We start from the raw sequence: 72089 nt of genomic DNA on the forward strand, positions 1-72089 counted from the left end.
ACTATTATATGTTTTTAGAACACGTAGCATTTTTCTATTGCAAGATCCTTTTGTTTTATATCTGCTCTTAACCTTGTGTGTTATGTATTAGGTTTTAATTATCTTGCGGGACTCCCTTTTGTCACTATAACCAAGGCATTTTAAAAAACAATATATTCTGGAATGAAATATGCATAAGCACTACTTTTTTATGCTAAGGTGAAAACATAGAGTTGTGAGGCGTATTTTTAACAATTATATACTTTGAGGGTTTGAGAGCTTAAACGTATTTCAAACTTATGGACTGCTTGCACTATTTCCTTTACTTTGAGTCTTCTTCAGAATTTAAATAACCGCTATCCAACATTATTCATGCTGGTAAATAGTCTCTGTTGTATCTCTATGTGATGAAAAATGAATAATATATTTTAGAACCAGAAGGTAAATAAAACAAGATATATATGGAATTAAAAATCTTTGTTTGGGAATCCCAGTGCAATATTCTGCACTGATTTATGATGTTTATATATTCATACTCTTTCACTTAGCACTTGTCTGTATCATTTTTTTTTATGTCAATAGACATTATCTCTGTATTACGAATAAATGATAAAGTCAAGGATTTTGTTATCAGAAACTTTGAAGACCTCTATACCTAAATCTGCCATAGATATACACATTTGATTTTGAAGTTCAAGTACATTTTATTTTGTAATCGGGCTAACACATCTCACTTTTAACGATGAGGCTCTTTACAAAGAACATATAGTCGGATACAATCCGAATAAAATTATCGATTTTATAAATGTAATTAGTCATTTTTCAATTTAATACTAGTATAATAAGATCTTATATAGGAAATTATTTTATCTGTATCAATAACGATTTTTAATCTATAAATTAGAACTAAATTATGCATGATTGTTTTACATATATGAGCATACACGCGTAATGTCTCGCAATTTGTCGGTACCTATATCGTGGCACTGCACGTTGTCGCATCTTTTTGCCTATTGTTAATGACGTCTGTTTACTTAACTATTTGATGTAAGATAAGTTTTTCTCAGATTCATGAATTATGTTAATAGATTTTTGCGTTGAAATTGCTTCTTATAACTCCGATTATCACATGTTTGTTACGAAAACGTCGGATTTTGCATATCTAATAACCTCGAAACTGCTCGGGACAAAGAAGAGGTTAATGGTTATTGTGCCCTGATTCCAAATGACGTGACGTCATTGAATACTTTGTGATAAAATGTTTAAAATTTTACCGTTTATGTTTTATAAAATTGACCTTTTTTCTTTTTCTGCAGAACTTTAATATGTGATAAAAAGAAAAAAAAATGTCTTTTGCCATATTCGCCCGGGTATCATTCCTCGACTCATAACGGTCCTCGACTAAAGCATCGAGGCCGATATGGGAGTCTCAGAAAGATACCAGGACCAATATGGAGAAAAACATGTTATAATCTATACTTATTAGAATTGCTATTAACCCAGCCCTAATACAACCAAAACGGAATGTATCATACTGGTGACGTCGTACTGGTCATATAAATCATGTGATCTATATTGCTTTTCGACCCGGTCCAATATTTCGAATACGGACTGGCAATGAATCATGAAGTAAATGTAAATTTAAATTGTGCATGTAATTTAGGATTTATTGCCAGCCCGTATTGGAAATATTGGCCCTATATTCACATTTGATTTCTGTAAAACAGCATTCAGAACAAGTCTGTATTAAAAAAGTTTGATAATTTAATAAAACTGTTACAAACTGGCTGTTTCTGTATTGGCACTGGTAAAGATTATCGGTCGGCTCTATTGGCACTCGATACAGCAAACCTTGAATCTATACCAGTGCCAATACAGAAACAGCCAGTTAATAACACTGTAGTATACTTAAACCTATACGTTACATGTCTTTTGTATGTTTATGCTTTGAATCTATCTAGAATGTTCTGCCCTTTTTAACTTATGTTTATAGTTTTTTTTGTAGAAATGTTTTTTTGAATCTTTCACAGTCTGTATATGCAATCTTAAACGAGCGCCTATCGTTTTCTGACTTTCATTTGTTGATGTCTATAATACTATTTTTTCTTTTATCGTTATGTGCATAAATAAGGCGTTTGTTTTCTAGTTTAAACGGTTTACTTGAACTTTTAAAATAATTGGGCCCTTTTTATCTTGGTTTTGCAGTTTGGGTTTTTAATTACATCTTACCCTTTGGATTACTACTATAGCTCTACATCTTTTATATAAGCTTTGGATTTCAAATATTTTGGCCACGAGCATCACTGAAGAGACATGTATTGTCGAAATGCGCATCTGGTGCAAGAAAATTGGTACCGTTAATTTTATTAGAGAACGGATAATTTTCATTAATTTAACAAGCCGGAATAACAGTTATATATTTAAGTGGTAATACTTAAGAAAGAAAAATCAATGATCAACATTTATTTCATACAAAATGAGCCGTATTTTGTATCGTTATATCTATCAATCTATTTATAAGTAATTAAATAAAACAATCACAACGAGATAGCGTAATTTCCGAGAACTGAACTATGTAAATACATTATTTACTTTGATAAAATAATAAGTACACTAACATTTAAACATTAAAAACTACACTAGAAAAGGGTATCAGTTTGTAACGTCTTTGTTGATATTAATTATCATTGATATGGTCGTAAATAAAATTATCTATTTTTTTTAAATTTTCATTTGTTGAAATACCAAAGCTTTTGTACCTCAGGAATAGATTACCTTAGCTGTATTTGGTAAACATTTATAGGAATTTGTGGTCCTCATGAGCCTTCAACTACGTACTGGCTTTATTTGTCATTGTTTTTAACATTTTTTATTCGAGCGTCACTGCTGATTCCTTTGTAGACGATACGCGCGTCTGACGCAAATAGAATATTCAATCCTGGTATTTATGATGAGTTAACTTACACTAAATTAAAACTATAATATATTCAACTGAAAAAAGAAGGTACAGCTTATATGATGTAAAAAACCTGAATTGTTTCAAGATAGCTTCTCATTTATATATATATATGTATATTTTCATTTATCTATACAGATCTACGTCAATTATTATAACTGTTAAACTTTTATTGACTCGTTTTTAAAGGGGCACTAGCTGTCAAATTCATGGTCACCAATTTGACTCAAATTCTCACATTTGATTAATAACAATGTAAAACATTTATCCAATCTATCAAACGTTTAAAATAAACAGTTTACGGAGCATGGGGTAGATGATATGTAGGCTCGTTTCGTGTGTATTAAAATCCAGATGCCATCTAATTAACTATCGATTTGACCTCAGATGACCATATAAGCGATGTAAACACAAATAAAGATATGAATAGGTTAAACCAGCACGTGCAATTGGATTTTTATAGGTCTGTTTGATTTGAATTCATAGATTAAAAATATAATTTTCTTATTGTTTTAAACCGTATAAGAATGATTTATGTGGATCGAATTAGTAATCAAATGATTTACCGTAGTTTCACTTTCATTGTTGACATTTTGTTTCTTTAAATAACCAGTTCACGTACAATGCATGCGTTGTCAGTCTCTAGCTAGGGGGTTAAATTGAGTTCACATGAATACCGGTTAGAATGATGATGACGTATTCACTTGCAAGTTAATCAGTCAAAAATTATGTATAATCGCTTATTTCAACAAAATTAAAGCAAATTGATTGCTAAAAGCAAATTATTATTTCATTATTCCAATTTAATTAATGATTAATCTAAAAAAAATCATACTTTATTTTTTTATATATATCGTAGCTAGTGCTCCTTTAAGAAACGAATAAGATAAATGATGATTACCAGTGATATTATTACTGATTGTACGCACAGAAACAATAATTATTCGTTGTCAATATAATTTGAATATGTTATTTCTTTAATAATACGATTCTATGTAGTTAAATATTTATTATAATATCGAAAGAAAGAGGAACATTACTTTTTTTTCCCGCAGAATTCCTATCCTTCATGTGCATGATATACGCACATGCATGTATTTTAAGTAAGTAATTTTTCACACGGCTTATGCGTCGTTTATAGCTTTGTAAAACGAATTAAACAGATATTACAGACGAAGGATGCCAAGATATTTTTAAAACACTTCTCACCTTTAAATTCATCCAAAATAACCCCTTTACTTACTTCAATATTGATATTTATCGATCTAGGTCAATGTAAATAAGAATACATATTAAAATTTGAATTGCACAATTTCCAAGAACTGAAAATGATGATCTACTTTGATAACATATCTTGTCGCGTGATATATAAAGTACGTGTATGTATAAGAAGAGAGTCAAATCGGAATTATTTGTTTCTGTTTCTAGAAGTTAAAACAAAATATGACTCCTTTTACAATAGCGCATCTTAATATGATTTGTATATAATATGAATAAACTTGATTTGAAATTGAACATTATACTACGAACAGATAAACCGGTTTGATTTGTCAAATATATGTAATTGTTTTAAGGTGGTATGGGTGTCTTCCTCCATCTTGGATTGTAAAAAACAAAGAACCAAAGGTCCAGATTTTTCATCAAGTTAGCAACATTTCATGCAGGAATGCAGATATTTAATGTGAATTTTCATTTATAAGAACCAATTTATAAGAATATAACTTATAAATATAATTTTTTTTGCAAATGTTAATTTGTTTTGGTTGTTTTTAGGTTTTTTTAAATTGGCATTTCAAGGGAAGGTAACTCTTAAACAGTGCATTTTCTGAAGGATTCTACATGGAATTTTCCTATTTTGTATTTTAGTCGGAAAAAAACGTACGGTGACCCTATCTTTTCTTTTGATATTCTAAAAGCAGTGTACGAAAGCTCTCTTTTCCTGAAGTGTTAAACAATTCTATCATTTCGTTTGGTTTCTAATCACAAAAGCTTTTTTTTTCCCTGTATAATCCATACAAAATGAGTCATTTTGTCCCGTCCTGTAGCTTGAGAAAATGCGCGGTGACCTATCATTCTTATTATATTTTTCGACATGTGTCAATAGATACTATGTTTTGGCAAAGTATGAAAAAATTCTATCATTTTTATTTTAGACTCCAATACCACCTTAAACATTATGAATAATAGAAAAGGGTTTGTGAAGACCTTAATCTACTATTTTTTTTGTACACTTAAAGAGAGTTATTTCTAAGCGAAGTTAACACACTTTATATTGAGAAGCACTAGGTCAATTTACAACCAGAAGGGATGTGGTCATCGTTTAATATTTTTTCAGCAGATTTATTTAAAACTTTATAATTGTGTTGTCTTTTAAGAAAACGATCAATGCGGTTAACAATGTTTTAGTGTCAACCCTGTATGATTATAACAAGGAAAATGTGTTATGATTGCCAATGAGACAAAAGTAAAATACAAAAATACGGAACGCAGGAGAAAATCATATTGGAAAGTCCCTAATTACATGGCAAATCAATGACAAAACACATCCACTGTCCATAAGAGACAAAAATGACAGAAATTAACAACTAAAATTCACCGTACGGCAGTCAACGATGAACAAATCCCATACCGCATAGTCAGCTATAAAAGTCCCCGAAATGGCAATGCAAAACAATTCAAACTAGAAAACTAACGACCTTATTAAGATAAAAAAAAATGAACGAACAGCAAACAAACGACAACCACTGAATTACATGCTTCTGACTTGGGACAGGCACATACTCCATAATGTGAAGGAGTTAAAAATGTAAGCGGGATCCCAACCTTCCCATACCCCTGGACAGTGGTATAATAACAGTAAAACATAAGAACAATCTATAAGTTGAAAAGGGCTTAGCTCATCAGATGGACAAACATACAAGTGGACGTGGACACCGTTTAGATCTACATTAGCCAAACCAACCATCAATAAGCAATGCATATTCTCGAATAAAAATATAAAGAATGAAGTCATCTCAACTGAAAAAAGTATGATGATACCACGTTCCGTTCCGTGAATTAAAAAAATGCAAAAGCCTCTCAAATAGTTATATTTATGAAATACAAATGTCATTAATATACATGCGGCTACCATATATAAGTCTTGTACCTTACTGTTTTATATTATTAAATAATGATTATGTAATGTAAACGGCAAACACTTTCAAAGTAGCAAAATGTTAAGAAATGAGCATGCATACTTAGATAATCAATACTTGTTTTAGTACATGTTTTATAAGTCAAAAACCTATTTCTTATATGTATTGTTGTATTCTAATAATCATTCCACGAGAGTATTCTACATCTATCAAGGTCTTTGACTTTCATCTAAGGACAATTTTCAAAGTACTTACCTGATAAACGCTGTTAATATTGATGTAGATTGGCAATTAACTGAAGATCGAAGTACACAGTCAAAGGTAGTGTATCTTTATCGTTCGTTAGAAAATGAAATTTTTTTTTTAGAGTTTGACAAGGCCATGTGATATGTTATCTTGTACATACATCTAGACAGTACTTTCATTTACATAGATCGTTTATGTACTGACATAGGCATTTGAATTTGGTACCCCGGTGTCTATGTGATATATCGAAGGATTTTGTGTCAAATTGATCTATAATTTTTTTGATTTTATGTTGATTTATGTCCAGTGGCGAATATTTTACGCATATAACAGGCGAAAAAAATGACAGAATAACGTAAGAACAGTCGGTGCAACAGGCTACAGAAAGGTCAATCAAAGAGTTATTTCAAGAGTTCATACAGTTCAGAGCATGACACTCTTTATACAGAAAGTATCGAATTGTATATCAAAACTCTGACCTAGTATATAAAAAAGAAGATGTGGTATGATTGCCAATGAGACAACTATCCACAAAAGACTAAAATGACACAAACATTAACAATTATAGGTCACTGTACGGCCTTCAACAATGAGCAAAGCCCAATACCGCATATAGTCAGCTATAAAAGGCCCCGATAAGACAATATAAAACAATTCAAGCGAGAAAACAAACGGCCTTATTTATGTAAACAATCAACGAAAAACAAATACGTAACACATAAACAAACGACAACCACCGAATTTACAGGCTCCTGACTTGGGACAGTCACATACATAAATAATGTGGAAGGGTTAAACATGTTAACGGGATCCCCCCTAACCTGGGACAGTGGTATAACTGTACAACATAAGAACAAACTATAAAAATCAGTTGAAAAAGGCTTAACTCATCAGATAGACAAAAAATAGTATGACTGTTTATCTATACATCCAAAACTGTCAAAATGACGCTACACTTGGGAATTGGTTACACATTCGGTGTAACAAAATTAGCATATTTCCAACAGTTAACATTTTGGTTCAAATAGAAAGGTAATTTTTATCAAAATGATTTTTGGGCAGTAACTTAGCTGCTAAAAACTACACGACGGGCGCATGATGTGGATCAGTATCATCTAACCCTTTTGAAGCACCTGCGATCAAGCCAAACTCCTTTTACGGCTGAAACTGTACCGCTTTTACTATGAAGTTTTGAAAAAAGACATCCTATAATGGAATGCCCTTCTATTTTTTGCAAAAGGTTAACATATATGGATGTTTGGCATATTTTTAACGTTTATATGCCCGAACTTCTAGAGTTTAAAATTAAACTAAAATTATGTTGTACCCCTATCAATTTTACTGATATGCATATACTTATTGACAGGTAACACTCCCAAGTTATGTCTCTACGTGATGAAACATAGAGATCATATCTGGGAAGCAGTACGTAAACAAAATTAATTGTCTATGTATATTATATATCTCCCCAAAAAAGGTGGTGTTGATGAAACAGCTGTATTTACAAAGCGCAGTCAATAATGAACCGGTGATCAAATTAATTACACACCAAGATGTGATTTTTTGCACACATAGGACTTCGTGTTTTATCGATACTTGATTTGACAAAAATAGAGTTTTTATAAAACAAAATGGTCGTGCGAGACCCCGTGTCTTGACTGCGGTTGATACTTTCATTTTAAAAGTGTAACTTTGAGGTAAAATATTAGTTCATTTATTCGTGAAATGCAAGGGTCGATTTAAAAAAAAAATTACAACTTAGATTGACTGTAAGTATACTGATTTGTTCATGACTTGAGACAAATCTTAGTCGTAAGTTTTTTGTGTAATCGACTCCAGAATTTAAAAAAAACAGCTCGACAAAACAAATGAAGTAGTATGCCAAATATGTGATTACAAAAGCATCAGCACCTCATCAATTATGACTTCTTTCACATTTTAATCGTGTAAGCTTAAAAAAGCATAGACATAACTATCGACGGCCACATAATCATCTTACGACGCAATAACTTGACTTAATTGTTTATACTAAAAGTTAAAAATTGATAAAATGAAAACTATGATAGAACCATTTGAAATTTACATTAGGGGATCCATATGGCGTGTCAACAAATGTAATGAAAATTTTCACATATGTTATGATTTGTGGATTTTTTTTAATTTTTAAAGAACTTCTGAATAATTTCAAATCTCGGTCTATTTCTGCAATTCAATCTAACATACCTTTGATATTTTAACCCATGTGAAATTATTTTGAAAAATGAAGCGAAGAACGTGTTTTTAATTTGATAGATGCTTTTGTGCTTTTTTTTGTGAAATTTATTGTTTTACAAATATAGCACAGTGATGACTGTTGTACCCATATTTTGACTATTTTATTTATTATGTCTGTTTTGTTCTCGCATCGTTGAAAATATAACGGAATTTTATGAGACTGGCATCATATCTAACTAAGTCAAACATCACGTGACTTTTGTGACGTATACTAGCCATCGTTTTGTATTATATTGCCCCGTATAAAATGCATAACAGCTTTAATAAAGTTTAATTTTCTCCTTAACCTGACCCGTTTTTTTAACTTTTGAAAATCAATCCTTGATATTCAAACATATTTCTATCAAACAATGTTGGGCCTAACAGTTTAATTTTTGCTTAAATTCTTGTCAATTAAGAGGCGTAAAAACATGTACTTTTTATCGTTATTTCTCCGTTAACTCAATGCTAAATGTACCGATATGCATGTTTACTTGTACAACAAATAAAGAAATTCCATTAATAAAAATAAATCTTTGCAAATCGAATAAGTATATTCAAACATATATCTGGCGAAAAATGCTATTTAAACAGTTTAGTTTCTGGTCAATTTCTGTCAAAACTCGATTTAAAAAGTGAATATTTCGGAATTTGAAAAAGTGGCGGATGATGTGTATGGAAATCAAAAATTAAGATAGTAAGACTTTCCTTGATTAAATTAAATTTGTCATGAATCTCTGATGTTTCTGTTATTTTCTTTAGGGATATTTCGATATGATTGATTTCAAAGTTTCTTGATACAAAAAAAAATATATTTTAAGTTTTACACGGGAACCTTTTATTTTGACAGATATCCAGGATATACTGTTACCTGAAAATAGTTCACAATAAAATTTATAATAATTTACTTTTCTTTTTTAAAGATGTTTTTCCTGTTTTCTGTATAATTTATCTTTTTTAAGAAATATATTTATACATTCCTTTTAGAACAAAAAAATATTTACATCCCAAGAAAGAAAAAAAATCCCAACAATCATTATAGATAAATCTTCTATACTTTCAAAATCCCATCACTTGACGAAGAGGTGAACGCTGACTTGGAATGTTGTTGTACATAACATTATATTGTCAGGTAGACGTGCAAACCAAAACAACCTGATGACATTAAACATTCAGTGTATACATGTATTACCCGAGTTTAAATTTTGTGATATACAAAAGTTTGCATAATTGTACAAATAAATATCTTCTATTCTCCGTGTCAAAACAGAAGAAGCATGTATCATAATAAACTTTAAGAATATATGCATATTATCAAAAAAACTGTAAAAAAAACCAATTTTGATGTAAAAGATAATCAAATTAAAATTTATGTTTCTATAATTATTTTAAAGAAACATTTTGATTCAAATTTTTATTTAATTGGATTTTGTTTTGTTTCGCAGAAAATTAAATGAGAAGTCATTGAATATGATTTTTTTTTATTCAATATTTGAAGCAAAACCCAATCATTCAATAAATCGATATAAAGATAAACTTGTGTAAAAAAAATGTTATTGTATACATTTCAACAGAGACATATAATACAATTGCACTGATTTCAACAACATTGCATACCCGAAAAGTGAGAGGTTTAACGCTATAAACCCAGGTTCGATTCACCATTTTCTGCAGTTAAAAATGCCTGTACCAAGTCAGGAATATAACAGTTGTTGTCCATTCGTTTGATTTGTTTTGTAATTTGATTTTGCAATTGATTAGGGACTTTACGATTGAATTTCCCTCGGCATACTTTTGACTTTTCTTACATGTAGATGGCTAGCTTTTATTCTTTTATTACGATCTTTACAGGGTCAATATTATTTCAGATCTGTCAGTTGTGGTGATAGCCATGAAGAGTCAAATCACTACTTTTTGATATCCTATTTATTCTCCAGTCAGACACAAATTTTCAAATAATATGAACTAGTATCTTATAAACTGCATCTTTATTAGCCCTAGGTTCAATATCAACCATTGAGCCGCACGGCTCGAGGGCTGATATTGGCAGAGGGCTGATAATACATGCTCTAGAAAAATGACATGTTATGATCCTTTTATCATATGCTTCAACAATGGAGAAAAATAGCAGATTGGTATATAATTGATCCTTTTACGTGGTCCCTAAATAGACGTTCAAAGAGTAAAACGTTCACGGACGTCGGACCTCACATTTAGTACATTCGCTATGAAGTCGTTTTATCATATGACACATGAGGGAAGAAAAACGTTTTAAATGTAAACGAATCGACAACAAAGAATAATTCAACAATATACATAATAAACACTGTTTCTTAAAGTCAATTGTAGTCAATTGTAGCCTTGAGGTGTATTCACCGGAATTTGCCGAGTATCACCGGAATGCCATGCGATAACGTTACGGAAAGGCATATGATTAACAGTCGAAACATGTGATAAACTTTTCATATTAGCCCACTAAACACCAATTCGGAAAACATAGATTTTATGTAAATTTTAATGCTATTATCATTTCTGTTATGTAGATTTTTTCTGTTATGTAAATATTTTTTGCTAGAAATTGTAAATAGCAGATTTTATATTAAAATTCATTATGGAAATTGGGATTGTGTCAAAGATACAACAACTCGACTGAAGAGCAGAAAATAGCAGAAGTCCATCAATGGGATTTCTACACAGCGAGGAAATCCCACAACATGCGCCAGGCATCTGTTGCCCCAAGAACAAACTTCGAATTCTAATCTGTCTTGCATTTTTAAGTAAATAAAATATGGTTAAACTAAACTCACTTTTTCTTTGTAATTACGCACGTTAAATCAAATATATTACAAAACTATAGGATGAACGGTGCATATATTTGATCATATGGGTAAAACACCAACAGAAAAAGAGAAACCAAAAAAAAAAACCACCCCAAATAACCAACATTATAAAAACGAGTAACCGGATACAATATAAAAAATAATATCCTTTTAACTTTATACATGATGAGTTAATCAACTGCACCATTCCAAAAACCAAACCTTATATTGATTCATTTCTCAACAAGCCATTTACAGTAGAATTATACAGACAACACTATATAAGTAACAATTCAACATATATAAGAGAGATGTCAGCCCAGATGATGCAATTATCTATTAACAATTTTGATAAATTTACATTTCGAAAATACCGATTTTCTTTTGTAGAGGTCATCTGATCTCCAAAAGACATGTGTATTTAGAGGTTTTGAAAAAAACCTTTAATCAATAATCTTTTTTGTCAAATTCCCTGCTTGACATTATGTTTCAAGTTATTTTATGTCGCATAATGTGCATTTTCTCTTTTAACGTTGGATATTTTGTAATTTTTCTTGTTCAATAATATACATGACAGGCTGTAATAAAAAAGATGTAAGAAGAGTGCCAAAAAGCTACTCTTACATGGAATATAAAGCAAGGATAAAAACACGTATATAGGAAATTAGAATAATTTATTCTGATACGAAATACTGCACAAAATAGCTAAATTACAGAGGAGCATAACACATTGTGTAAACAGGTCATATAAACACGAAAGAATGATTTGTGATTACTCACGGTTACTAAAAGTTAAAAGCCTAAACTCATTAATAATTTAAAATAATGCCTCTGAGATTACAATCAATTAAAAGACATACCAGGGGTTTAGTGTCAAACGACATGGACAATCAATTAGGCCTTGATCTTGTGCAATGCCAAAAATATCATTAGGCAATTTGATCGTTAGAATTGAACCTGATTATTGATATGTATAATGTTACATATATATAGATAAAGCAATCTCTAAATATGTGTTAAAAAGTATGCATATTTAAACGTTGTCTTATGTAGACAAAACGCACGTCTGGCGTATTAAGTTATAATCCTGGTACCTTTGCTTACTATTTACAACAAAAGCTAAGATAACAATTCTTTTGCATCAAATAAGACTTTAAATATGTCCGAAATATTTGACCTACCTTTAAATAATATGAATTCAGAAACATCGTTCGAATATATGATTTTATTTTTGTTCTTGTTTTATTTAACCAAATTTGTTAGACCTTAAGATATATCATTCAAAAGTGTTATGAGCTATAGTGTAGTACATAAGAAATAGTACGGTTAAACACATTTTTGAGACGACCCTATGTATACTATTATTGATAATTTCTCATTCTATCTGTACTTTTTGGCTGCACTTCTATAGAGTAAGGTGTTATGTTGTTAGATTTGAAACACTTGCATATCAATCGTTGGTGTATTTTTTTAACATGAAAAATATAAACAAATGGATCGATCAACGGACTCAGTAAAAGCAACTCATTGGTAGTTTTGATGACGTCACTATTTTCAGTTTCACTAATATAGCTGTACATGCCATACACAGTTCTGGGTAACATTGAACATGCTGTTACGACAATGATACATCCTAGGGTTATAAAGTTATAACGCATGCGTAGTGATGCTTTCTTCCTTTGCTTTATTTGAAATTCACTCAAGCTTTCGATTCCATCTGTTTTTCGCTGGCTCTTGTACATTCTGAGAATAACTATCGCATAACAACTCCAAATCAATGTGACAAATACAAGATTTGGAAGCTCCATAAAGATGGCAAAGGTATGCTGTGAGTAATATTGAAGTTCACATGGGTACGGTTCTCCTTCAGTCTTTGTTCTGTTTAACTCCCAAGCAAAATGACATAAAGAGTACACGTGTATAAGTAGCAGTCCTAATCCTACAGCTGTGTTACTGGTTAACACCTTTAAAATACGTGTTGGTGCTCTAAATGTGGCATTCAAACGTTGAAGGCACATGAAAAGTGTCATCAACAGAGAACAATGGATCATTGCAGGTGCAAGATGGATTATCACTAGACATTGATATTGATATAAACCATTAGTAGAAAAATCAACCGTTAACCTTACAATTAAAAACCATGCCAACTCAATTGTCAACAAGCTATCGGAAATGATGAGAATCAGGGACAATAGAACAAATCTATTTTTTGATAGCTGTCCTTTTTTAAATAAAAGAATTACTGCACACACATGAAATCCTAGTACTGTTAAACACAATCCAAGGAGAAATACCCATTTCATGATGAACTGATAATAGTAAAACTATATATGCAATTCGATTTACAGCATAAAATATATCAGAAAAAATATATCAATAAGGAGATCAACCAATCATATTCACCCATAAAATATATCACGTAATTTTGTGACGTTAAATGTCGTCTGTTGTCGTAAAGTTTTCATGATATGTATGTTATTAACATTAATTTGTAAATTCTTGATAACATGATCTAATCTACAGTATACAAGTATTATAGAAACACCTAGTGTCAAATTTTGATTAATATAATTATATTCAGCCTACACGAAAATCTTACACATGATTTATAAAAGGAATATGCGTAGTTTTTATTACAAATAGACGTTGGTTTCGCAAATGAGAATATATTCCAATCTGTGTGAATACACTTTTAATATTGATATGTTATGCATGGTTTTATCTAAAAACAACTGAATGTATATATAAATTTGCTATTATCATTGTAAAAGATCTTGTGAATGAGGTGATATGTATGATATTTCCATTCATTTGTTGATTCTTGGAAAAATGACGTTAAAAGCTGTAATTTTCAATCAACAGAATTACCCTATATTTGTTTTATATAAAGGTGATTCATTGTTTCGTCGCGTGAACGTCATGCCTACAAAAAGACATTATTTTTAAAAAGATTTCTGTGATAATTTAACTAAGAAATTATTTTTAACATATTTATTTATAGTGGATTGGGAAACAAGTTTTGCAACTTACATTAATCCCTTTCCACTTTACGGGTGCGAGTGCTGCCTTGTAGCGGCATCAGCCTACTCTTTTTCGATTTTTCGAAATCTACAAGGGTGTCTTTAACGTGCAAATGATATGGCTCGTTTTTAACACGGGCCAGCCATTTATCATTCCCTTCCGACGAACTATCATCGTTTGCTGAAGACCATACTCGCAAATGGTGCCAAGGGAGAGCCGAACATTGAGTTCCTGAAAGGAGTAGGTCCGGTAAGGACCGATTTAGGCCTCAAATTTCATGTTCATCTGACGAAAGATTTAGACCACTTTTTAAACACTCAAGTGTCTATTTTATTTGAATCAATTACTTTATATGAAATATTTTAACGTATTTAGTTATAAAAACGCACCATTTCAAGCTGAAATACGAAAAATCTACCAAATATGCCGACAAATGCCATTTTTCAGATGGTTTTTGTCAAAAATGAAAGTGGCCGAATCCGTGTTCATCCTCAACCTTTATATATGTTATGTATTATCATAAAATACAACTTACATTTCAATATTTAGGAAGTACACGAAGGCGGCAAAAATTGTTCATCCCGAACGGGAATTGAACAAGGAACCTTTGTGTTAGTAGTCCGATGCACTAAGTAGAAAATTGGATGACAGTCCTTATAAAAGTGATGTTATTACTCTTAATGTAAGTTGTGCCAAACAGGCGGACGACATTGCCCTTATATCTATAACTACAGAAGGCATCAACACTTTAATAAACACTTGCCAGTTCTTTTGTTGTATCCATCACTACGAGAGACAAATTTGCTGATACTTTCTTGGTGCTTTTCGCAGGTTGTTAATTTTTGCCTAATATAGTGGATAAACCAAATTACTCCCCAAAACAATAGAAAAAATATGCCAATTTACAATGAAATAATAATATCAAATTGGTTAGTTATTTGATATATCGCTGTTCTATAACCACAATAAATTTTGTATTTAGACATCTAAAAATTATTGTGCGTACCGATTAGTGCAAGTTTTTTTTATTATTTGCGTTTCTCATTTTAACATTGTGTTTCTTTTTTGTCGTTTGTTTCCTCTTATATCTGAGTGGAAATTCCGATTATTATAAGGCGTGTCATGGTACTTTTCTATCCCAAATTCATGTATTCAGTTTTGATGTTCTATTATATTTGTTATTCTCATCGGATTTTGTCTAATGCTTAGTAAGTTTCGGAGTGTGTTACAGTTCAATGTTGTGGCGTCATTCTCTTATATATATATTTAATGCGTTTTCCTCAGTTTTGGTTTGTGACTTGGATTTGTTTCTATCGATTTATGAGTTTTGAACATCGGCATACAACTGTTGCCTTTATATTTCGTATTGTAGATAAGACAGTCGTTATTATTTATTTGATTTCTTATTTGAAAGACCTTTAACACAGATCTATATATACATTGTATGTTAAGCTTTAAATGCGTCCTAACAATAAAAACATTCAACCTGCAGACGCATTAGGAGCCAACAAAATAATAAGTTGGAAAGAAATCCGTTTAAATGAAAAAAAGTCGTTTTTTGCTTGTATACCTTTATCAAAAGCAAGAAAAAGCAAACAGAATGTTGTCTTCGATTTTATACAAGTTCTGTCGTTTATTGAGATATATGTGCTGTTTATTGACCTATTGAGGCCGACGGTCAAGGTGAATAACTGTTTTTCAAAGTTAATTATACAAAATACTTACTGAAACAAAAACAGTTATCCTCCCCGTTTCAAAGAGAAAAAAACTATTAAATGTGAAATATATACCAAAACCAATTTCCCATCAAACATTTTACCACAAGTTTACCTGTAAAAGTGCATGACGTCTTGCGAGGTCAAAATCACTTTTCTCTATTTGAATATGTTTTTTTTTTAATTCAAAATTGTCTTAAATAATACAAAGAGGGAAGAAATATAATTCTCTGTATATTGAGGTCGTATCTGACCAATAGTTAAATAAATGATTGACCGCAAGTTGATGAAATAGTCGAAGAGAGATTTCCTGGCAATTATTTTTCGGAATATGATTTATGTCCCTTTGGTATCTTTCGCCTCCCGTTTACTTATTATACGTGTAACAAGTTTTCTTTCTTTCATTCTCGATCTATTAATCGATACCATCCGGTAAAAACTAGAAACTTTGTACAATTTTATACTTTTTGATATCAATTGATATCCTTACTTTACATTTTTTCTGATTTTTAACTGTATACATAATGATAAAGATGGATCCAACGTGCAACCGGTTTAACAACATCAAATAAGCGCCTTTTATCAGTGATAAAATTAACGGTACCAATTTTCTTGCACCAGATGCGAATTTCGACAATTCATGTCCCTTCAGTTATGCTCGTAGCCTGAAAAAGGTCCAAAAAGTATAGCCAAATCCGGGAAAGGAATCAGAGCTTTGCATGAGGGATACATTCCTTAATTCATTTAATTCAGCAAATTTTAATAACACAAAAAATCCGTATGTTCATGCCAGTACCGAATTACTGGCTACTGGGCTGGTGATACCGTCGGGGATTAATAGACCACCAGCAGAGGCATCGACCCAGTGGTAGTAATAAAATTAAAGGTTCAGTAAGGTGATCTTGACCACGTGTTGTTCATTGTGTGTCTTTTTTTGTAGATGTGTCCGTTGCTTATTTGATTTGCTGTAGCTTCTTACATTTGTTTTTGGTTCTTAATATTCTTTATCATACATCATTTAAAATGGAACATTTTCGGAACATTTTTGGAGAATATTTAAATTAAACAGGTAAGTGTGGGAGTACAGTATATTGTAATTAACACAAAATTTTGTTCCATATTTACCTTTTTATGGTTTTTAAACGATTAAAATGGGGTATACATTATCGCAGGAAATCAGGACCCAACGACGCAAACGATCAGAAAATATTTGTAGCATCATCACTTGGCAGTACATTTTTGTCTATTAAATATTATTAGTAGCAACTAAAAAAAAAAAAAATTTCCAAGAAATCAAACATTAAAAGATGCCATACAGCAACTCCTCACGACGTTTATATGATTTCCTTTATACATATTTCTCTTGAAGCACAACTCCCCTTAAATATATATTTATCGGACTGGATGCTTTAGCTATTACTTTTACAAACAGAAGTATGTTGTTATATGCATTCAATATTTTAAAACACAATCGTTTATCGTCTTTAAAAGTGTTATAGTTTTCTTTTATTTTTCATGTAAATTATGACTTTTGCTGTTTAGTCTATTTTTAGAAATATTCATTTGACGTGGCTCGGTACTCAAACTTCCGGTTTTTAAACAGTAAACATTTATTGTTGATGTTAATATATTTATTGTCCCATATTATTTGTTTCCTTATTTCCAAAAATAATGTAGGCTTTTGTATAGTTTTTTCTCTTACTTTTATCCAGGTCTTTATTAACTGCATATAAAAATCAGGGATTTATAATATTTCTTTCAATAATATTTACATTGGCTAAATTCATCTTGAATATTAAAAAATTATCTTCTAACTTATTCAAAAAATATTTTTGGAATTATTTTCCAATGTTGCTCATCACTGTCTTCAAACAATAATTGTTTTATCCATTTTAGTTGAATAGTTGAAATATAGGTATCTACACAAATCGTTTTTAATCCCCCTTCCGTATAATTTTGCGACAAATTATCTCTTTAAACCATATCTCTATTCCCATTCCATATATAGTTATATATCATAGTTTTAATGTTTTGTATAAAAATCTTTTTGTAATATCATATTGCTTGCTATATATGTTATATTGGCAATATTAGAGACTTGACTACAGGTATGCTTCCTAGCATACTTAGCTTTCTTTTTGACCACAAGTTGATATTTTTTTCAATTTTATCAGCTTGTTTTTGACAATTAAGTTTTTTACAGTTTTCATTATTATAGCCAAAATAAATGCCCAAACTTTTTATAGGTTCTTTCGTCCAATTGATTCTTTCGAATTTATCCTTAGACTGTTTAAGTTTGCCTAGCCAAATTCATTCTGTTTCAGTTCTATTTAATTTTAATCCTGAGGAGACGCCAAATGTTTCTATTAAGTTCATGACTAAAGATATTTCCTTTTTGGATTTTAAAAACAAGGTTGTGTCGTCAGCCAATTGACATATTTTTATACTACAGTCTTTTCCATTTAATTTAATTTGGAACCCTTTGATATTTTTCTCAGATCTAATTTTGCATGCTAATACCTCCACCGCTAGTACAAAAATCAAAGCAGACAACGGACACCCTTGTCGAATTTCGCTAGTATACTTAATTTTTATCACTTGCAGTAAAGTCATTCGAATGATCATGCCAATACTTTATCGATGTGAGGATTCAAATGAAATCATTAACATTATTATTGTTCCAAAGCAGAAAAGAATAAATTATTTGCAAATGGTACTTTAGATAACAGGAGAACATATTGAATGCAGAGTTGTCTCAATGGCTCTCGGACCACATCTTAGTATTTATATATCAGATGAAAATGAGTCTCCCAATATCTTAACTGAAGCCTAAAAGTTGGTATAAAGGGATTCGTAAAAATTAAACATTACATTCTAACTCCGCTGAAATTTTGCGCCTGTCCAAAGCCAGGAGCCTCTGCCCTTTGTAAGTCTTGTATGCTTTTTAATTTAAGTTTCTTTTTTCAGATTTGTGCAGCATTATAGCGAATTGAATTAAAACCATACATGCTAGTTATGACTAGCGGGAGTACTATTTGGCCTACCGAATTAGACTATTTACCGGATTTGTATTCACATAAGCAACACGACGGGTGCCGCATGTGGAGCAGGATCTGCTTACCCTTCCGGAGCACCTGAGATCACCCCTAGTTTTTGGTGGGGTTCGTGTTGTTTATTCTTTAGTTTTCTATGTTGTGTCATGTGTACTATTGTTTTTCTGTTTGTCTTTTTCATTTTTAGCCATGGCGTTGTCAGTTTGTTTTAGATTTACGAGTTTGACTGTCCCTTTGGTGTCTTTCGTCCCTCTTCTATAGCTCTGATCTTAAATCATACTCAATTATTTTGATATAAATTAAATCTTGAGCTAGCATTGCCCTTTTTGAGAATCATTTTTATCAGTTCTGTTGCATTTTTTTTATCGTTATCATCTTAGAAGTTTATTTTGACTTTTCGAGCAATTTTTCGTATGACATATTATCATCTGCATAGATGATTGGTAGCCTGTTTCTATTTCCCTTTCCTTCATCTTAATGTTGGAGAAGACGTTACAAAGTTGTAAAACTTGTGTCTGATCCTTTTGTCGTTTTGAACAATAAAATATGTTTAAACTATCTTTATGTTGCCGTAAACTGTTTACTTAAAGATTCCTTAGATACGGATCTATCTTTATTTTTTTATAATACTAAGTAGATTTATTCATGTTTATTTATATGTTTACATGTATTATATATATCTTACATATCCGCCTGGTTTCCATTTCATATCTGGAGGCATAAACTCACTTTTCATTTTCATATTGTCAATTAAGTTAACAATATTCCGTGACATTACATGGTTAACATCGAAAGAACTCCGGATACAAATAACGGGAATTCCTGTATAATAATCATCTGGTTTTCCTTCTTTTCTTTTCTATCAAATTATTAACCACTGGATATAAATGTGCCTGGTTTTCAAATTCTTTCCTTCATAATTTATCTTCCTTCAATTTTTTGTTGTTGTATGCGTATATATATATATGCGTGATGTCAAATTCTTGTTGACCATTACTTTCTTTTACATTTAAAAACCTTAACGGTAAGACTGCACACTTATTACTTTTTATCTCACATGATCAAATTAAAGCAAATCATTTGGAAACACAATCAGCTCATGCATTATTTTTATATCAACGTGATTGTAAACGGAAGTGATAAGCTCATACCCTGATAGGTTTTCAACTGAAATGCGAGCATGTTTGTATAGAAACAGAACGAAATTCTGATGTTAAACAATACAGATGATTTCTTTACAATGTAACTTGTCGTTTGTTTTTATAGCAGTTGAGTATTTATATTGTTTCGTTTTGTTTTACATTGCATTGAATGTGCTTCCATCAATATTGGTTTGTGAACTGGATTGGTTGTTTTTTTTGTGAGTTTTGTACAGTGGTATACTACTAATGCATTCATTTGCTGTCATGTTCGTCATTTGGTTGTCTGACAGTATTGAGATGATTGACGTTTGGGTTGTCGATGCTATTGGGGCGTCGAAAATTGAAACATTTCGTCTTAACTTTTGTTTAGTTCATATAACTGATCTCTTTTTATTATGTACTTAAAGTAATAACAATGGTCTGTTGATGACCTGTACGGTTTTATGTTATACCCTGGTTATAGGATAACTTGTTGCCACTACGAGTTTAAATATAGATATTGAGTTCTCGATGACAAATCGTTTTTCAGAATGAAATCCTTTTTTAATTGACCATTTCCAACGACAAATGACTAATCGAATGAGTCTACTGGCAAGAATATGATATTTCAAACCTTGGTTTGAATTTTACATCGTAATGTTCGAGTACTTTACATTCCTGAATAGAGTCGAGAGTTTCGGATTTAAATCTGTTGTTGAACAACTTCAATTTGCTTATGGAGTATATATCTCTCAAATGATACGATATTATCGGCATATATTTCCTACTATGATTTCCTTGATAGAGGGTTGCTTCTCAAAAGGTAGCTTTCAAACCAAGAGTTCCAAATGTAGAAGTTGAAATTATCCCTTCGAAAATTATATCAACTCAATCACAAGTTGGTTGACCGTTATGGAAAACCAATTTACAGTTGATATCGGATATTTTCTTTATGTCGAAACAACAATCCACTTCCCTTTTCGCCACGAATGTAACATACCGAATTAGACTACTTACTGGGTTTGTAATAACATGAGCAACACGGCTAGTGCCACATGTGCAGCAGGACCTACTTACACTCTCGGAGCACCTGATATCACCCAAAGTTTTGTTGGAGTTCGTTTTGCTAAGTTTTTAGTTTTCTATATTGTGTCTTGCGTGCTATAATTTTTCTGTTTGTATTTTCATTGTTAGTCATGACGTAGTCAATCTATTTTCGATCTTTGAGCTTGACTGTCAGCGGTATACTACTGTTGCCTTTTTCTAAGGAATAAAATATCTGTGTCAATTGTTAGTAAGCTTCAAGATGAGTTAAATTCTCTCGTTTTACATATAGAATGTTTAGAACTGAAAAGAGAATGAGAACTGGTAGGAGACCAAATTTTAAACACATGTTAAAGAAATTGTTAGCCTTATTTTTTTCAACTTAAATAGGAAAAAGTAAGTTGACAAAACAAACAGGTAAAGGGTGGACAAAACTCAATATGCTACAAAGGTTAATGAAAGGGTGTATTTTTAAAAAGAAAGGAGTTGACCCAAAGGTTGAATAATTGTGTAGAGCAAGACGTATCCGAAACAGATCCAAATACATTTCAATGCGATGCTAAACAGAGGGTGCTGAGTCTGTAGTGTATATACTCTGCCTTTAACTTGCATGTTATTTTTTAATTAATTTATCGTTTTGTGTCATGGTTTCAGCGGTTATCCTTGAATTTTTATGGTCCCTTTGATATCTTTCTCTGTTTTGTTTTGTAAGTTAATTGGTTGACTTTTCTATAAGCAATCTTGCCGTGATTGTTTGAATTATTGTTGATCAAACTGCTTCGAGAGCAGCAAAAAAGAGGGCTCTAAATAAGCAGCAAGTAATGTTAATTATCACGAAAACTTAAAAACAACATTGTCAAACAGACGCATATGAATACATGCTAAATTTAAAAGCTAAGCAGGATTTGACAACGCCATGCCAAAACAACACAAAAACTATCAAAAAATAATATAAAAACAAGAATTTGTCTCAAGTTCGCGGATGCCCTATCCGCATTATCATTTTCGATATTCAGTGGAGCGTGAAAATGAGATAAAATCTCTAATTTGGTATTAAAATCAGAGAGATCATATCATACAGAACATGTTTCAAGTTGATCGGACTTCCACTCCATCACAATTTGAACTATCTCGACCAAATTGTTAACCAAATCTTTAACCTGAAAAAGGACAAGCGGATGACAGGACAGACGAACGAACGAACGGACAGAAGGACGAAATCACAGACCAGGAAACATGATGCCCATAAATGGGGCATAAAAACACATTAAAAGACAAAAATATTATTGACATAATTCTTCAATCATCGAGGAGATTATCCAGTGCATCTAAGGAGAGAATAGCACCTATTCCATATCTTCAATAAACTCTTTATTTATTGGTGTTTACCATTTTTTGTCCGTTTGATACTTATTTTGAAAGCTATTATATAATGTTGATGGAAAGCATACGCAAATAAAAACGTGATTTTGCTTATTTCTTTACTCAAAATAATACAGGATTATCATAAGTTTTGAATCCTCTCCGAATGACAATATAATATAACAAAACAATATTAATATAAGCTTGCACCGTTTCAAAAGATACAATCCCTTTGAATCAACACATAATTTTAGCAGCATATCAAACAAAATCTACAAGTTTACATATTTGTTAATTCTGTTCAAACGAGAGTCTCTGATTTCCAGATAATAGTACCCAAGGTCGTCATGGATCGATCATAAAATGTTCATCCACATCTCTCTGATCTGTATATGAAGAAACATAGGAAAGAATATGGTGTACAGTCTCAATATCACAACATAAATATGGATTGAATATTAGATCCACTTTGAACAAGTCATAATGCAAGAAAGACGATGAGCATATTGATTGAACTATATTTTAACTCAAAAAACAAAAAATGAAAACGTTCATCGTCTCGAAAATGATAATAAAGCCATGATCTTTGTATAAGTAACATAAATGACATTTTATTATTTTACTGGTTAGTTTTATGTTTGTATTTTTGTCTTTGTAGAGACCTATGCAATTCACAATGCATCATTTGGTGATGATGTTGCTTGTACTGTGTATCACTACAGGTAGTAATATAGAACTAATTTATCTTTCATTTTTTATTAGTGCTTTCAAAAGTATCTTGATAAATAATATAGTGTCTTTACTAGTTCATTTCAAGATACTCTCATGTAAATTAATCTTGTGTTTACCTGAATATTCTATATATCTAATTGTTTTTTTTCATGTGTTACGCCTCACGTTGAAATGCAACTGTTCTCTAAACATATCTGAGAGGATTTTCTCATGTTTACGCAAAACAAATAATATTTTAAACATGCGCACAACACGCGTTAATAAAAATATATCACCGAAATCAAAATGTGTTAGTGTTGTACATGTTTATTGCAGGCCAGTAGACTATATCTCTGTATTAACATATAATTGATATGGTAAGAATAATGAATCAACTGTTAACTAAACTTTAAAATTTAGTTGATTCGTGTGTCATTATGAGTCTTTTGTGGATGAGATATGCGAGGGTTTATCCTGGTTATCTATAAACATTTTTAATAAATGTTAACACTGGTTTAGTCGCTGGATCCGAATTATTGACACATTTACCTATTATATAAAAGATGTGGTATGATTGCCAATAAGACAACTCTCCACAAGAAACCAAATGACACAGAAATTAACAACTATAGGTCACCATATAATGAATGTTTGGATTAGTCATCCAGTTGTGTAGATAAGTTTGAACTATTAACACACGTTAAACAAATCCTTTCTGTTGCCCTATTTATCACTAAATTTTCACAGTGCAATAATATCAAAACATCAAAAATAATTAATATCATAGATGTGTTATTTTATAAATTCACCACGGGAAAAATTATAACTAAAGATATATTATGTTTTGCTTAAGCAAGCATTGAACGGTAAAATATTAGAGAATATAAAATGGTAAATGTTGGGATTTGTTTTATGTTTTCTATGTTTAGCATTGGAACAACAAAAAATGGTACATAAGCACCAAGTTTGTTGGGCAAAGTCAAGAATATGACAGTTGTTTTTCATTTTTTCCTTTGTTATATTTTTTATACAATTTTGTATTGTTTTTTTTATTTTAGAAATTGTTGAAAGTGGTTGTTTTTGCATTGCACTTTATAAACCAGTTTGTTCCACAACTGGTCGTACCCACAGTAACTCGTGCAGTCTGCATTGCGCGTAAGTGTATTTTCCAAAACAGACAATTTATCATTTTACATGTAAAAAGTACAATTTAAGAATTTGTTTAATCATTTCTAGATGTTGTTGGCTGTCTATACACATCATGATACACATTGATATTATATGCTAATATATGTAAACAACAATAATGTGTCAAATGTTCAGCTCAATCAATAACGTTTACATGATCTTTATAATTGATACAGTTTGAATGTTTTATTATTTAGTCAATCAGTTTCTAATTCACATTTTGTGACGCAACCGTCTTAACTTGTTTTTTGATGTTCAATATCACTAAAAATTGTTTATACGCGTCTTTTTTTGTAAGACATTCACTAATCATGCTAACTGCATGATATAAATAACACGAAGCTAAGGTTAACAATGCTTTTTCGAGGGGTACAAATCCCTCTATAACCCTCTCAGCTATGTGTTTTTTAATTTATTAGTTTCCTATCAATATTGCCCTTTTACAAATGAATTTTATTTAAAACCATTGTCTATGACGTCACGTACATAACAATGTTTCGGGTATTAGAAACATCATCAGAGTTGAAGCACGAAGTTTTATTATTAATTTCACTACAAACCATTAAAGTCTGAAATGGCCTATATCTGTACTCGACTGTACTGATTTTTACTCGACCAGTCTGAATTGGTCTGACTTTTACTTGACATTACTCGACACCAGTATGAACCATACTTGACTGTACTGAATCGTACTTGACCCTAATTTTTGCCGTTGAAAATAGTCTGAACTATTACTTGACCAGTCTGAAACAGTCTTAACCCATTCTCGACATGTACTCGACCTATTTTTCCAGTCTAAACCATACTTAACCAAAGGTCTGAACAGTACTCGACCAGTCTGAACTATACAAGACCAAAAAAAACTATTTTTTTAACTGTTAAATTAAATTTAGTTTTAACTGACATATATAACAACAGTCAACTAAATTTATGTAGTTTTTAACCCTATATTAGAATCATATATATGATTATATTTAGGATGAAAATGTTTTATATTATATATAACTTATATCAAAAAAGGATAAAATAAAATAAATAAATAAATTTGTTTTTCTGATTAGTGGTAAAATATGAAGAATAACCTCTGCTTGGGGGCAAACTCATAAATAAGATCACACCATACAGGTCAGAGGTATTAAATTCTAAATAACATTGATTCAAAATTGCAACAATCTGTTTAAGTTATATAACAAGGCCTTTCGAATATATATGCATGTACTAGATAAGTTATATGCGAATTTAAGAAAATAGGCCTTTCTGTTTACCTGTAAAACACACTTGACTGAGGTAATTAGAACATATTTTAAAAGTTCTTTATTTATGCCGTTTTAATTAAAAATATCAATTATATATTAATTGAAATAAATTTTTACCGTTACTTTGAAATAATTTTTCTTTTGCTATGGAAATTATATTGTCATGATTACATTAAATTCTAGGTTTAATAAAAACACAAACTAATTAAGCTCTCATTTTTAAAAATTTTTAAAGTTGTGTAATATTCTATTTTATATATATATTAATAAAAAAAACATTTACTGCATTATCAAATAAACTCAACTAAATCTATACTAGGCTTAAGTTAATGGTGGAAATAGTCCAGTTACCATAAAATACTTCCGAAATATTCATAACATTTTGAATAAATATTGAAGATATTAGTCATTTGTTAGTCACAATTTTTTTTTTTTATTATTTGATCAGTTTGTTTTATTTATATTTTAAAAGTTGATTTATATTATTACGTAACTGTTGATTAATATTGTGTTGAAGTTATATTATGATGGATTATTTTGAAATTGTAATTTCATTACAGTATTGCATACATTTTTAATAATTTTTTAATTTAATTTTTATTAAAAAATTCTAAATTGATAAAATTCAATGGATAGATACAAATAATATGCCTAGGTTGGTTAAGACTTGGTCGAGTATGGTTCAGACTAGGTCGAGTATGGTTCAGACTAGGTCGAGTACGGTTCAGACTAGGTCGAGTACGGTTCAGACTAATATAAAATGGTTAAGTACTGGTCCAGTACACATTTAGACTGTTAAGTATGGTTCAGACTACAGTCGAGTATTATCAAGTAAATCTCAGACGAATTCAGACTGGTCGAGTAAAAATCAGTACAGTCGAGTACAGATATAGGCCATTTCAGACTTTTAATGGTTTGTAGTGTTTTGACAGTTAATTAATGAGATGTAGAACTTGGATTGGTCTAGACGAGAGGGTGACATTCAAAATAGTTGTCATCCGATCAGCCATGTGAGCCATGTGATAGAGAAAATTAACACCTCGTATTAGCCAATCAATATTTGACATGTTCATGTGAAGTATATTAATTCAATTTAGTGTATAAATTCCAACCACTTATACTTGTATACCTCCTCGATACTGATATTTATAACATTTTATAACTGAAATGATTAGGAATTGATTTGGCATAGACAATCTAGATGGAAGTCATAGGTACGTGATCTAATTTTCAGCAAAGAAGATTTTGCTTGCGATGGTGAATGTCCGTGTTCTTATTCAAAATAGCTAAAAAGAAACGTAGGTTAGTAAATGCAGAAGTCAGATAAGGATGTAAGACGCAATTGTAGTGGTATGATAGGAATTAACATTAAAAATTACATTGGATTATATAAGAACCAAACAAATAAAAAACAAATTAAGTTTACACATAATTGCAAATGATACTTGCATGGAAAGAGTTATCGGGTAATATGAAACGACTTTTGATTTAACGATGGAAGGTTGGCCGAAAAGAATTTCCAAAAGAGTTCGAAAACTAAAACGTGTATCTAAGTCTTTCTTAAAAAACATAATAAGTTGACTTAATCGATATTGAATGCATATGAAGGGTATTCAGAAATAGCTGTATCATGACGAAGTTTAGTAATCTTTAAATCGGGCTGAAGATCATCTTTAAATATTTGGGATTTATAAGGACACGATGGCAGACATGGATTATGACATTTTTTTCTTAATAGGACATGATATTATAACTTCGAGTAAACACTCATTTAGGAACAAACTAGAAATCTGAATGGTTAAAAACTAAAACTGCTTACTATTAAAATAGATATTTCATCAACTATTCAAGTGTTACCACGTTTAAGACTTCCTTATTTGTAATTATAGGATGTTGTTGAAGTAGCTCTTTGATTTTTCGATTTAAGTACTTCTTATCAGACAACAAAGATGCAACATTACAAAACATACAATTTTTCATTGTAAACAAATAAAGTATACGGCTACCTTTAGTGTAAAAGAATGCTATGTTGAAAAGAAAAATGAAAGCATACATAGCAGTTCGGTTTTTTTATACAAGACTTTATCGTTATATTGCTTGTATCAATTTAATTCAATACGATAGAACATTAAAGTAATTTTTATCCGATTATTCTATATTCAAAACAATTATTTTCTCACTAATTAATATTCTTAAAGTACATATAAATCAGAGAAACAAAGTTGTCACTTTGATAACTAATGTTAAACATTCTAGTATTTAAAGGAAGTAATATTAAAGATGTCGTAGTGTCGCCGACTCAAACATGAAAAAGCAAAACAGACAACAAATGGATAATCAAGTCCAGGAAAAGCCGGGAAAACATTAAGAAAAAAACAAATCGACAAAAATGTGATACGAGGAGACATAAATAGGGTCGTCATCCAGAAGAAAAAGGTTGATATAGAGTGATTTTTTACTACAAACAATACCAGTCAACCATAGTTCTATTCCTTGCTCGTCACTGATGAGTCTTTTGTAGACGAAACGCGCGTCTGGCGTATAAACTAAATTTACTTCTGGTATTTATGATGAGTTTATTTTGTTATGATTCATTTTCAACATGTTAAGAAAGGTTAATCAAAAGAAGAACGCGTCGTTTCTAAATTGAACTGTGACCTATTCTTTGCATGATTTTATTTAAGATTTAAACGAACTGAAAGCAATTATTCATGTTATTGTTAAGTCAACAAAACAGACACACTGATTTTTTTTAAATTATTTTATTGACTTTTCTTTTACAGCACCAAGTGATATTTGAAATAAATCACATTAAATAATAAAATGTCTTAACCATTACACGTTTCAACTTTTTGAATTTGCAATGAATACTATTTCGAGATATGACTACCAACTGATTGTATAGATACATATACATATATATTAAGATGACAATAGTACGGTATAGTTCTTTGTTGTGCTATCTATAAAGGTTATGAGAGTTAGTTCCCGAAATAACATTATTTTCGTCGGAAATTAAGACCCACAAATGACGCAATTTTTATGTTTTTATCTTTTGTGGGATCAATAACATGATGGTTCGTCTACCTCTTCTTCTTCGTATACTTCAAATCAACCGTCCAGCTAAGCTATATGAGTGTTGGCTGCTAGTTTTGTCCTTATTGACCAGTTTTTACCTTTTACCCTTTTTCGGTTTACATATTTCACAACTCATTCGCCAATTCAGCATCAGTATGTGTTTAGAAATAACGATTCATTAAATCAGAGATTTCGTAACAAAAAACACTTTTCCAAATTAGTTGAAATATATAAGATTTGGTTAAGAAGTTTGACTACACCTTATCGCATTATAATTCTAAAGTGACATATTAAATAAAGCCATAGAAGTTCAGATTATATCTATGTAAATTTATTGTCACACCTTTACTAGTAAATTCTTGAAATATAGCTTCTACTTTCTGACATTGGTTTCCGTTTAGAAAAAAATAAATCATAACTGAATGAATAGTGTTACTTACATCTGATGTTCAGTGGTTGTCGTTTGTATATGTGGTTCATAAGTGTTTCTCGTTTCTCGTTTTTTATATATTAGATTATACTGTTGGTTTGAATGGTTTAACATTAGTAATTTTTGGGCCCCTTTATAACTTGATGTTTGGTGTGAGTTTAGGCTCCGTGTTGAAGACCGTTTTTAGTTAAGCTGTGTTTGAGTCTGGTACAAATCTTTGCAGTTTAGCCAATTGCTACTAAAGATTACAGTTTTGTTATGCTGTGCTTTACACCACTATCCCAGTGTTATGGGAAAGGTTAAGCGTTGGTTTATTTTTTTCACATATGTTTTTATGCCCCACTTACGATAGAATGGAAATTATGTTTTCTGGTATGTGCGTCCATTCGCCCGCCCGCCCGTTCGTCTGTAGACATGTTCCGTATGATATGATCTTTCTAATTGTAATGCCAAATTAGGAGTTTTAACCCAAATTGCAGGGTCCACTGATCATAGAAAATGATAGTGCAAGTGGGGGTCCGTGTAATGTAGACACATTGGCTGTTGTCTGCTCTATGGTTGGGTTGTTGTCGCTTTGATATATTCCCCATTTCCTTACTCAATTTTACATTCTTGTTTCGTAGATTATTTAGTTACAATAAGGCGTTGATTGTCTTGCATGAACTGGTCACGTTGTTTACGTCAAAGTCTTTTTAGCTGAGAACATCATGCTCATGTATTTTTTTAATTATTGAAAGCCGTACGGTTGCATACAATGCTGACATTCACTTCCCTTTAGTTCCGGTAGATAGTTGTCTCCTATTTAGTGAATATTACACCAGATATTCCGTGGATAGGAAATCGACAACCAAGTACAAGTACTAAATATGAAATGATAAATAGGTTTTGGGATTAATCAGTCATGCAAGACGATTAGTATGCACCCAAACGCCGTGCCGTGATGGTTGTTCTATTGCAAAAAGAGTTTTAATGATAAAACAAACACTTTGTGAGTTTTGGAAAACTGATATTCTCTGAGGTCCATTGCCGAAGTGAACGTCACTAGGTATTTGACGTGTCAATCTAACAAAAGGTTTTCAGAAACAAAAGACAGTTATTGTTGTATTTTATTTTCATAGAGAGAATAAAGTATGTATTGTTATTTCAAACGTAAAACCACTCGAAGTTTTCCTCAGTGAATTTACTTGTTCTGCAGGTGCATATGCTTATTTTTTAATATCCCATTTATGTAGAAAATCTATTTAATAGTTTCAATATGGAATAAATAAAAGTTATACAAGTCAGGAATATAGCAGTTGTATTATATTCGTTTCATTTGTTTTAGCTTTTGATTTTGGTATTTGATTAGGTACTTTTCCGTTTTGAATTTTCCTAAGAGGTCAGTATTTTTGTGATTTTACTTTTTTTCATACAGATTATCACGTTTATTGGTCGGGTATTTCAGACTTTGGTGAAGTATCGTTCAGACTTTGATCAAGTGTGGTTCAGATTTGTATGCTAGGTTTCAGTCGTTGGTGGAAAATGATTCAGACATTAGAATGATGTCAATTGTTAAGATATGGAAAACAGGTCGTAAATTGATTAAAACTGTTTCAGCCTGCGGGAGTGCAAGTTCAGACTTTTCAAATAGCCATTACAAGTTACAAATACAAGAAAACGATCGAAAAACCTTTAGTACAATTCAGACCGATTAAGGTTTCCTTCACTGATTTGTAACTACATCTACACTGTACCGAACACTAGACTTTAAACACCCGTTTGACAGTTTTTACTTAAGAAAGGTAACACATGAAAATCAAAATGTAAATAAAAAAAGAAAAAAAGTAGAAACAGTATAAAAAGACGAAAAATATCATTCGCAATACCCTTCTACAGGGAAAACTTAGAATAAGTAATAGACACGAGCACTTACGTCACAAATAACCAAAAAACACTTGGCGCATTTTGAGGTCTACGTCATTTTGTGAAAAAATATAAAACAAAAAATATACCACTGCATCGAGTGTGATAGTATATTCATAAAACCGTGACAGTTACATTTTGAAATCTAAAGCGCGAGCCTCACCTGTTTTAATTACGTCACAATCGGAAAGAGGAAAGAAAGAAAATTTAACGTCATAATCAAATTTTGACCAATGAAGAACTGATTATCAAACGAACCACACTTTGATTAAATGAAATGATCAACAACTCAGAAAACGAATAAACCGAGTAAGAATTAGAGAAAGTTGTTTATTGAATATGTGTGGTTCTAAATGGTTCGTGCTTCACGGATGTATCAATAAATTCAACAGTAATTTGATCAGCACCGAAATATCCAATAATCTTTAAGGTGTACAAAACAACAGCAATATATAGAAATAAGAAACAATAAATTAAATATATATGCAAATCTCGGTTAATGTATATCTATAATTTAATTTTGAATGTGTCGCGTCTTCTGGTTGGCTGTCATTATTTAGTATCAGCCCATACAGATAATTTAGTCATGTGACCGTTATCGTCATCAACGTTATTTCATGGTTTTCTACGGTTTAAAATGGAATTTAGAATAAAATTATAAGAAATGACTGTAATTTTTTTTCTGTCTATTCGAAATAACATAAAAAAATGTGGTGCACACTGTTAAATAACCCGCTACACGCGGTATTCAGTGGGCACAATTTTTTTTTATTTTATTTCTTCATAGACAGAAAAAATATTACAATCATCCCTTAAATAATCTGTAAGAAAACAATGATGTTACATTTGTCAAACCAATTTATTCTGATTTTGTTAAAAAAAATCTTTTACATTATAAAAATATCAATCTGAACCACGCTTGTATGATTTTAGAATTTCAAAGTTGACTCAAGTTGAATATCTTTAGTAGAGATTGTATAGATATGAGTTCTCCGATAGAATATTAATAAATATGAGTTTGTACAATTCTAAAGGATTTTAGTTGATAAAAGTTAATATATTAATGACTCTAATAGAGACTGCGTAGATATACATTCACAACGAATAGCACTCATGCGCAATTTTTAGTGGTAAAACAAAACCAAAGTAGACAAAGGTTGGACATTGCAAGAGAAGTTGCGCATTTGTACATCCCAAATTATTAGATTTTGGCTTTTGTATATCACCATGATTTGTCTTTTTTCCTTCGTTTTGTCCAGATTTTAACACAGTATAACTACTGTAACTCAGTCTGTATTTGTAAGCTAGACTTTTAGAATATACTTTAATCACTAAATTACCTGCACAATTTATTTTCAGAAATCAGCAATACTACGGTTGTTATATGTCGACCATGGTCTGGTTACCTTACTGATGAGCATCTTTGCTTATACCGTGTTTCCTATATAACGTTCATTTTACTCAATCTTGTGTTGTTTTTGTAGAATTGTGTTCGTCTTTTAGCATTTTAGGTTTTTGTTTGCACAGGCGTTTTTAGTTTGGCTTTGAACTATTAGGATATGAGAGAGGTTATGATATTCAAACTCTTTCAACTTGATGTGACCTTGATGAGAAAAGGTCAATTAACAGAATAAAGGCCACTTTATATATTATACTCTCTTGTTGGTTAAGGTTGGAACTTAAACCGTTCAAAATATGTTAACGGCAGTATCTTTAGTTATACCTCAGAAAATTAAACGTTTTTTTCTATTGTTGAACCATTGTTAATCTTAAGAAAAACCCGGAAAATAGTCCATAAAATGAGGTAAACAAACTAAACTTGAAAGACAGCATATTTATGTTAAAAGGATGGGCATCACCGTATTATCATATTGAAATTAGACAAGATAGAGGTGTGAATATCAAATCTTCCACAAATCCCGACTGAGGACTTATGATAATGCATGTCAATAAGAAATTATTGTTGAAGTTGTGTATTGAAATTCTATTGCAATGCAATTATTTTATTTTATTTTTCTAGAATATATGCATATGTATATCTGTGTTGTATTACATAACAATCCGGCTTCTCGAAGAGCTAGAGACAATCCTCATTTTACCGCCTGAAATAACAAAAAATAACAATTAAAAGATGACAAGCATTTTACTCCTAAAATAAGATTTATGAGGGCTGCTGTTTGTTTTTATCTATTTCATTTACTTACCAATAAACAACTCTTTATTGATATATAACTAATCAAACAACTTTTGCTTTTTCAACAATAAGCGTGTGTTTTATTTCCCACAGTTGTAGTTCGTTTTAAAGGGAACAACGCCTGTGCATTTAGTGTCTATAGACGTCATTTTCTTGTCGAATCTATGAACGACTGTCTTTTGAGGATGTTGAGGAGTCTATACGATGTAAAAAGTAAACACAAACGATACTTTTATGACTAGATTTATGTTTGAGGGCATTAAATACAGTTACAGGGCACATAGGTAATGACGCTGCTAACGTAAATTGTTATTTTTGCGACGTCAAACTATCACTTATCGGGAAAAGATTCAGTTTTGAAAAGTGCTTAGAACGCAAGAAATTATAAAACGTGATGTTTTTCAATTTTTTATCACTCAAACTAATTTAACTACAGTTCATGGACCCCTCTTTTTTATAATGCCATTTTGTTTTATTGAGTTAGAAGATTATGTGTGCCAATTTTCATGAAAACGTCAAAAGTGCATTTTTTTCTAATTGTGTTTTTATTCTACATTTGTGAAAATTTAGTTAAATATAAATTATTTGAAAAAACTAATTGCACAAATTTAAAGGACGTGTATATGAGACAGAATTTACAATTTAACAAAAACAGCTTGTGTTTATCTTTTAAAGCAAAAATGTTATGTATACCTGTCGAAAGGGAAAGTACCTCCACAAATCCGAATTTTAAGCAAACATCTAAAATTTCGACCTCATTTTACTCAAAAAGTAGCAGATGAGGTATATTTTTTATAACATATTTGATTTAATCAGGTAAAAATTAGCCTAAATGCAATGTTTAGCAAAATAACAATATGGGATCAAAACTGTATAGTATGCCCTTAAAACTGAAAAGCACCTTCAAACAATCAAATTGACTTCTACATCGAAACAAAATCATTGTGCACATGACTACTTCAATCCATAGCACTTCACCGTCATCACCCATACGCACTTAAGGAAGTTGCTTGTCAGGTTTTGCGATTTTTGTCAGATTTTTGGAATCCTCCGGTTTTATCTATTAAAATGCCTTAAAAAAATGTCGATCGACCCCCATTTTTCTTTTTCTAAATCTGTTACATGTATAAAAATAAGCCATTTGTAAAAGTCTTAAAAAATGTAAATATTTTTTTAATAGTATTTGATTATTAAAAAACTTGTCAATGATAAGCTAAGAAAAGTCAAGAGAGAAAATTTTCCCGCCAATATTTGAATTGCTTATATCTCGAAAACAAGCACATTGACCTATATACGTTTTTTTTGCGCTTTTGATTCCTTTATTATTTCCCTATCATTATCAATTAGTGCTTTGAAAAGTTAATTTTTATGAAACTTAGAAGCAAACTCCCTTAAGTCAAGCTAACAACAATCATAATAATGTCAACATAGTATTTTATCGCCTAACCATCGCACGTCAGCGTGAAAATCGCGGTGCAGAGTCTTACGTATAATATATATATATCACTTTTGCATTACATACTTATCCGACTTCTTGCTGAGCTGAAAGTTCCATCTCTTGATGTTGATACTAAATAGCAATAAACATCATAAATATAAAACAAGGAGCTGTGGTAAGAATACAGTTGTCTTTTTATAATTAAACCGATAGTTTCATTTTCCCAATTTTGACGTTTCACGTGATTGTGTATTCTCTATTTTGGTTAAAATTAAAGAATATGAGACCCGTACCAATTGTTGTTATCTGTCCGATTGATGTGGTTGAGTTTCAGATTTTGCTATCAGCTTCGGGGCTTTCCGTTTAGAACTTTCATCAGAGTTTGTTAGTTTTGCAATTTCATGTTATACTGTTTCGTCGAAAAAAGTAACCCTTATTTTCGTTTTTATGTGATTTCTCCGTTTTTTTGGCGTTTCTTTGCGTAAGTGTTTATTTTTGGAATTCAGGAAAACTGTTATTTTTTTTTATATATAAATGAAATCGCTTATCTGTTAAGATGTTTTCTTTTTAACTATTTATTTATGTTCATCCGAACTTTTTTTTTTATCAATTGTCCAATGAAGATGATCTATTCTAGTTGTCGAGGCACTCATGTCATTTTTTCTTGAAATCGACATGACATATAAAACGTACATAAAACCACGAAAAAAAGTCGAAAAACCATTAGATCATACAAGTTAACTCAAATGTTCAATGTTTTTAACTTTTAAAACAGTAAACATACTTGTAAAGCATTCATTATGAACAAGTGTCTTTCTGGTATCCGGTCAAACTTTTGTGTCTTTTGACTTATCTCGTATATTGTCGTAAATGTATCATAACGCTTAAATCTTAAATCTATGTTTACCAAATTTAATACACACCTTTACTTTTCTTAACCTCGCATCCGTTGCAATAACATTTAGAGTTTTCGCAATAGCCAGCTAGACCATTACAACCAGACCCTAAACAACAACCTGCGCAGCCAACGTTACGGATGTATGCTACTTTACAATATCTGTCTGAACAAACTTGCTGAAATGATTCTCGCATACCTGTATATAAAAGAGTAATATTAAAACGGTTGATTGTAACTGAGTTGATTTTCATTAACGCTGTATGTGTTTTAAAAAAGAACAAAATAAATCAAGGCAAATTCTACATTGAGGAGGTCAATAACAACGGACAAAATCAGGCGGTTGCAATCAACTGGTATTATCGTTTCAGTTTTAATTTTAAACAGAGCACTTTTTTATCGAAATTATATAATCTTTTACATCAACTATGAGTAATGAAAGTTATCTTTTAAAACAGTAAACATACTTGTAAAGCATTCATTATGAACAAGTGTCTTTCTGGTATCCGGTCAAACTTTTGTGTCTTTTGACTTATCTTGTATATTGTCGTAAATGTATCATAACGCTTAAATCTTAAATCTATGTTTACCAAATTTAATACACACCTTTACAACAGACAAATTAATTAGAAAAATGTAAAATTTTACCTATAGCAAAGAGAAGAATAGTGAATACAAATGACGTGCTGTTCATTCTGTAGGTAGTATCTGAAATAAAATAAAACTAAGTATTACATACTACCTTAACGTATAAATCAAACATTATCAAATCAGATAAAACAATTAATAAAAAATAAACGTTTAGATACTTTTATTAGAACTCTAATGCGGGGTTCACACATTGCCGATTATTTCTCCCGTCTCACGTTTGAGATCAGACAGCGATACATGTAAGACACAAAAAGTGAAAAAGTCGACTTGATATCCGCAACTATCGGTAATGTCCTATCATTGTCTGAACGCAGTCGTTTAAGTTCGTCACATAATCTTACGGGGCGGGAACGGTCCGGATAGTTCGGCGAAGCACCCCGACAGTTAGAGAGTTAGGTGCGTTTCGTAACATTCGGGCAAACACAGCCGCTTTTGTCTAGTTGGATTGCAAGCGTGACTATCTTTTGACAGATTCTGCTGTATCGGACATAAATTCAAAAAATGGTTCTGTGTTTTCTGGATGGTGTCCTGTGGACAGGAATGATCTGGAGAAATTTTTGTTGCTGTTTTTTCTGCCGATTGAATCCATATTGCATCCAGATCTTGTCGATTGCAAACCTTCTTTGCCAAAACCGTTCTGGAACAGTCCCGTTATTAATACGAATTGATACACACGTCAGAGAACGGGATTATCGGAACATGTTCGCTTAGAAACGGTTGAACACCAACGCTTCCTGAACAATATCTGATTGTTGTCGTGATTAAAAAAAAATGTTTACAAATTTTAATTAGAGTTTGAATTTCCATCCACGATTCAATGGATCTTGATTAGACTTTTGACCAATTTTAAATGAGAGTGTCCTGTCAAGGACAGCAGTAAAAATCATGAATGTGTGATCACAGCGTAAAGGGTATTCGACAGAAACTACCTAGTACGACAGACACTTAACATTAAAATTAATACTTGGCATTGTATTTGGCTTCAGTTAAGAAAGATAATCCACACACTGTATTCTCCCGACTATAAATATTGGTAAATGCAAATAATTGGAACATTTTATCTCTTGTCAAAGGGTCGTCCATAATATATACGTTTTAGATTAAAGCCAATTATATAAAACGAATTGGAAGGTAAAACATTACTTTCAAATTATGTAATGCACATAATCACAGAAAGGCGAGTCTAAAATTATCATGAAAAGAATTATTGTATAATTTACTTTGCACAAAAATATATCTCACAGGAATACGTCTTAAAATTGAAAAAATATATTTTTTTCTATGTTAACTATATGATTGTGCAGTTTATATTGGTCTAATATGTGTGCAAAATCATAAAGTTCATTAAGATTATCCATTAACGTACGTACCTATTTCATAAGACTGAATAAAAAGAAAACAAGAAATAATTTGATTTCATACCACTCAGTCATTAACGTTGCATAAAGAAACTATTTAGATACACGTTAGCTGTTCCAAATCTGAAACTAACATTTCATGTTTCCAGCGGTGAATATAATGTTACCAAATCCGATATAAATATCATGAATTATCGAAAGTTATAAAATATATTACTGCCGACGTTATATAAAAAAACAACTTCAGCAGATATATATTTTAATACTTTTGATAATTTATAATTTGTAATCATCTTTTATGAATATTAGTCTTTATTTGTATGTTTTGGAGATTAACTGTACTTCATTTTTGTAGTTGATTCTTGCTACTGTTTTTGTCAATACATTTTCTTTTATATCGTTTAAAATATTAAAATATTTAAAATTACTTACCACTGATTATATCATGAATCGTACTCCGAGTCTTAACTTTTATGTTTTGAAACATGAAAAGCCAGGTTATTCCGTTATAGTTCTTATCGTGCAATTTGTATCCACAAATAGCAAGGTTACAGGATCTTAATTATTTTACGACTTATTATATTAAACTTTAACACTCGTTTTTGTTTAATTTCTTAATCAAATATACAAGATGTTACAATTTGATTAATTATTGTAATTAATATAAATCTTATATTATCCATGGGCCACCAGAATACGTTGTACGCCTTAAAAAGATAAGAATAACATTTTAAAATGTCCGTGCTTCTGAAGTTCTTTTCTTGGATTACTTTCATCATGAATATTAATATGGTTATAAATGTATATATATTAACATATTTTTCGTGTGTCACAAATTATATACATTGTAGAAATTCTATTCATTGTATATATCTGTAGTGTCTGTTGCTTTTACTTTATGTACGTAAATCAACACAGAATTAAACGTCAACTATCACAAAAATTAAACTTATTTGCCTGAGTTAACTGGCACTCAGACATTTCTACAAAGAAATAAGCACAACCCAGAAATGAATGGATTGCCTTAAAAAAAATTGATTACGAGATACGACACTAATTTGGATCATTTTCTGAAGAAAACTAAATGTCGGCAATAGGAATATAGTCACCAAAAGAAAAAAATGTATTATAAAAGGAAGAAAATCAATCATGCGAGACTACTAATATAGGATGAATAATTTATAAAGCAACTTAATTTTGTAAACACATTTACCAATGTCCCTAACACTAAACGACAAAAATTTAGCCGCACACTTCATGTTTATCTCTTCAGTTGAAATTTTAATTCATTATGCATTTATTTGTTCATTCATTTATTCATCTATTAATTGTTAGGCTGACAAATAATTGTCTACTGACGATTGGGATGTTTCGTACGGTCACAAAGCTTTCAAACTATTTTAGTACCTGCACCTACCTATACATGCTATACATTCGAAAGTCATCACATTATAGTTATTTTTTATTTCGCTATCACATGTACATTGTTTTCACGTGAATTTTACATACAATAGTTTACGTAAATTGCACGAATAATGAGCGTCTGAACAATTAAGGCTAACGTAGTTTACCTCTGTTTAAAATTCGATTTAGGGAAAACAAACTTTCAATTTGATTACAACTGGCATATTCCAGACTTAGTACTGGACAAAATGAGGGTGGAACCTGGTTTTTTTGCTAACCAACTCTTCCACTTATATGACAATATTACAACAGATCTCCATAATGAAAATACTCATCACAGAGAAAACGCACTATCAAATAATATAACAGTTGACCCAACATGAAAGCTTCAAAACAACAAAGAACAATATCCATCAACGACAGACAGCACAAACAGTGACACACTTATGTGACGTACATGTAACTGTGAATTATATACCATTCATTTTACTACAAGTCTAAATTACTAGCATGACAATGCCGGTATTGAGACGCTATTCATAATAAATTAAACTACAATTGATAACACTAAATAATAAATCGTTCGATCTGAGAAGAACTGTTCAGATCAAAGTGGCCGTTTTAGATTAAAAAAATGGTGTTCGTGTGTTTTTACAAAGGGATACATTCCTAAAGTTGTTATTTCAAAATGATAGAAAAGGTGAGATGAAAGATATAAAGGGACATTTAAACTCATAATTCAAAAACAGACAGACAATATTAATGCAAAAGAAATAAACAAAGAGATTAAAAGACACGCACCGCTTTACAAAACAAAAAATAGAAATTCAAAGACTGAGCTGCATCAATTTAAAAAAAGAAGATGTGGTATGGATAGCTTATTTAATAACTCTTAACAAGAAACTTATGTCACAGACATTCACAACTTAAGGTCACAACAATGAGCGAATCCCTTTGCGTAATGACAGTTTAAAGCCAATCACTACTGGGGTTGTTGTTAGGTGCTTTGAAAGGTTGGACAAATCATACTCCACAGAGGCCCCCTTTTAAAAAAAAGCGGGGGGGGTCTGTGGAGTATTATTTAAATACAAGGCCGTTTATCAATTTAATTTGGTAGGTTGCATATGAGTTAAAGAATAAGGGTTAGTAGTTACGACAATATGTCGTAACTACCACTACAAAAGTCAAAAATTCTGAAAAGACCAATTTTTGTCTAAATTTGCATGAATTTTTACTTGACATTCTTAATTTGTCTAAATAATTTATAAAAATTCTTGACAAAGTAGGAATTTTTTCATAAGGTTCTTGATTTTTCTTGACTAGTTGTCTTGACAGTATGAACATTGTCTTAAAATTTCATCTGATAAGAGTCTAGATTTGTCTCGACCAATTCTTGACTGTCTTAAATTTTTCTCGATCTGTCTTGACACTTTCTTGACATTCTTAATAATGTCTCGATCTGTCTTGACATATTCCTGACATTCTGAATAATGTCTGAATGTGTGTCGACACATTCTTGACAGTCTAAAATATGTCTTGACACTATCTCAACAGTATAAATTTCGCCTTTAAATGTGAACAGACTTATTCTGCACTGTTTGTGACATTCTTTTGCTGTTATATACTTATTATGGCTAAACTCAACTTTGAAGTATCAAGGATTAATTTGGTATAGTAAGATACCCTTTTGGTGCAACTTAGTTGGAATACCCTGAATAATCTCCCATGTAGTTTGTTTTTGGTTTATTCTTATTAAACGTTTAATTAAATGTTTTCACTTGGAATATAAGTTGCAGTTGCTGAAAACAGCATTTAGATGTTTGCCGTTCGCAAAACTGTCAGTCAAATTTGATTTACTAAAATAGGTGTCTATTAATCAGTTTTAAAATGTGGCCATGCGTCTCTTTTGGACCCCAAAATTCATCTTTTGGGTTTGTGTGGCTAAAAGAAGAGGGGATGGAGCTTTCGTGAAGGTCGAAGAATTTGTTCCCATCTTGATGCAAAAACCTTATTCATTTTTTAGGATAACCGAAAGACATTTTTTATTCCAATTTGAATGTTGAATTTTATAATTTGTTAACAAACAAAAATTTGTTTGATTACTCCTTCTGGAAAAGAAAAACAATGTTTAGATCTATATTATGCATGTCTTTTTGGGATCCATTTCATAAGACCAATTATTTCTATAGAAAAAGGACGCATTATAAATACATTTTTTTTTTTATTATTCCTGGGGTATATGACACTTTTCTTTTAATCTTTGGGAAATATTAATTTTTTCTCTCATTTTAATGATGATTTTTAAATTGTAGTGGTATGGTCGGTCAACTGATAAGTCGTATGGCTTATTACAGGTAAAGCAGTTATTTCTATTTGACAGTTGCGAGTACTCTGGGTGTGTGGAATACCTTAATTTTATAGGGAACATCCTGGCCATGTGTATTACTTAATATATATTCCAAGATGACAGTACACATTATCTCTTCTGTTAAATGCATTTTCTGTATATCATAATAATTTGCTATTTATATAGAAACCACATTTTGATACAATAATTATTTACCATATAAACATTGAATATTATGAATGTAGAATGAAATATGTCTACAGTATGATTGGTTTTAATCATTTAATTTATAAGATTTAGGAATCAAATTTGTAATTATTAAAAAACCCAATTTTAAATTGTTGTATATCAACACATCCACATTTAAATTTTTTAACACATTAGAGTTCATAGCCATAATTGCATTTGTAAAGATATTTATGTACCCAATTTTTCATTTTTTTACATGCCCAACTTTTATTTTTTGGAGTGTAACTTGAAACAAGAGTATATTACATAAAGAGAAATAAAGATTAGTCATGATTTGTTAAACTCAGAACTGTCACGTAACTTTAAGACACATTTCAAAATGTTCAAAATATGCCAGCCATACTGACAAAAATAAGAATGACGAGAACATGTCGAGAAATTTCAAGACAGTATTTAAATGTCAAGAATTTGTCAAGACATTTTAAGACCATATTCAGAATGTCAAGAATATGTCAAGTAAATTTCATACATATTTGACATAAATGAGAATTTGTCAAGAAAAATTAAGACACAAGTCATACTTTTGGAGAATATCGAGTAAAAGTTCATGCAAATTAAGACAAGAACTGGTCTATTCAGACTTTTAGACTTTTGTAGTGCACTACCCCTTGTCAATTGTAGTATATCTGTCGTCATCTCTGAATTCAATCACGGTCGACATAAACGGCTTCTGTAAATTTTAGATATGATAATTTGAAATTCACCACTTGGAAGACTTATTTTAATTTAATTGTAAAAAAAGAGGAAAAAACGAACTCGGAATATAATTCTAAACGGTTAGTCCAAAGAAAATGGTAAATTCAAATAGGAGAGTATCTCTATCACAGAAATCATGAAATCTAGCAAATACAAGTTGAGAAATTTCGTATTAAATGGGAGACGTATGGATCTATATCCAGGCGCTGAAAATCAAAAGGTTACCCACATGCATATATGTTACGTGTGAAACTTATAGTAGAAGATTTTTATTGTCATTATTACAAAATGATGGTACTTGACTAAGTTTGATCTACTACTTACGTAGCCAAGAATGTTTTTTCGCAACGGTAAAGTGCAAAATGACGTAAACCGATACTGTCAAAGGTAGTGTTTTTTACAAACTAATTTTTAAAAATCACAGTATTAATCTGTTTTGAAGATGATGAAAGTACAAACGATAACAGTTTTTTTGTAAAACAAACGTGTTGTTTTTGTACCACAAACAGCTCTATTAACATACAGTAATTGAAATTGATGAGATGTTCTACTATGCAATGATTTATCAACTGAAATCAAAGGTTAATAATGATGTATTATCATGATTATATTACTAAGTATCCTTTTCCAAGAACTCTAATGATTTAAACATTTCGCAGTTGTGCTAGTTATTATTATTCTTATTCTTGTAGTCTTTTTTTCCAAAGGTAAAGGTCCAGTTCTGTCTCTGTGTGATATGGGTGCTCAAGGACGGTCGAAATAACCAAGAGAAGACAATCAAAAACTGTCCGATGATTTAACATTTCTTCGTCAGTGGTGCGTGTTTGTATTTTTAGTTTCGATTTCTGGTTTTGTGTGACACAGATGCTCCCATAAATGAGAAATTTACTAAAAGATGAAGAAAACAATCTAATGATTAACACATTTATTTCTTTTTTTGGTAGTACGAGTTTAACAAAGGTGTTGTAATTAGTAAGAATTGTTTAGTGGATGATGCGAGTTGGCCGTGGGGGAATTGTCTTTTAAATTTGAGAAAAATTTAATACAAAATCATTTCAGCTTACTACCATATTAAAGACGATAAGGCAGCATATACAGAGCATTATTTTGGGTTTAAATTCATTTAGCTACGCTTATTAAAGCAATTACTTTATGCGGCTACAAAGTACATAACATTCACATGATACTTCAGACGGTATTCGATTCGGAATTAAACTGGCTTATCACATTTTGTCTACCAATTGAATAATTTAGATATGTCTTCTATTAATTCATAATTATGCATCGTTATTAATAATCTGTCATTGTACTTGCCTTTGATGAATAGTTTCAGAAAATCGTAAAAAATAATAGGTTTAAAAAAATTCTTCAACTGTTTTTGTGTTATACAAGAGTGCAAGAATGTTTTTTTTCTCCATTTAATTGTAAATCAGTAACTGACATTAAGTAGTAATACATGTTGTATATAAGGAAGGATTGTTTACATAAACTGTAAAGAATATATAAGAGAAAAGAAACATAAAAGTGGTTTTGCATTTAGCATTTTTTTTATTTAAAATACCTATATTCCTTCTTTTTATTGCAATTGATGACCTGTCAACATATACTAGTACTTTTTGTATAGCATCATTTGCTGTTTTGTTATAAAATATTAAATAAAATATGATGGGTGATATGTTATTTTTTACATTTTTTGATTTTATTGCGTAAGAACGACTATATTTCAATGATGTTTTAATTATATTGATATCCATAATACTGAAGGAAGAGACCGACTTTATAAAGCTGCAACTCCTCTTTAACCATACAAAGTTATTAAATTTGTGAAATGACGTATACATGTAGTGTTTTTAAGTCCTAAATATGTCTTTAAAACAAACGTTTTTTGAATAATAAATGAGAGAAAATATCCCTATTCGAAGAAATTTATCCATCCGTGTTTCTTACTCTGTTGCGCGTGCGCAGTCGGAGTAATATCTACGAAATTCAAAAACTACTAGAAAAAAACGTGAAATATACCGTGGTTCCAAATTTGAAGATAAATAGTTTTGGTGTAAGAAAAGTTGGTCACAATATTTTTCACAAACTCTCCGAACGGCAAATGATCTCGTTTATACCTTTTTTAATTGAAATCTGAATTGATTTTTTTAGTCTAAAAAAATTAGATCACATGTTTGATGAAATATCTTGTGTGTACCATTCTATTAGAATAAAGGTAACAGTAATATACTGTTGTTTGAAATTCAGAAATTGATTGAGAAAAAAATCAGGGTTACCAACTTAAAATTAGGACAACACGTCAAATATAAGAGGAGAACTACAACACATCAGAAACACTACACTTCAATGTAACACACACAGTAAAAACCCTGGCTTAATGTTTGCTTTGAAGATTTCGTACCACGCTCCTTTTGGTGGAACAATATTTTTTTGCGCCCCCCTCCAAGTCTGGATTGAAACCTGATTTCAAGTGTTTCCGTGCTCAGAAAAACCAACGTACGTATGAGTTGGCTAAAAACGTTGTGCATTCATATGAATGGGGGTGGGGGTGGGGTGGAGGGGGTAACCTTCCAGTTGCACTTCTGTTCCCTTTTTTTTAACTGAAAACCGAAGTAATTCCTCCATCCTTTTCATGTTTTATTTCTGCGGATCAACAGAAGAAAAAGCTCTTGACATGTGAAAATCTGTTGTTGTATTGCAGAGTGTCAAGGGAACGTGTATCACAAGGTGTTCTAGTGTATAAGGTCAATATTTACCATATATTGTACGAAAAGAAATTAAATTTATTCCAGGAAGTCGTGCAATGACGGAAATGAAATTTCAGAGCCGAACTTCGGGAATGACGATCGATCCGAACTGGCTTTTTCCGATTTTAATCCCCGAATACCCAAAACAGATCTTGTAATGAACACACAATAAACTACACTCAGCCTGATTATTGTTTTTCTTAGGTACCAATTTTTATTGATTAAGAAAACCTTGCGTGCAGATTAAATTTCGTGGATTTGTCAAAATCTGTATACAAGCCTATCTAAAAGTTTGTTATTCGTTGAACATTTAATTTCGTGGTTCACCTGTACCCACGAACTCCACAAAAATTGGTATTCAACGGAACTACTAAATCCACAGTAATTTATAACACTTTTATTAAATTGTTATATTTCTTCTATTAAACTAAGAGTAAGAAAACTCGTCGTAAAGAAAAAGATACAGAAATTTATAGCTGAAATTGTCTTTTTGCATTTATGGTGAATTTCTGGACAACATCGTCTGATGTTATTTCTGATATCTCATCCAAGTAATTTATGTTTTGCTATATCTACCAAATACAGAGAAGCTGGAAAGAATAAATCAGACGGTTTAACTATTCTTACTCATAAGTAGTCTGCGTTCTTATTAAAGTAAATGTAACTGTGATCATAATCGAAGGTCCTTCCCGAAAAGTCTGTGAAATATTTCTGTTTCAAGACGTTACAAAACACTGAACTTCATTGAAACTTCTTCAAGTTCCTTTTATGATATCAAGCTTAAGTTTTAATTAAAAAATAGAAATTGTCACTTACTTTACGAAGTAAACGATCTTTTGATTTAATTGCTATTCCGTTTAATTAGTTCATAATTTATGGCTGTGATTTCGTAAAGCATAGGCGTGGTTTAAATTTTGTACTTGCATGACTCCGATTTCGTAATGACTAGCTGCAGATATTTCTTTGTTCATATTGACCAGTTGTCGAAATTTGCCATTCATACAGCATGGACATTTATATACACTATAAATATATATATATATATATATGAATTTTATTTGCATTCAAGAGCTTCAATATTTCCTGGTGTTATTCAATACCACGCACTGATATTTGATTTGTTCGTTTGAATCCACAAAAATATTTACTGTATTTTAGTAAACATTAGAATACGAAATGCCCATCTTTTTTCTGCACGTGTTGTAATAAAACTACATATTTACGACAAAAGGAATCTTTTAAATTGGACTTCAATGGTAGTTAATTTTTTGTTCGAGTGCTGCATAATGGAAAAAAGAATATAAAATGGCCTCTGTTAGAAAACAAATTTTACTTTTCCTGTGTGTTGTTTTCGTCAAATGAAACAAAATACGATTCAATAAGTCATTGTTGTCAAATTAAAATTAAATATTTTAGTCGGATCAATATTTTAGTTCATTTCAATTAATTAAACGGAATATGAGTATAAGTGATTACTTAATTTATAGATGACCGATTTTTTACTGTTAAACTGGTTCTTCAAATAAAAAAAACACGTATAAATTTGCAAGTACTTAGTCTGATCCTGATTCTAATTTTGGTTATGTCATTATTAACAAATTCAAAACAGCAAAAATAATGATAGATAGATGACGGTTTAACGTCCAAACCACAGACATATAACTTGATTCATGCATATGACTGCTAGAGGTCAAACCAACAAACCACAAACCATAACATTAATTGATATTTGAGCAAGTTTGCATCTTATATTTAGTTTTATCTCGTTGTTTACTTTATTTGAATCCCTACACAATATTTTGTTTAAAAAAAAACACCTTGATAAACGCACAGTTTTAACATTGACTTAGAAATCAGTCATATAATTTGGAAGCTGAATTCATTTCTTTGTCGTAAAATTTACTCTGGCTTTAAAACGTAAAAATGTTTAAAATATTCAAGTTGTTCAAAAATAACACAATCTGCAATGTAACTCTTGAAACCTTGCATATCTCATTTCTATGGATATTTTTTTACTCTGTTCCATAGTCATGGTCTATGGGTTTTTTGAAATTTTGCTTAGTTTACAGGTATTTGTTTGTGATTATATCAGTTAATGACAAACTGCTAACGAAATGTCAATGATATTTAGTATGCACATGTATTGCCATTTGCAAGTATAATTTCCATGGACATTATATAGCCTCTCCCCATCATCATGGTTCATTGACTTTAAACACAATTTTTCATACTTTACAAGTTAATGAAAATGTTTAGGTTTGTTTAAAGGGAAGAACTGAGAATACTTGGATGGTATTTGGTATACAGTTGTATTAGCATTGGCACAGTTCATGTTTATGGATATTGTTACGCCATGATCCTTCAGTCATGGTTCATCGACATTTTTAATATTTGCATAATTTACATGTTAAAGTATTACTACAGAAAAGCGAGACATATCTATAAAAAGTAAAATCACAAAAATACTGAACTCAGAGGAAAATCAATACGGAAAGTCCATAATCACATGGCAAAATCAAATAACGAAACGCATTAAAAACGAATAGACAAGAACTGTCATATTCCTGACTTGGTACAGGCATTTTCAAATGTAGAAAATGGTGGATTACACCTGGTTCTATAGCGCTAACCCTCTCTCTTTATGTAACCCTCTCTCTTTATGTGAACAGCTCATATTATTATACTATTGAAGTATCGGGATTTTCTAGTTAAATAAAATCCATGCAATCATAGATAAATCAGATAACTCAAAAAGCAATCATGGCTGGAGTCATAACCTTGCAAATGATGCTGTATCAGTTTGGAAATGCGTTGAAAAGTAGTTCCTAGATTTATTTTTTACTTTTATATGTCCTTTAAAAATTCTGATGTCTATGTATAAACATAATATGCAATAGAAAAATATTCAACTCGTGAGTGAACTTTGGATTAAATCCTGTGATACGTTCTTTCAAGTATTAATGTTCTATTTAGTCACTAATCGGATATTTTCCATCACTATAATTTTAAATTAATGCAATCGTAAGTGTAATAATCTATAAATATTTTGTATATTATTATAAAAATACTGCTATTATTCGTATAATATTTCCCATATTAAGTAACCAAACTTTAGCGTGCAATAATGGAACTAGTGCAATAAATCTCCAAAATTAATGACGTTATCAACGACAAAATCTTAGTTTAAACCAATTTTTACTTTCAAATATTATATTGCTATACAATAAAAGAGGTATTGCATGAATATTGGGGAATATTGTCCCTCGTAGAAAATATATTGCACTCGCAAGCTCCTCCAATATACAATTCTACTCGGGTGAATATTCCCCAATATTCATGCAATAACCCTATATTACTAGTATTAGAACTGTGATTCGCGTATTATTTCATTAGTCTGTAGTATATATAACCTATTCTTTAGTAAAGTGAAAGCTTAAAACCTTATAGTACAACATTTATTATATTTTTTACACAAGTCAAAGCTTAAAACTCGATCTTCTTTCTATAGTTAAATTATATTGACAATTCTAAGAATCGTAATAAAGTAAAACATGACATCTTCCACAGTCTATAAATATAACCTTGAAGCCTTGACATGTATTTTTTTTTCTTTTTTCCTTTATGTTATTAACCAAAAGATGGAACTGTTCCTTGCCCAAATCGTTTTCGGTGATTAATTCATTATATTCCTTTTTTTATATTCATAAGTAAAAGTATATATAAATCAGGTGCTTTTGTTATGTTGGACAGTGGGTTACATCGTTATTCATTGAAGGTAAGTCTTTGTCTGTGCTTAATAATGACGGCGATTCCATGGTTTTTATGTAGAAAAGGCAATTTAGAGTGCGCATACACTAAAAAAAGTGGTGTCGCGGAGGTAATGTTAAGAAAAACAAATAAATAAATAAAGTTAGTGAGTAGTCCTCTGATTACTCTCTGTTCATTTCGATTCAAGGGAATATAAGGAAAATAGACCATCCATTTTGGCGTGCACATTCAAACGGTTACTTTTTTCTTTTTCTTTATATCACAACGTTTTATTTAATTAAGATTAACCCTATTAGTTAGATTTCACCACTGCGACAATTGTATTACGGTGGTTTTTGTTCACTCGAGACAGTTAAATATGAATAATTAAGCGCGGGGCTTGCAGTATGAATAATTTAATTTGAATGGTTGAGTGTTGAGACTGTAGAAATATCGTTACACGCAATATATAGTAATGCCATCTGTTTCTCGACTGCTTTCAGCCTTCCTTTTCAAACATTTGCCGGAAATTGTGTTCTTTATATGTGACGTCATCAGACAAAAGTCGCCATTTCTTTGACGTCACAACCGGAAACTAAAAAAGTCAAGAAAATTTTACGCCATAACTAAATTTCTACCAATCATTGTCGACAAAATGTAATTCACTTGTGCGGAAAAAAAGATTCTCACACCGATCAAAAAAAAGTGAAAATAACGCAAAAATCGAGAGTTGTTTTTCAAATCTGCAATGTAATTAACTTGTCAGATTGAATACAAAATCAAAGTTGTAAACGACAGACATGTTTTTCTGAACATTCTCTCATCTTTGACTTTGCTTCATGATCCAAATAATTGAATTCTTGATTGTACATGATTATTTCCTTCCTCGGTTATGTTGAATGATTACTTTAAATGAAAAAAAACCAAACATATCGAGAATATATAACAAGAACAAATTATAACGTTTAATGCTATGTATTAAACACTTATGGCGATAATATGAACAACATTCAATAAAATACTTAAGGATGTTCGCTTGTCGAGCTGCGGAATTTTTGTCAGATTTGCGAAATCCACTTGTTTTATCCATTTGAATGCCTCAAACATTTTTGCTCATTGACCCCCATGTTTCTTTTTATAAATCTTTAACATGTTACATGATAATCCATCTGTTAAAGTTGTATACATCTTTGTTATTTTTTTATAGGTTTTTCGAACTTAAGCAGGTCAATGATAAAGCTATAAACAATCAAGATAGACAATTCAGGCCAAAACTTCAATGGCTAATATCTCGAAAAAAAAGCACATTGACTTAAATATGTATGTTTCGCTCTTTTGGTTCCTTTTTTAATCCCCTATCAATATTTACTAGTGCTAGAAAAAGCCTGTTATTTTGAAACTGAGTAGCAATCTTCCTTAACAGAGGAAGAAAACAATCAGTAACACGAATCCAATCACAACACCGGGATTTACCTAAAGTCCACCGGAAAGGAGAGCTGGAGAACAACATCCACTATAAACACAAAATTCATGAATGTGAATTCTGGTTGTTGCCATATCCCCTTAGAATCACTAATGTAAAAGTACTTTAATTCGTGGGTATCAATTTTCGTGGTTAAAGCAATATTTACAAGTTTTTTAGTTTAGAAATGAAAATTGAAGCCATTTGATAGTTACAAATTGTCTGGATAGAGGGAAATTGCAAAGTACACATTGACACTTGTAAATCATAGTGATCACACTAATTAACGCGAGATAGAGTGATCATCAGATTAAAAACCATCAAAGGTGTTAATTCGGCCATAAACATGTCACCTTATGAAAACAGTTACATAAACACATGCTATAAATGAATCTTGAATTGTAAAATGATTATTAACATTGCTGGATGTGAATTCGTATTACTATAAGACGTGTTTCTGTACTTGTTTATCCCAAATTCATGTATTTAGTTTACATGTTTAATGTCATATTTATAATTCTCATCGGATTTTGTCAAATGTGTTGACGTCTTTTTATTATATTTAGGTGTTACGGATAGAAAAATTAATCACCGCCTTTATTAAATTTTGTACGATTAATTACGTTTGAAGTTGGATTCATAACAAACTGGACATATATATATATATATTACAGTTAATTGCTATTAATAAGTATTGCAATATGCATTTTGTTTTAATAAATTATCAGTATTTAGTTCTAATATTATCTTAAAGCAATCCTAATTCTATAAACTTTTTGAATTATAGTTTTTCATGTGTGACGTCATGCTGTTTCTAAATTTCATAAATTCAAATGTGGCATAACGTTTGCCTTTTCGCCATCGTATGTGACGTCATTTTTTTTTAATTGCGTTGACGCCTGGACTGATTCGGGTGTTATATGCTGTATTGAACTTGGCATCATGTATTTGGGTTTAGTTTTCTGTAATAAGTTAATACTTCAGTTTCATTATGAATATATCTTTCACATTCATTTGTTAAAATTTACTGTTTGCAATAGCATGAATCGTTCTATATTATAGTGTTCTTATCCCGGGCATAAAAACAATGCCGTATTTGACAAAACCTTTTCAACTTTTGATCTTCAGTGCTGTACAACTTTGTACTTTTTTCACTTTCGATCTTTTATATCTGGGCGTTATGTATTCGGGTTTAGTTTTCTGTAAATAGTTAATACTTCAGTTTCATTATGTATATCTCTTTCATATTCATTTGATAAAATTTACTGTTTGCAATAGCATGAATTGTTCTATATATTAAGAATGTTCTTATCCCGGGCATACAAACAATGCCGTATTTGGCAAAACCTTTTCAACTTTTGATCTTCAGTGCTGTACAACTTTGTACTTTTTTCACTTTCGATCTTTTATATCTGGGCGTCACTGGTGAGTCTTGTGTGGACAAGACTCGTTTTTGGTGTATTGAATTTTAAACCTGATGCTTTTTGTTATCTATTAATCATGCTTTTCTTTGTCTAATATGTTCTCCTTTTTATTTGTATTGTAGTCCTGTAATATTATGTTGTCATTTCAATGTTATATTTAACTTTGCCATTAGAGTGCGAGGTTTGGCATGCCATAAAACCAGGTTCAACCCACCGCTTTTATTCCCCTTTAAAAGTGTCCTGTACCAAGTCAGAAAGATAACCATTGCTATAATATTGTTCGTTTCTGTGTGTGTTGCATTTTAACGTTGAGTCGTTTGTGTTTTCTCTTATTTTTGAGATATTGAGATGAGACGTGGCACGGTACTTGTCTATCCCAAATTCATGTATTTGGTTTTGATGTTATATTTGTTATTCTCGTGGTGTTTTGTCTGTTACTTAGTCCGTTTCTGTGTGTGTTGCGTTTCGGTGTTGTGTAGTTGTTCTCCTCTTATATTTAATGCGTTTCCCTCGGTTTTAGCTTGTTACCCCGATTTTGTTTTTTTGTCCATGGATTTATGAGTTTTGAACAGCGGTATACTACTGTTGGTTTTACTTATCAAAAGCAAGCTCAGCAAGAATTTATTATTTCCCATCCGTTCGAGAATTATGAGGATGTAAAAAGAACAATTTATCATAGCATATCAATACCGGAAGTCTGACTTTCATTGATCAAATATATTTTTATGAGAATTAAAAGATCAAAAGTTGTAGAACAGTTTACGTTTTTAAAGATTAAATTGGTACAATCCTGCAGTTGTAGTTCATAGTGCGTTAGCCATGTGACTACTTGCATAGTATTATTAGATTTGGCGATATTCAATATATTCTCTAGATCATATCGGTAGTAAAATCTATTTTCGATGTTTTGATTTGGACAACAGTTGTTTAAGTTCGTTGGACACTTAAATTCGTGGATAAAGTCATCCACGAAAATCACAACAATTGGTACCCTTCGAATAAAAGTACTTTCACAGTATGTGTTCAATAGAAATTGTACTTTTTGTCAAATATGACAGACGACAAAGACTACAATTGAAAACCGCAACCAAACACCTCAATTTGTAGATTATAGGATTAAAACGATATTTGAATGTATAAAAATTATAATATTTTTTTGTACAATCGTATAAATTTAATCATCATCATAATCAATCTTTATTTTTACTTTACTTTTCATGAATGGCTACAATCTTTATATTTTACGCTATTGTAGGAAGTACAGTTTTACTACCACGACCATAGCAAGACAAAATGAAGTTCGCATTGTTGATGCTGGTATTTCTTGTCATAGCTACAGGTATTAACTAATGAGTAACTGCATGTTTTATTCAGTGCTGGATCCAGTATCGCGATCAATTAACAATTTTAAGTACTGGTTTTTCAAACACTTTTTAAATGTATTTTATGTTCATTTGTTTCAGTTCTTCAAACAAAATAATGATACAATAACTCATCGCAAAATCGTTTTAAACGAAACTGATTCTCGTTTCACTTTCAAAATAGTTATCAATTGATATCTACTACAAATAACAAATATACGTTTTATTTATATAGGTCTCTCTGTTTTCAAACGACTAATTATATCTTTTTTATTCGCAAACCAGGCCTACTTGGATAATAATAATAAAGTATGGTCTTGACGAATAGTGTGAAAAGTCCTTCAAAATCCGTTTAGGTCAATCAACATGGTCTAATAATAACCCAACTATCCAATTCTTGTTTATCTTTCATTTAGTGAGTGAGTTGTAACAATTAAAAGTTTAGAGATAATTGCATTGCTAAAGGATGTATTCTTCTGACTTTTAAGTCTCGTTGGAATCTCGTTCTTGAATTATTTCCAAAACATGTGATAGAAATGGAAAATATCAATGAATTTCAAAAATATTATAATCAAACATAAATCTGTAAAACAATTGTATATTTACAATAAATGTTTTTTGAGTAATCCAGTTTTCAAATTTTACAACCAATGAAGTCAGTATTTTTAGCCAAAATTTTGAGAAAATGGGTGAGGGATACAAAAAAATGATTTTACAAGAATCATGTACATCCCATATCATTTTGGTCTTTTCAAATTTTTTAGATATGTCTTTTTTCAATCATTTATAACAAAAAAGTTGAAATTATCTGCATTTTGTTCTAAAAAATTGAGAAAAATCACAGAAATACAAAATTGACAGCATGGTAAATTTTACACAAAAAAGCGTCAAAATATGATAATTTTTTTTTATATTATCACCTACCTATAGTTTTTTTTAGTAAAATTTATTCAGATTGGTCCACTTCATCTTCATAGAAAGTATGAAAAAATGTTTAATTGTGGAACTGTGATTTTTTTTCATGATAATATCCCAAAAATAAGTAAAAGTCTATGAAAAATGGGAAAATCATCAAATTTGGACATTTTCAAAGGCCCCTAGCAAAAATGAAGTTCAAGACCATATGATTTGTTCTTCACCAATTATTTTGTTACAGTCTTATAAATCTAAAAATCAGGTTAAGAAAAAAAGTTTAATTCTAGAAATTTTTGGCTCCTCAGAGGTGTACATCCTTAACTAAACATTTCCAAAAACATGGAATTGTTTATATTTCTCTTGCAATAGCCACACTGCTGTCTCATCGATTGTTGGAAACCTTTTGTCATAGGCCACCTAAACTCCGTGGTAGTAAAGACCAATGTCTGCATAAATATAATTATTGATATCTTCGAAAGACAAGAAATATATATCGCTTATAAAGACAATAAAATAAGGAAAACCAAGAATATACAAACTTCGAGTGAAATATCAAAGAATAAAACAAACAAAACACTTCCAAAACCGTCTATTGACTTTGACTAATTGACGAGGAACGTTAGTTACTTTACATTTAGCAACTTATTAGAACTTCACAAACATTTATTTTAAGCTATATCTTTTAAATCCCGAAGGACAGACTTTTCGTTGAATGGCACACCTGGAGACAAGAATAACAGTAGTACTAACATAGAAGTTGATAAAATATAACTCATGTTCGTAATGCAGAACATGTGTTTCAAGTAATTTTATTTCTAACTGAAACAAGTTTAAAATCCTCGCAGCCGTTTTTAAAGCTTCAGTTCAGAATATTTTCCTATTACTATTCTTTGTAGATACAAATGTATGTTTAATTCTTACAAAACGGCTCTAATTCATGAATTTTAATTATTGTTAACTAAGGGTAATAAAACAAAACTAAATCACAAAAAAATAGGATACTTGTTCAAGAATCGCATACAAAATGTTCTATAATAAATGCAGAAAACAAAACTAACATTTACTGCATTTTAAGTATTCGAAAGTAGTAAAAACTGTAATACATGTAGTTCATGAATTGTGTGATTGAATGAATTCTAATATTAACCGATCCTCTTAAAAAGACTCAGTACAAACCTTCTTTAAACGTAAACATGATATTTTAAGAAAAGGTTTTGATTTGTTTTGACATGTTCAAATCAGATGTAAAAATACGGAATATATGAAAAGCATTTAATGGTATCATTCATCAGCTTTTAAAATTTATTTATACCATAGTTATTCGATTTATTCAGTGTATAGCAGAATTGTATTTTCTAAATTATACCTTTTATAGTTTCGATCAATTTAATTCTATGAAATCATTGTGCTTTAAAATCAGTTGAACCCATATCAAACTCACCAATAGATTACATTGCATAAAGACAGAATGGTCAAAAATCTAAAATATCATATTTATCTTATGAGCAAATTTCACTATAACGAAAAGACTACATCTTAAGGATGTATTTTTCTGACGTTTCAGTCTCGTTGAAATCTTGTCTAGAATTATTTCCAAAATATGTGATAGAAGTGGAAAATAGCAATAAAATTGAGAATGGAAATTGGGAATGTGTAAAAGAGACAACAACCCAACCATAGAAAAAACAACAACAGCAGAAGGTCACCAACAGGTCTGCAATGTATCGATAAATTCCCGCACCCGGAGGCTTTCCTCAGCTGGCCCCCAAATAAATGTTTAAAATGTATTTATCAAACTTGACTCTAAAACAATTGTGTATTTACAATAAGTAGTTTTTGAGAATTAGATATTTTATTTCCTATCAAATCAGTTGTTGTAGCCAAAATTTGAGAAAATGGGTAAGGGACACAAGAAATAATTTTACGAGAAACATGAACATCCGTTAACACTTTTTTTCTTTCCAAATTGATTGCTTGTATTTTTTTAATCATTTTTTAAGACTTACCTATATTTTTGTAAATTTAAATTTATTCAGAATGATCCACTTCATCTAAGTTAAAAGTGTGAAAAAAAGTTAAATTGTAGAACTGTAATTGTTTTCACTATAAAAGCCCCAAAATGGGTAAAAAAGGCAACAGTAGTATACCGATGTTCAAAACTCACAAATCGATTGAAAAAATCAACAAATGAAATTGATGAAAGATGGGAAATCATCAAACTTGGGTACGTTCAAAGGGTCTTAGCTAAAAGAAGTGCACCACCATATGATTTTTTCTTCACCTATTATTTTTCTTAGACATCTATAAACCTTAAAATCAGGTTACATGTAAGAAAAAAAGATTAATTCAAGAAATTTTTGGCTCCTCAGAGGTGTGCATCCTTAATGCATTCGTCTGTTGGAAAATTTAGTATTCGTTGGAAATTTGCTCAACTAGACTCAGTCGATGAAAACTGCATATCAAATATAAATGAGGTACATCGAAATAAGGTTGTTCCTGAAATTTTTCCATTATTAACATCTGTGACAAGACTTTTAAAATGTAAACCTTTAATGATTTGATTTACTTGGTCACGCAAATAAAAATATGTTTATTATCTTTAAATAACGTAGATATTAAAACAAATCATATAGTCAAATGTTGTATTTTTTGCATGAAAGGTTACAATCTGAGGTCGTTAAAAAAAAAATACGCATTACATGCTTCAAAATGAATTGCAGTTATATCTTTTGACAAATAAACACAGCTTTCAGGTCGTCCAATATATATCCCCATCAAACTTGAACGGGTTTTTTTTCGGACTGATATGATTTAAACAATCTTTTCAGTGAGAAAAATCAAAATCTCCGGTACATATTTTTGTAATTTCACATGTGTAAACAATAAATAGAAATGTTTTACTAAAATAGATATGTTTAGCTTTATACTGGAAAGGAAAAGTCTTTTCTGTGCTTCAGAAATATTATCACTTATGATTTCCACTTGTAGATGATGTGCTCTCCCAAACTCCTCCTCTTTGTGGTTGTAATCCAATAATAATAGATCCAGTTTGTTCAAGTTTTGGTGTGACTTTCCAGAACAGATGTTTCATGGGATGCAGGTAAATATGTTCTACAAAACAAACAGTTCATCTATAATGTTTTGAAACAAATCACATAATTAAATAAATTGAAATCACTGTTCAATTGATATTGTCTCTCTTGAACTAGTCTGACAGGCGTAACAAATAGCCAAAACAATTAGCTGAGCTGGTACATTTAAAACCAAACGGATGAGTATCAAACAATGAATTGGACATGCAAACTGTTCTAGATCTTTTTTTTTAAATTTCCAAGTACTGATCTAAAGTGCTTCAATACAGTTTTTCATTGATGCTAGATGCCAAATAATGGTGAAAGGATCAAAAGTATAGCCAAATACAGAGGATGAATTACAGCTTTTTTTTAACTAATACTAATACATTCTATAATTCAATGATTTCATTAGTTTTACCAATACATATTTCTCAGTTCAATATACGTATTTTCTTGCAAATATCGAAGCATGTCACTATTAAGATTGTGATTCCCTCTGGGGACTAACAATTAAACAGAAGAGATACATCGACTCAGTTATAACAAAGGCAATACACGGTATAATTTTTAATGCACTTGTTTCATTTCCAATAATCATGACTCTTGAGTGATACTCGGAGCCAAAATGTCTGAAATCTAAACCTTAAACAAACGTTGTAAAGCTGATATAACCGTAGTTGACAAAAAGTATAGCAATAAACATATAATTTTCGGTTCTTATACGGCATTGGTTTTCGAATCTTTTGCTTTGACCGTTCCTGGTAAAGGTAAAACTGGAAAAAGACTTCAGACGCATGACATTTACATCTGTTCACTGTTCTCAGGTACATTGATTTATATGTATTATGTAATATATTTTCTGTCTATTCGAAATAACATAAAAAATGTGGTGCACACCGTTAAATAACTCGCTACGCGCGTTATTCAGTGTGCACCATTTTTTTTTAAGTTATTTCTTCATAGACAGAAAAAACATTACAGTCATTCCTTGAATATATTTGTATCGTTTTTTTTCTTATTCCTCTAAGTTTTTATAACACTAAACGTAAGGTAACGTAAGTTATTGATATCATGGATTTTTAATGGAATTTTGCATTTGTCTGTAACCGGAAGTCCTCCATATTCATACCATAGAAATAAATGTAACAGTTACCAAAGAGAATTTCGAAAATAAATATATGAAAATTAACTTTTTCATATCTTAACTTTCAGATATTAAACACATAAAATAGGGACGAAAGATACCAAAGGGACAGTCAAACTCGTAAATCTAAAACAAACTGACAACGCCATGGCTTTGAATGAAAAAGACAAACAGACATACAATAGTACATATGACACAACATAGAAACCAAAGAATAAACAACACGAACCCCACCAAAAACTAAGGGTGATCTCAGGTGCTTCAGAGCAGATACTGCTCCTCATGCGGCACTCGTCGTGTTGATTATGGGATAACAAATCCGGTAAATAGTCTAATTCGGTAGATCACATTCATGAAATGGAAGGGGGTTGTAGTTACGACGTAAGGAACACATCCGATATCATTTGTGAAACGGTCATTCCATAACGGTCAACCAACTCGTAATAAATACTTTGAATAGAGTAATGCATTGAACAATTTTTATGTAAATAATTTTGAAACTTTGGTTCTTGAAAGCTTTTTCAACGAATTCTTGAAATGTATCGGTTCTATTTCACAAATAAATGATGGTAAGGAGTAAATAGTTAAATTTTCCGGACGCTGTGAAAAAGGCGCTGAGGAGGCAAACGTAAACATCACGTAGTGAATGCTGTGTCCAAAGAAGCCTTATTTGTCATTATTCTACATATTACATACTCACTAGGAAATTGATATTACAGTAAAAACGAATTTTATGACACTTATAAACACTTGTCGAAGCTATGTTGTATTAATATAACAGATATTTTAGTGGCAATCAGAATCGTCAATGTCATACAATTTCATAATACTTGTAGATATATCAATGTTTTGTATATTACATGTGACGTATATTATTATTAAAAAGTAATTAAGGGTTGATTAATTAAAGGAACATCTGCATTGTTGGTTCCTTATTATTTATGGGGCTATCTTTGGTGGATTTTGTAATGATAGGTGAACTTCGAATTTTATGTGTTAGATTATATAATATTCCCCCTAAGGTCTGTGTGTAATGTTTGGCAAAACACGAAATCAAATATCTACGAAATAACTATATTGCCGAGTCGAAAGATTGTATACAAAACTACATATTATATGGAAGCTTTTTTGAATTTAATATGGGCAAGAATTGAATGATTTTCATAACTATAGCCAATGACAGATGTCGAAGTGATACGTCAATTATTTTTTACAGCGATCATTATTTTCGTTGCTACGGTCCTTGTCCATGTAGATTTTAGCATGTATCAGACAAAGGTAAGTAGTAATGTAACATAATTGAGTCTTAGAATTTGTATTAAGGATACATAAAATTGAGAACAGAAACGGGGAATGTGTCAACATACGAGCAGTCCAAAGACACCAAATAGTCTGCAACACAGATAGACAATTCCGTATCAGGATCTCGAGGCAGGCTTCATTCTGGCCCGTAACAAACATATGAACTAGTTCAGCAAAATTTAAAAAAAAAAGTCACAGTAAAATAAGAAATATAGAGATAAGAAGTGACCATAATGTTTAAATAAGGTCAATTCAAATATTTCGTGCTATGCTGTTGGTAGTTGTACGGATGTAAGATATTGTCATTCGAGGTTCGCTTTTAGTGCAGTATCCAACCCGAATAAATGTATTTTTTGTGTCTTTTTGCCTAATGTGAATACTAATGTGTGTAAGAACAGAATATTTAATTTGATTTATATGTATTTGCATACATAATGAAAATTGCTTTTATTTTTTAGATTTGGGTTTTGGGTTTGTAACCTGTAGCGGTCTCGACAGACATTAACAGATGAACTTTATGTTGCATTTCTCTTAAATAAAATTAAAACTGTGCTGCACATTGTCAGGCGAGCTGATCCCATACAAAGGTGTCGAGTTTATTTTGTAAATAATTTATTTGAACCCTGAAAAAAGTGGAAAAACTCAGACGGGAAAAAAAACAAGTTAACAGTTTTTCATCACTTCATAAACACATTGCCATTAATGTTGTATTTGGATATTTGACAATATTAATAAAACATATTGAATAATTTTATTATTCACCCAAACTGATACCAACCAGTGAAACCAAATCAAAACTGGTAAATTTAACCCTTCAATTGTAACATGTTTAAACTGATATTCAACTATAATATTTTAGAAATAAGAAATAAACATAGCCTTGATGGTAACCGAGACTTTCACTCTAGTTATACTAAAATACTTAATAAATTCTATTCCTAAAAATGTGTTAGTTGAATAGATCTATTGTTACGAATAACTATAGATTTTAACAGCAGAGTGTGACTAGCAGGGTTTCTTGAAACCCCTACTTCAACATCTAGAAATCACAGTGCATTGTTATTACTATTTTAAAACATACATGTTTAGACTTTTTATTAGAATTATATATTTAACACAAATATATAACATTGTTCAGTTGGACTAAGTCTTAATAATAAAATAAATATTAAGATTAGGATTGTTGGAGACAAATGATTGCAAGCAGGGGCGGATCCAGTCATCCCATTCAAAAGTCTTGAGTGTCAAAAAGAAGGGTTCCAACCCACTAACTTGTATTTTGACGGACCGAAAAAGGGGGTTCCTACATCTGTATTATTGTATGTTAATGGTGTCAGGTCGTCAGGTTTCTAAACCAAAGACATTTATCCCTCTGTAAGTTTGAATTTGGATATGTGTTTAATGTTTTTAAAAAGGATGACTATTTACTTGTTTAATACATTAATGATTACCTTCATTAGTAATTTATCCATGTTAACACTTTGGGTTAAAGATATTGACAAATCAAAAGGAAGACTTAAAATGTCGTCCGTCCAAAGTAAGAATGCATGATACGTCCAACCTTGCCCTACGAGTCCATCTTACCACGTGCATTTAACTTTGACATTTGTAAAACCTACTCACTTGTCAGAAGTTGAATGGCGACCGTCAAAGTAAGGTCACTATCAGTTTTTGTTCATTCAAAATTCATAATAAAGCAATTTGTATCGTGTGTAAGTTAGTTATACAAGTAGGGATATTGCACGTGCGGATAAGAACCTCAAACGATATCGTTTTTTTTATCAAGACACACATGTCACTCAGTGTTAATTAATTATTACAGAAAAAAGATATGTCATACTGCAGGCAGAAGTGCACTCGTTTATATAACTATGTGGTGCAGTTTGTAGTTGAATGTTTTTGTGTAAAATTTGATATTTCATCTATGAAGTTGTCGTAGCATACTCTCTTTCATCTTGTAACAGTATTAAAACATTTGACTTCTCTACTCTTTACACAAGTATTCCACATTCCAAACTTAAAGACAAATTAAAAGAGTTGGTATTACTTTGCTTCATAAAAAAGAATGGCCAACGTAGATACAAGTATCTTGTCTTAGGGAGGGATAAATCCTACTTTGTAAAGAATCACTCTGATTCAAACAAAAAATTCTCTGAAACCGATATTATCAAGATGCTTGATTTCTTGATTGACAACATATTTGTTACGTTCGGAGGACGTGTTTTTCAACAGACTGTCGGCATTCAATGGGAACAAACTGTGCCCCTCTACTTGCTGACTTGTTTCTTTATTATTATGAGGCTGATTTCATGCAGGAACTTCTTAGGAAGAAAGATAAGAAGTTAGCAATATCCTTTAACTCTACTTTCCGCTATATAGATGACGTTCTTTCACTAAACAATTCAAAATTTCGTGACTATGTGGAACGCATCTATCCCATCGAATTGGAGATTAAGGATACTACAGATACAGTTAAGTCAGGTTCATATCTTGACTTACATCTAGAAATTGACAATGAGGGTCGGTTGAAGACAAAACTTTACGACAAAAGAGATGATTTCAGTTTTCCAATTGTGAACTTTCCATTTCTAAGTAGCAACATTCCAGCAGCACCTGCATACGGGGTATATATCTCTCAATTGATACGATATTTCCGTGCTTGCATTTCCTATCATGATTTTCTTGATAGAGGGTTACTGCTCACAAGGAAGCTATTAAATCAAGAGTTCCAAATGGTGAAGTTGAAATCATCCCTTCGTAAATTTTACGGACGCCATCACGAGTTGGTTGACCGTTATGGAATAACCGTTTCACAAATGATATCGGATATGTTCCTTACGTCGTAACTACAATCCCCTTCCCTTTCATGAATTGGACCTACCGAATTAGACTATTTACCGGATTTGTAATCACATAAGCAACACGACGGGTGCCGCATGTGGAGCAGGATCTGCTTACCCTTCCGGAGCACCTGAGATCACCCCTAGTTTTTGGTGTGGTTTGTGTTGTTTATTCTTTAGTTTTCTATGTTGTGTCATGTGTACTATTGTTTTTCTGTTTGTTTTTTTCATTCAAAGCCATGGCGTTGTCAGTTTGTTTTAGATTTATGAGTTTGACTGTCCCTTTGGTATCTTTCGTCCCTCTTCTATCAAGGAAATTCTGATCCTGAAATAAGATTTTTAGCTTCACAGGAAATTGGAAAATAAACGCCATGTTTTAATTGCGAAAGGCATTTGCACTAATGATAAAAAAAGGGCAGCAGTCGCAAATCCGGGTTACAAACTAAAACTAAGGGAATCACATCAAATACGAGAGGAGAACTACGACACAACAGAAATACAACACGAAAATGTAACACACATAAACGAACTACAATATAAAAATGGCCATTTTTCTGACTTGGTATGAGACATTTAAAGAAAATATGGTGGGTTGAACCTGTTGTTGTGGCTAATAAAATCTACCGCTTTTATGACAATGTTAAATATAACAGTAAAATGAAAACATTACATGACAGGACTACAATACAAATTGGAGAACATATAGGACAGATCAACACACACATTATAGTTATCAAAAGGTACCAGGTTTAAAATTCCATACACCAAACGCGCGTTTCGTCCACACAAGACTAACCAGTGACGCTTAGATAAAAAAAAGTTCGAAAGCCAAAACAAGAAGAAAGTTAAAGAGTATTGAGGACCTAAAATTCCAAAAAGTTGTGCTTAATACTGCTACGGTTTTCTGCCAAGTAAGAATCTCATACTTTGGAAACAGTTAATTTATAAAAATGACTATATAATAGATATAAATGATAACACAGAAGTGGTGACTAACTACATAATAATACGAAGAGCCGAAGAGATCAACGCACAAAGTGACGTCACATTATAATTTCTAAGAAATTCCCTAAAATAGGATAGAAATAGGAAAGAATTCAAGAATATGTAGGCAATACTGATAAAACATTTATTAATAACAGTAAAGATTAGAATACTTATTAATATAAAATTGTGGTAGTAATTATATAATAAATTGTATTATCTAGCTATGTCGGTGTTTCTTCTTAATCCAACTGTAATCAAAACATATCTTATAAGTTTAGTTGACCCAAACTAAAATTTTATAAATGAACTGAGTGAATCATTATCTTTACCAGTGTATATAAAGTGCGAATCCAGCAAGTTCATTTTTACTGTTGTATGCGAGTATGTTCATTGTAGAATATAGGATCATGGGAAAACTGGATTTGTTTACGTTTGGAAAATACCAAAATAATTGGTTTCAAACAAAGTTTTAACTTATTTTCATTGTGATATGTCTTTTTAATGTACAATAAGAGTATTAAAGTTCAAATATGTGTTATGAAAGCTACATAATATACAATATCGATTATTCAAAGCGATCCATTTTTACTTTAGATACGATGAATTATCACTGTTTTGCATTCATTTCTGATGTAGAATTTTCGAAAATGCTATGAATTTTTATTGTAGATTAATGTGATAATTAGACATGCAACAAATGAAAAACTTATTTGATTGCTTTAATATTTAGTTTATGTATTGTATATGTCTATAAAAAACTGGTTGGCCATTTAAATATTTTCCCACAGTATTGACAAAAGTGAACTGTATTGCCATGTTTTCCTGCTTTGTGATTCGCTAGGCCTTTTGAAGTTTCAAATTCCTGATTACACAAATGAAAATGTTGCTTTGTGTTGTTTTCTTGGTGCATGTTGTTTTAAATCATGTTTGATAATAAATGACTTCTCAAATTTATAAGGCTTGTTGTTCATGTGCTTGCTAACATGGCCATCAAAGTGCTGTATTTATACGACCGCAATTTTTTTTGGTTCGTATATTGCTATGATGTCGTCATCGTCTGCGTCGTCCAAAGACAAAAAAACTATCATGTTTGTAGTTTCCAGACAATAACTTGTGTTTAAGTGAATGGCTCTCTCTTAAATTGTACTTCAAGGTTCATTACCACAAAGGAAAGACTGGGATTTGGTTTTGATGGTTACTAACCCTAGAAGGAATTCAAAATGTTAGGGGCGGGTTCGAAGTTTTTTAAGGGGTCCATATCTTTTTTAGTTACTTTTTAAAATTTCAATTTTTTTAAAAGTTTCAAGAAAAACCTTCCATTGTACAGTATTGCGCATACAATTTGTAAGATCTTCGACCACATTTACCTTGTGTCAGAAACCTACGTAACGTCATAAAGCAGAAGGATCATTAAGGCCTGGATTTGGCTAAAACAAATGTTTGATATCTATTTCAAATTGGCACATAATGTTAAGAAATGAATAGGTTCAAGAAATATAAAGGAAAAACATTAAAGATTTTTACCTGATGACGTCACAACTACGTCATAATATGTTTTTTTTTTATCTTTTCCATCTTTATTTCTGTTAAAGGGGCACTAGCTACGAGATATATACAAAATCTAAAGTTTGATTTTTGTTGGTTCAATCAATAATGAAAGAGATATAGTGAAATAACAATTCGCTTTCTGCAGCCCAAAAGGTTTAATTTCGTCAAATTACGCTAAGAAACATTGATAATTAGGTTTTCCCTTGCAAGTGAATGAGTCGACCTCTTTAAATCCGTAGTCATGTGAACTTCAATTTAACCCTAAACCTAAATGTAAGCTAGATATTGACAACGCATGCATTGTACGTGTACTGGTTATTTAAGGAAAAAGAATGTCAACAATGAAAGTGAAACGGTAAATCATTTGATTACTTATTCGATGCACATAAATTCATTCTCATACGCGTACGGTAAAAAGCAATGAGAAACATCTTTTTTTAATCCATAAAATAAAATCAAACAGACCTATAAACATATAATTGAACGTGTTGGTTTAATCTATTCATATCTTTATCTATGTTTACATCGCTTATATGGTCATTTGACGAAAATACATTGTACACACGAAACGAACCTATATTTTATCTACCCCATGCTCTGTAAACTGTTTATTTTAGACTTTTGATGATGAATGAGTGTGGATGAATGTTTTACATTGTTTTAAATCAAATATGAGAATTCGAGTCAAATCGGTGACCATGAATTTGACAACAAGTGCCCCTTTAAGGAAACATTGTGAACAGGCAAGAAACAACAAATAATTTAACAGAAGCTTTGTTATTACTATTTTCATGATTCCACCAAATATAAAGTTGTTTCTTGGGTGCGCACATACTTTTTCAATCTAAACTATACATAAAATTTAATGAAAAACAAAGGAAAATCACGAAATTTTACAAAATATGCAAAAGAAATAATGATTTGTTGCCATGGAAACTTGTTCAATGTCAAATGTGTTTTGTTTCTCTGAGTACCTTGTACTGTCGTAAGGTTTTCAGTCATTTACGAATACATATAATTACTTTTAAATTTGCAGTAACTTTTGGGCCAAATGAGGGCCTTATTGTCCCTACTCCTGCGATCACAATCCAAATTCGGATATTAGCAAGCTTTAATATTGTGTCCAAATTTGCACCAACTTTACAGGGTTCGACCTCTGTGGTCGTATCAGGCTGCGGCCAGCGAAGTATTTTTAATGTTTTACTACAAAACGAGCAGATGTGATTAAAAGTTCCTGTTACTTTCATCATATGGTAAGTCAAGCCAGCATAGGCGTATCCAGGGGGCCTTGCAAAATTTGGAAGGCCTTCTCCATGCTATCAGTTTTTATGCTCATTGAGAAGTCTTAAAATTTTAATTCACAAATTGTTGCAACTCATTAGTGGGAATCTTCGAATGCCTGTGAAAACCAGCTTCCCATTTTGTCCTGAAAGTACCATTAGTGCATTGGTATGAAGACCATTCTTTTTAACTTTTATTAGTTCTTTTTTCTGTTATTCATCTTCACTTGTTTCCTCTACTGTTGAGCTCCAAAATGCTTCAATATAAAAATAAGATGTGGTATGATTGCCAATGAGACAACTATCCACAAAAGACCAAAATGACACAGACATTAACAACTACAAGTCACCGTACGGCCTTGAACAATGAGAATAGCCTATACCACATAGTCAGCTATAAAAGGCCCCGATAAGACAGTGTAAAACAATTCAAACGAGAAAACTAACTGCCTTATTTATGGAAAACAAATGAACGGAAAAAAATATGCAACGCATAAACAAACGACAACCACTGAATTACAGGCTCCTGACTTGAGACAGACACATACATAAATAATGTGGCGGGGTTAATCATGTTAGCGGGATCCCTACACCGTCCACCTTACCTGGGACAGTGGTATAACAGTACAACATAAGAACGAACTATTAAAATCATTTGAAAAAGGCTTAACTTATCAGATGGACATCAATGTCCATATTCTGAAGGAAAGATAGTTTTTAGCTCAATTGTTGCTTGAATTTCTTTACTGTATAAAATGAAACGACATGTGACAACTATTCAAAGTTTTTAAAGCGTGAAATATAAGTCAAGTTGTGTAGGGCAAACTTTTTCTGTCAAAAATCTTCCTATATCTATGTACTGATAAAGTTGCATTGGTACATGATGTACGTCTTGTAAAGCACCCTTGATTCTACGGCAGAGGTCGAACCCTGAATAGTTTGGGGTAAGTATGTACACAAAATTCAAGCAAGACTTCATTTTTGATGAAATTAAAAAAAAATGTTGAATTTTAAAACCGTTTGGACTTCAATTTGGACCATTTCAATAACTTGGACAAAAATCCCCAAAATCCCAAATTTAAAACCATGAGGTGAGATTCAGCATGCCAAAGAAATCCAGATATTCAATTGTTGCTGAAATCCAAACGAATATATTTCTAGACAGTTTGGATCCCACAAACTTGTGAAATGGTCCAAAAATTAAACACAATCAGCCTACCAAAGAACCTCAAGTTTTATTTTGAACCATGTGAACCAATTTAAAACCGGACCCAAAATAAAAAAATCTTACTTCACGGTTAGATTCAGCATATTAAACCGCATTGAAATTGGTCAATAAGTGATTTATAAAAAATATTAGAAAAGTGTTGTTGTTTTTTATCCCTGTTTATCCCATTCTATACCGATAGACATGATAGATGAACATATTTAGTGATGAAGTGTCATATCATTGGATATTGATTTTTGCCTATATATGCAACGTAATTAAGTACCCTATCGGAACATTTAAATGAAGTCGGTGACATATATACTTTATTTTACATTTTCTGATGTACATTTTCAATATCTATCAAGTTAAATCTATGGACTGGTCATTTACTGAATGATCCTTGACCTTAATATGTTTTCATTAATTCAAAAACACTTTCAACTCTTAAATGATCCACATGTTGTTATATAATGACTTCAATGAGTTACATTTTAAATGAATATCAATTCTATTGAATTTATTGGAGTGTTCAATCAAACTTTCCTTCTCAAGGTCAGCACTATGAACTTCTTAATTAGTGTCTGAGCAAGTCGTCTGATGAGGAATTTAATGCATAAAAATGAATAAAATTCATACAGTAAAAATGCACCGCATATACAATACTGATGATTCGCTCTACAGCGAAAATGAAAAATGAAACTTAATAAAGCACCAGGTTTAGATGGACTTAATGTAGAATTCTATAGAAAATTTTGGACCCAAATTCAAAAGATATTAACCAAAGTATATAATGAGTCATATAAAAAGAAAAGTTTAACAAATTCGCAAAAAAAGGGGGCAATTTCATTGATCTTTAAAAAAAATGATCCAAAATCTCTGGATAACTATAGGCCAATAACTTTACTAAATGTAGATGTTAAAATTCTTGCTTATGCACTTGCACAAAGACTCAAAAAAGTTTTACCCAATATTATTAATGCAGACCAGAAAGGCTATGTAAAAAATAGATACATTGGTTTTAATATAAGACAAATACAAGATGTTATTGACTATGCTGAAAACTTCAATGTTGAAGGAGCAATTTTATTTCTAGATTTTTCAAAAGCTTTTGATTCAATTGAATGGTTTTTTATGATACAAACATTAAAAAAATTTGGATTTAAAAAAGATTTTATACACTGGGTTGAGACTATATACAATGGTATATCAGGGTGCATTGTAAATAATGGGTGGATATCAAACCCCTTTCAGATCTGTCGCGGAATTCGACAAGGATGTCCGTTGTCCGCTTTGATTTTTGTACTAGCGGTGGAGGTATTAGCCTGCAGAATTAGATCTGAGAAAAATATCAAAGGGTTCCAAATTAAATTAAATGGAAAAGACTGTAGTATAAAAATATGTCAACTGGCTGACGACACAACCTTATTTTTAAAATCCAAAAAGGAAATATCTTTAGTCATGAACTTAATAGAAACATTTGGCTCGTTCTCAGGATTAAAATTAAATAGAACTAAAACAGAAGGAATTTGGCTAGGCAGACTTAAACATACTAAAGATAAATTCGAAAGAATCAATTGGACGAAAGAACCTATAAAAAGTTTGGGCATTTATTTTGGCTATAATAAAGAAAACTGTAAAAAACTTAATTGTCAAAAACAAGCTGATAAAATTGAAAAAATTATAAACATGTGGTCAAAAAGAAAGCTAAGTATGCTAGGAAGAATAACTGTAGTCAAGTCTCTAATACTGCCAAATATAACATATATAGCAAGCAACATGATATTACCAAAAGATTTTATACAAAACATCAAAACTATGATATATAACTATGTATGGAATGGGAAAAGAGATATGATTAAAAGAGATAATTTGTCGCAAAACTATACGGAAGGGGGATTAAAAATGATTTGTATAGATACCTATATTTCAACAATTCAACTAAAATGGATAAAACAATTATTGTTTGAAGAAAATGATGAGCAACATTGGAAGATAATTCCAAAATATTTTTTGAATAAGTTAGGAGATAATTTTTTAATATTCAAGATGAATATAGCCAATATAAATATTATTGAAAAAAATATTATAAAACAAATCCCAGAGTTTTATATGCAGTTAATAAAGACCTGGATAAAAGTAAAAGAAAAAACTATACAAAAGCCTACATTGTTTTGGGAAATAAGGAAACAAATAATATGGGGCAATAAATATATTAACATCAACAATAAATGTTTACTGTTTAAAAACTGGATACAAAGCAACATTCTGGTTATAAATGACTTATTAGATAAAGATGGAAATATATCCTCAGATATCATACTAAGTAAACTAAAAAATAAGGAAAACTGGATAGCTGAGCTCACAAAACTGAAGAAAGCTATTCCAAAACAGTGGACCAATATCATCAAAAACTCACCTTCTAAACATACACAAGTCAATATAAATATAAAAGAAAATCTGAACATCATAAACAAAAAGCCTATTCAAACCCTAAATAACCATGATATTTATAACTTCTTACTAGAAACAAAGGAAATGCAAACACCTATTGGCTTTTTAAAATGGAAATCATACTTTACACTAGAAAATACTAATCTAGCATATGAAACATTAAAATTTATCTTTACATTTTTAGATGATAATAGATATAAAATGTTTAGATGGAAACTACTTCATCATATACTTCCCTGTAATCAACTATTAAAACAATGGCATATAGTAGAAACAGACACCTGCTTACACTGTAAACAAATAGAGAATTATGAACACTTTTTCCTCAAATGTTCATATTTTGAATTATTCTGGGAAAAAGTACAACAAATTCTTAAGAAACTAAATATTGGAAGACATGTTATCAATCTAAAAAGCATAGCTTTTGGATATAAAATACATGATAAAGAGTACTATGGACTCAATTTACTTTTAACTATTATTAGTTACACAATATATAAAGTATACTATATGTCTGACAAAAAAATAAAAGTTATACAACCACTCAAAATATTAAGACAAGAGATCAGAACTTTTATTGAAATAAGAAACTTTTTAGGATATAAAATTGACAGACTATTAAAGCAATTTAACGAACTGAATGTCTGACTCATTCACCCAAATACAGAGATTATACTGTAATTTTCTTCAAACAAGGCAAAGGTATAATTACCTGTTTATGTTTATGTATATACATGTAAATATTTGATTTGAAATATTGAGATTATACTGTTTTTCTTCAAGCACAGCACATGTATAACTACCTGGTTATGTATGTGCATGCAAATTATAGTGTTTATAAATTGTGAGTTTAGATTTGACTGTATTTTCACACAACAGTCAGCTGTTGTTTTATATGTATTTGTTATGTTTTCATGGTTATTACTTGTACTATGTATTATTCGTCTCTTTTTGTTGTTGTCCACTCATATCCCCCCACAAGTTTAACGTTATCCAAGACATAAAGTTACAATCTATAATCTGACATAAATGACAATTACCTTCAGTTGATAAAATAGCATCCGATTTTACTGTAGTCATATTTGGCAAAATGCATTTGCATATCAATCGAATATTTACAACAGAAAAAGATAACGGCATACCAATAATCCTTTCAAAACAAATATTTTGGAAACATTTCCTTGAATAAAAAGCACTTATTAGTTTATATTCCATATATATATGCACTGCACGTGTTATCTACCTTCTTTGTAAACAAAGATACTAGTTTAGAAATCATTCTGGCAAAGACATGAATTATATCCGGATTTAAGAAAATTTGTGTACTAACATAATTAACCATAATTTTAGATGTATTATACTAATGTTAACGAGGCCGGGATAAGGTACCGGTATTTGATGTATATATTAACAAATGTAAATATGTTAATAAAACTTAGTTTTAATGGAAAAAAAAAAAAAAAAAAAAAAAAAAAAAAAAGAAAATGAAAATAAATTAAAGTATTATTATTCAACAGTAAACATGACTCGCATAAATATAGCATCATATTGGAATTCAATTCAATATGGACAAACTGAATAACAAAAGCTTTTCTACGTTATACAACATTAGTAATTGTGTTAAAATGAATATGTTTCTGCAACTACATCTTTCCTGCTAGTTTTTTATCACCTGCACGATTTGTTAGTAAAACGTCATAAATATTCACCTGTTTCGGTATATATTTCACGTATTGATGTCTATTTGCGCGATAAAACCCCGTTATTATCTCTTATTTTGTCTAACTTGTATTATTTATTACTGAACATATACGTGTGGACTATTTTTCTTCATTTTCTTCAAAAATTAGATTTTTTTCGACTGTTTGTTTTTCATTCTACATCATAAATTGTTGGCATATACAGTGAAAATGGTATTTAATGATCCACACTTTACATACACTGTTTACCATAATTAACAAATACAACAGAAAAAAATAAGATGTCAACTACAAACATTACGACATTTGTCAAAATCCGATGAGAATAATAAATAACATCACTACTTAATAAATGAATTTGTTTGATAGAACGTACCGTGATACGTCTTATAGC

The 72089-nt window shown here is 30.9% G+C and overlaps 1 protein-coding gene and 1 long non-coding RNA gene across 3 annotated transcripts; one reads left to right on the plus strand and one right to left on the minus strand.

The window, feature by feature from the left end:
* Window positions 1-33247: 33247 nt before the first annotated feature.
* On the minus strand, window positions 33248-38375 carry LOC134723825 (uncharacterized). 2 transcript variants are annotated; one of them, XM_063587372.1, is made up of 5 exons: window positions 38240-38371; window positions 36447-36506; window positions 35827-35997; window positions 34988-35035; window positions 33248-33373 (listed from the first exon to the last, which is right to left on the minus strand). In XM_063587372.1, the coding sequence occupies exons 1-5, from the start codon at window positions 38292-38294 to the stop codon at window positions 33321-33323; spliced, it is 387 nt and encodes a 128-aa protein (XP_063443442.1). In that variant the 5' UTR covers window positions 38295-38371; the 3' UTR covers window positions 33248-33320. The 2 variants fall into 2 exon arrangements, with proteins under 2 accessions (XP_063443442.1, XP_063443443.1); XM_063587373.1 differs by lacking the exon at window positions 34988-35035 and having other exon boundaries at window positions 38240-38375.
* Window positions 38376-48962: 10587 nt separating this feature from the next.
* Window positions 48963-60603, plus strand: LOC134723826 (uncharacterized). The gene is made up of 5 exons (XR_010108186.1): window positions 48963-49025; window positions 53139-53222; window positions 57148-57259; window positions 59594-59655; window positions 60138-60603. It is a non-coding gene; the product is annotated as an uncharacterized LOC134723826 (long non-coding RNA).
* The last annotated feature ends 11486 nt before the right edge of the window (window positions 60604-72089 follow it).

The sequence above is a fragment of the Mytilus trossulus genome, chromosome 6 (genome assembly GCF_036588685.1).
Source record: "Mytilus trossulus isolate FHL-02 chromosome 6, PNRI_Mtr1.1.1.hap1, whole genome shotgun sequence".
In the NCBI taxonomy this organism is placed as follows: Eukaryota; Metazoa; Mollusca; class Bivalvia; order Mytilida; family Mytilidae; genus Mytilus; species Mytilus trossulus.

Coding starts and splice junctions, on each gene's coding strand:
- LOC134723825 (XM_063587372.1), bottom strand. CDS start 38,294: ATGTTTCAAAACATAAAAGTTAAGACTCGGAGTACGATTCATGATATA. Junction 36,507..38,239: donor GATTCATGATATAATCAGTG/GTAAGTAATTTT, acceptor ATTTTATTTCAG/ATACTACCTACAGAATGAAC. Junction 35,036..35,826: donor CGAGGTTAAGAAAAGTAAAG/GTGTGTATTAAA, acceptor ATTGCTATTTAG/TATCAACATCAAGAGATGGA.